At 46.8% G+C, this 71,884-nt stretch overlaps 1 protein-coding gene across 1 annotated transcript; it reads left to right on the top strand.

Annotated features, from left to right (window-relative positions):
- Nucleotides 1–24,804: 24,804 nt before the first annotated feature.
- Nucleotides 24,805–54,108, top strand: Thbs2 (thrombospondin 2). The gene is given in 22 exon segments (NM_001169138.1): nucleotides 24,805–24,933; nucleotides 27,430–27,578; nucleotides 28,660–29,216; nucleotides 31,232–31,316; nucleotides 33,170–33,366; nucleotides 34,925–35,065; nucleotides 35,754–35,850; nucleotides 37,277–37,447; nucleotides 37,665–37,841; nucleotides 38,606–38,779; nucleotides 38,982–39,109; nucleotides 39,186–39,338; nucleotides 40,214–40,432; nucleotides 41,965–42,072; nucleotides 42,699–42,858; nucleotides 44,945–45,063; nucleotides 45,729–45,963; nucleotides 47,897–48,124; nucleotides 48,493–48,764; nucleotides 49,303–49,400; nucleotides 50,799–50,938; nucleotides 52,119–54,108. Coding segments are annotated over 21 exon segments (3,519 nt in total). The 5' UTR covers nucleotides 24,805–24,933; nucleotides 27,430–27,526; the 3' UTR covers nucleotides 52,127–54,108.
- The last annotated feature ends 17,776 nt before the right edge of the window (nucleotides 54,109–71,884 follow it).

The following is a 71,884-nucleotide window of genomic DNA, read 5'->3' as shown; positions in this document are numbered from 1 at the left end:
ATAATGTCCTAATTAAACATATCTCAGACCTTTTAAATTGCCTCAATTCTTTTGATATTATGTTCTGTCTTTATCTCATTCACTCACATAATTTATATCAAATTTCTCTCCTCTGTGAGCAAGTCAAGTCCAGTCTCCTGGGGAACTCCTTCCTGGTGGTTTGCATTTCTGCTTGTTTTTTTTTTTGTTGTTTTGTTTTTTTTTTTTTTTTTTTAAACTCCACTAAAGTGTCTGGCTCTCCTTACATCACCTTTTTTTCTTGACTTTTTTTTCTGTCTTTTCTATTAGACCTCTTAAACTGTTAACCAAGATCTTTTTAAAATTACTGTCTGACCATTCCAAGATTCACTTGCAGCTGTCTGGCAAATCAGTCTCTTGTCCTTGTACACACCACTTCTTGGTGTTGGTGTGCCTTGTAACTTGTAGTTTGTTTATTTAAAGCTACTCATAATGGATTTCACAATAGGAAGAGAAACATGAGAATTTCAGTGGGCCATTGTGTTAATATCTGCTCATACCGGAGGGGCTGGAGTACTCACTCTCTGGTGTCTGGCTTCCACAACTCTGCCCAGGTAGAGTTTGGGTCTTATGACTCTAAGCTGTGTTGAACTGGTTTTGTTCTGGGTCCCTGTTAGACCCATGGGTGGGAGTGGCTGTGGGGATAGGGGGCTTTTCTTAGCTTTGGTGAGTTCTTGGGCAGTGGTCTTCACAAGTGTGCCTAGCCATGGTGACTCCAAGGGGCTGGGCCAAGCATGTGTCTCCCCATTGGAATAGGCTCTGTCCAGTCTTTTCCTGGGAGAAGAGGTCTCTGCTGCAGAGATTTCCCTGGGTGTTTCAATAAAGTTAGTTTTCTTCTCTCTTTGCCAAAAACTTTCTTGGCTTTTAATGTGAGAAGCTGCTTGAATTCTGGGAGGTAAAACTATGGCCGTGTGAATCCCTCCCAAGGCCTGTTTCCCAGGGGTCTCATCTCGGCTGGCTAATGCTCAGCTTCCAGCAATTCATCAGTGTTATCATGGACTTGTCCCACCAGGTCATGGCTCCAGAAGCTTCCAGAGCCACCTTCAGGTGACACTTAGAACACTTGTCTCAGCAGGCTTCATGGCCACTGTATCTCCTCGGAAAGAATTAACAATGTTTGTTTCTAATTAGTTTAAACCTATCTTGTTTTTCCAAGTTCTAAATGATACACGGCAGTTGGGCGGAACATCTTTACATACCCTATCTGAGCAAGAACTTGTACCCACATATAAAGAACTCATCCGAAATTGAACAGCAAAAACCAAGCAGCCTAATTAAGGATAGATACCTAAGAGGCACTTCACCTCACAGGTTGGATGGGTGACAAGTATGTATCGTTAACCCTCAGGGACACGCTCACTAAGACGGTGCTGCACGGCATGACCGCCGTGAGTACTGACGAGGTGCGGTAACAGATCACTCATCCACACTTCATGGACGTGTGGAGTAACAGCTGCTTGGAAACAGCCTGGCCGTTTGTTTCTTGAGATAGCTAAGTGAGCCCGCCCAATGACGGAGTGTTTCCGCCACTTAGCATTTTCCCAGGAGAGATGCGAGCATGTGTCTTGGCGAAGATTTGTATGAGAACACTAGCAGAAGCTTGATCACTGAGAGCCAGGAAGTGAGGACGACATGGCTTTTTATTAAAAGGTAAATGGATAAACTGTGCGGAGCACCCACCCACATGATGGGATACTGCACGGCAGGAAAAGCACAGGGTCAGTGCTCCACAGTGCCACAGGGATGAGTTAAGTCTTACATGCTGAGAGTCAAGCCAGAGCACAGAATCATACGATCGTGATTTCATCTACATAACATTGTAGAATAGCAAGCTAATCTATAGTGACAGGACTTGTGGCAAGAACCAGAGGGAAGGGCTAGGGAGGTAACAGATTTTCCCGAAATCTTAAGAGATGGCTTTCCCATTGGATGGCTCAGTATTTACCAAGTTATGCATCTTACGTATGTGGTACTTATTTTAACTATCCAAAAAGGATTTAATATTGAAACTAACAAAGATTTTCAGTACATACAAAGTTCCAGAAAAGAGGAAGTAATCTGTAGAGATACAGAAAATCAGTATTTGCTAGATCAAGGCTGAGCCAGTCTGAATGCAGCAGAATGCAGGGAGATCTCCAGAGTGGTGAGATGTTTGTGGAACGCACAACTGCAATTGAATCTTCAGCACACGTAAATTACACCTCAACAATGCTTCATTCAAAACACCAAGTATAATTCCTACCTTCTGTTCTTCAAGTTATTTGTTTCAGAGACCACATTTTAATAGTACTGAGAGTTCAAAAGAAAGGAGTAATGACAACTAGAGCATCAACTTCATTCATTCGTTTGTTTTTTATTGGGGAGCTAGTCTTACAAATATATATTTCTGGGTCATTATGAAATATATCTGTATTGAAGAAATGTTTTTAAGCACAAAATTATGGGACTCTTCCTTTCTGTAGGAAACTCTACTTTAGGAAGAAGGAGGATAGAAACCATTTAAGCTTTAGAAAGTTCAAGGGAGCAGAACATGTGCTTTGCTGTAAGAGTCTGACCTTAGTCACCTATTCCTAACTGTTACCCTGCAAAGGATGAATTAGAACCATCTGATTTGGTTATATTTGTAGGATGTTTGTATGAGCAACTCCTTAGAATGTTTTAATTGTTTCTTTTTATAATCGCTTGGTAACAACTCCCCCTTTAATAGTTTAAATGTCACACTCAGATGTCAAATGAGTAATGTAAAAGATTTGAGCATATACAATGGCCATGTGTAATGGCCGGAAACATCCCATTATACTCTTCCCGGGCTGCTCCCACCCAGAGAGGATATGGGTGGTTTTAATTATTTGTTGAAGAACACAAGTCTATAAAATATTAGCTATGACGAAATGGAGAGAATATTTTGAGGCAGCTACAGACAAAACGCTGCTGTCAAGAAGATGAAAGGTTGTATGAGTCACCTTGTGTAGGGAGAGCTGACCCCATTTCCCAAGTGGGGAGCTCATCATCTCCTAGGCGATTGCACAATGGGGTGGCAGCTCACACAGAGTCCTTGAGGCCCTGGGTGAGTTCACTGTCCACACTGTGTTATATATCGCTCAACAGTGGCTGGGGGCCAGATGCCCCCAAACCTAGGAAAGCCCAGACTACCAAAAGCTATCTCCACAGTAACTGTCATACCATGGAGAGGATCTGGTGCTGAGGTATGAATATTAATGAGCTATTAAATGGGAGTCAGTCTCATTCCAACAGTGCTTCATGACAAGTGAAATTATGGGACACCTAGAGCAACAAGAACATGCTATTTTTATTCAGGCTTTTTAGAGGTCAACTGTCTAAATGAAGATGTGAAACACTATGAAAAATGAAGGGGGTGTTTCCTGAAGGTGAGGCAATGAGTTCAGGCTTCAACAGCCCATCCCACTCCCAGTGACACAGGCAATGGGCAGTAAAATGTATGGGTATAGGTCGCACTGGAGCAAAAGCAAGCAGGCAAACCGTGCTCAAATAAAATCTAACTGCAGAAGGGGCCACACCTGGGAGTGAGCCCCAACAGTAAGAGCTGCAAAGACAAAATGCAGAAATCTGGACATAAGAATAGAATAGATCGGTCATTTCTCTCAGAAGAGATGCAGAAGCCAGCAATGCACACTAGGTGAAAAACTGCTTACTTCCCTCTTGGTTTGCTCCATTTAAAGTTCCTTAATCCTGAGCTGACACAGTTACTCCCCAGGGGTTCACTCTTTCCTGTCAGCCCAATCTCTTCCTAAATGGGGGCAGGACAGGAACTCATTGGAGACAGCAGATAGGTAGGATGTTGACTTCCCAGCCCTAGTCAGGTGCCCTCTACTCAGGCTTACTCTGCTCTTTTGTGCTGGTGGTCACTTGACACTCTGAGTCACTGCTCTTTATGTGGATGCAAGAGTTGGCAAGTTTTCAGTTAATGAATACGCGCTGTGTTGCAGGTCAGTTTGATACCCTGCTGCTCTGGGCTTTGATTGGACTGGTCTATGTCGTGAGTTCCCAAGTGTGGGCTGCACAGCTCACAGGTTTCAGTCTTACTGCCTTGGGCTTCAGTCAGGAGTGTCAATCCCTTTTGTTCTCTTCTCCGGGAAGGATGAACACTGACACTCAGCTTTTTTAATTGTTTTGAGGTTTAACCAGGCAACGCTGAACAACAGTAGCAATGAGAATTATTCAAGGAGCACTTCCGCCTTGAGTACCCCTTTCTGTGTGAGTGCTGACTGGGGAGACCTTCGAGGACAAGGTAAAGTCACAGAGCTGGAGTGTGCAGTCAAGCAACTCATACCCCCATTGTCTAGTCCACAAGACCCAAGGGAGGTTGAGGAGATAAAACAATCTTTCTTCTTCTTTTGTCTGAGATGAATCAGAGGAACCAGAAAACGTCTGCCAATAGATGTTTTCATGTATAATTGGAAATACAAACCTGTGAAAAGCATTTAAACCTGGGGCTATGTAAATCAAAGTTGAGATTATGGGAGCCTCTCAATTTATGCAGAAGTGAGGAGAGGGAGTGACTTCAGAGGACAGAGGGTTCTGCACAGGGGTGTGGGGGGTGAATAGAAGCCAGCATGTGGGGATAAACAGTAGCCAGGAATCCACAGGCCTCCTCAATGGGAGGACCCTGCCACGGAATGTCAATGTCAGGAATTGCAACCCCCAGCCTAGGCTGGGAGGGCTTAAGCATCATTGCTTCTTTCTAAGTTAAATGCCTGGTTATGGGGAATCAAACCTGCTTATGACGAGTTTGGATTTCAACAGTCTCAGACTCAGATTGAAACACATCCAGGTTGCACATGAAGCAGCCAAACCTCTCGTGCTAGTGACAGCTAAGTCAGGCTTGTGTTTCTGGCTTGCAGGTATTGGAGGAAGTATCTGGGACTGTGGGAAGTCAGTCCCCACACTGTTAGAAGTGGCCACGCATTCTCTTTCACAGTTACTCAGTGGCCTGTGCTGCTTGGCTTTGTTTTCCTGCCTTTCCTATCCCAGCCCATCGGCAGGAGATAAATGAGGCAAATCAGAAAACTGGATCTGTATAGGCCTGGGAGTCTCATGTAGCTGGTGGGAAAGCTGGGCATGCCTAGCCCAGGCTTTCTGGGGTGAGGTGACTGCACTTATGGCTGCTTAGAGAAAGAACAGATGCCCCTTGTCTTGGTTGGGTGGCACAATGGCTCCTTTTGCAGAGGATTTCTTGTGCTTGTGTCCTAAACTATGGAGATAGGGAGAAGCTAAGTTGCTTTATTAGGCATCATTTAGGCCTTGGCACTCAGCAATTGACAGAGTCAATCCCAGAATGTACCTGCACATATGTATACAAATACGTGTAAAAGCATTAGTGCATGTGCAGCCATGTGTGCAGCATTCGTTACAGTTGTCACTGCTACCCACAGAAGCCTCTAAGGGAGGAGAGGATTCTTTGATTTACAGTTTACAGGGCACACTCTATCACGGTGGGGAGGGCATAGCAAACAGAGTGGCATAGTCCACGGCAATAGGAGCTTCTGGTTATTCCGTTTCACATCCTGGTAGCTCAGAAACCTGAGTGAGCTTCTGCGGGAAGCTGGACAGGGTTATGCCTCTCAAAGGCTAGCACAAGCAATTCCACTTGTCATCTGTGGGCTCTCAGGGGCAGCAAATACTCTTCAGCAAGCCCTGCCTGAAATAACTGATACACTGTTATTTGACATGGAAGTCCAGTGAGTGGCAAAATTTATACTCTATTCTACTGTCCTGCTGGAGATTGGTTCTAAGGCTTTGATTCAGTCAGGAGTCCGCCTGTCTGAATGCTAAAGGTCCTTGTCCACAGTTGGTTTTTGAATGATCAATAAAGATGCCAGTGGCCAGTGGTTGGGAAAAGAGAGATGGGGCAGGACCCTTGCAGTTGTGAGGGCTAGGAAGCAGGGGAGAGGAGGAGAAATCGCCGTGAAGTGGTGGGATATGGGTGGATGGAGGAGCTGCAGGAGATAAAGACAATGAGTCATGGAAGAACCTGGGGAAGTGGACACTAGCCACTCCCCGTTAGCCCTGAGTGGCAGGGGAGGTTTAGGAGTGTCTTGCCTTTGAGGTTGCCAAGGCATTTTAAAGTTAACTGGCATGTGTGTGTGTGTCTGTGTGTGTGTGTGTCTGTGTGTGTGTGTCTGTGTCTGTGTGTGTGTGTCTGTGTGTGTTTGTGTCTGTGTCTGTGTGTGTCTGTGTGTGTCTGTGTCTGTGTGTGTGTCTGTGTGTGTGCGTGTGTGTGTCTGTGTGTGTGTCTGTGTCTGTGTGTGTGTCTGTGTCTGTGTGTGTGTGTATCTGTGTGTGTCTGTGTCTGTGTGTGTGTGTGTCTGTGTGTGTGTGTCTGTGTGTGTATGTGTCTGTGTCTGTGTCTGTGTGTGTGTGTCTGTGTGTGTCTGTGTCTGTGTGTGTGTCTGTCTGTGTGTCTGTGTGTGTGTGTCTGTCTGTGTGTCTGTGTGTGTGTGTCTGTGTCTGTCTGTGTGTGTTTCTGTGTGTCTGTGTCTGTGTGTCTGTGTCTGTGTGTGTCTGTGTGTGTGTGTGCGCGTGTGTGTGTCTGTGTGTCTGTGTGTGTCTGTGTCTGTGTCTGTGTGTGTGTCTGTGTCTGTGTGTGTGTATCTGTGTGTGTCTGTGTCTGTGTGTGTCTGTGTCTGTGTGTGTCTGTGTGTGTATCTGTGTGTGTGTCTGTGTGTGTGTCTGTGTGTGTGTGTCTGTGTGTATGTGTGTGTGTCTGTGTGTGTGTGTCTGTGTGTGTGTGTCTGTGTGTGTGTGTGTCTGTGTGTGTGTGTCTGTCTGTCTGTGTGTCTGTGTGTGTGTGTCTGTGTCTGTCTGTGTGTTTCTGTGTGTCTGTGTCTGTGTGTCTGTCTGTGTGTGTCTGTGTGTGTGTGTGTCTGTGTCTGTGTCTGTGTGTGTGTCTGTGTCTGTGTGTCTGTGTCTGTGTGTGTCTGTGTGTGTGTCTGTCTGTCTGTGTGTCTGTGTGTGTGTGTCTGTGTCTGTCTGTGTGTTTCTGTGTGTCTGTGTCTGTGTGTCTGTCTGTGTGTGTCTGTGTGTGTGTGTCTGTGTCTGTGTCTGTGTGTGTGTCTGTGTCTGTGTGTCTGTGTCTGTGTGTGTCTGTGTGTGTGTGTGCGCGTGTGTGTGTCTGTGTCTGTCTGTGTGTTTCTGTGTGTCTGTGTCTGTGTCTGTGTGTGTCTGTGTCTGTGTGTGTCTGTGTCTGTGTGTGTCTGTGTGTGTATCTGTGTGTGTGTCTGTGTGTGTGTCTGTGTGTGTGTGTCTGTGTGTGTGTCTGTGTGTGTGTGTCTGTGTGTATGTGTGTGTGTCTGTGTGTGTGTCTGTGTGTGTGTGTCTGTCTGTCTGTGTGTCTGTGTGTGTGTGTCTGTGTCTGTCTGTGTGTTTCTGTGTGTGTGTGTCTGTGTCTGTCTGTGTGTTTCTGTGTGTGTGTGTCTGTCTGTCTGTGTGTCTGTGTGTGTGTGTCTGTGTCTGTCTGTGTGTTTCTGTGTGTCTGTGTGTGTGTCTGTGTGTGTGTGTCTGTGTGTGTATGTGTCTGTGTCTGTGTGTGTGTCTGTGTGTGTATCTGTGTGTGTGTCTGTGTGTGTATCTGTGTGTGTGTCTGTGTGTGTGTCTGTGTGTTTCTGTGTGTCTGTGTCTGTGTGTGTCTGTGTCTGTGTCTGTGTCTGTGTCTGTGTCTGTGTCTGTGTCTGTGTCTGTGTCTGTGTCTGTGTCTGTCTGTCTGTGTATGTGGGTCTTCCATCTGAGAACCCAGATAGCTCCTGGGTGGGTGAATGCATGCGATCTGACAGGAGCCAAAGCAGTGTAGCCCAAACTCACCACTATACAGCCTTCAGTCTTCATGGCTTTGTAAGCACACTCCACACAACTGGAACCCCTCTGCCCCTTGTTCTCCTTCCTTTTCTCCCTTTCTCCTTCATCTGATGGTTTGGATGTATTATGTTCCTCAACCCAGTTTTACAGGAGGAAGAGTTGGTGGAACCCTTGAGAGATGGAGCCTAGTTGAAGCCGATTGCAAAGTGGGGTGCTTTTCTTAGGATTAATGTAGTTCTGTGGGACCCCTGCCCATTCCCATGAAGGTCGGTTGCTATTAAAAGAGTGAGCACAGCCCTTTCTAATCTGCTTCTCCCTCTCAGCATGTGCTTTCTCCTTCACAGGTATGTCAGTCATGGTGCTATCTACCATGTTGAATTTTCTTCAAAGGCCAGATCTATGAGGGAGTCAAATAGTAGACTTTCAGCCACCCCCAAATCTAAGCTTAAGTAATGTTCCCAATTTAGTTTTTGAGACTGTATCTCTCCCTAAACCTGAGTTCACCCATTTGGCTAAATCAGCTGGTCAGTCATCCCCTGGGAATCATCCTGTCTCTGTTCTCCTAACTAAACCGTGGAGCTGTAGGTATGTGCTGCCACATCTGGCTTTTTAAGTGGATATCGGGTATTTGAACTCAGACCTTTATTCAAGACTCCTCTTGCCTCCTAGATGCTAGGGCTTAGAGGAAGTCAGACACCTATTATGAAAGACTGCTTTCTGGGGATACAGGAAGCTGACAGATGACATCTCTTGGATCCTCAGAGGAGCTCCCTTTGCTCCTTTCTCTCCCAATAGAAGTCCCAGGTGATCTGGTATCTGTCTTCTCTCTAATCTTCAGGAATTCTGTCCCCAAGTGACTTCAGTGGACATGGCCACCCAAATGGCAAAAGTTCTCGGGTCTACTTACTGGATCTTGTGACTGTCACCTTACATAACAAAAGAGACGCAAACTGGTGGCTGGATTCAGGGTCTCCAGGCAGATGAGCGATCCTTCATGTCTATGTTGATGGTAAATGCATTGTGGCTTGTTATAAACAGGAGGTAGAAGGCATTCCACAGCACCAGAGGGGATGTTAGCCACTGAGCGAAGACCATACTCTGGAATAGAAGGTAGAGGAAGAGGCTATTGGGAGCCACAGGGCTGTGAATCAGAGATCTCGATAAGTGAATGATTTCCTGTTGTTCTGGGGCAGTCAGTCTCTGTTAAGGAAATTTCAAACTGAGTTCCACAACCATGAGAACAAGGGAATGCATGCCAAAAGCCTCAGTCTGTGGCTACTTGTTACAATGGCCATAGAAGAGTTGCCCAGGGGATGAAGGGTCTAAGTGAGGACAGCATTTCCCAGCTCCCTCCACAGGCACTGAGATCTTAATATTTTAACTCTAAAATGTGAGTGAAAACAGGGTGTGGCTTCCAGAAAGTACTCATAAGGAGGGGGATTTATCTTTTGTTCTCATTTGTCCTCCTGCTGGTTCCTGGCAGTGCTTACAGACATCCTGGACCATGACCCATATTTTGGAGTTGAGTCTATGCATGCTGGGCCAGCCAAGCAGAGCAGCCTTGGAGAGGATGCCTCAGAGCAGGGGCCTACACAATATTTAATTAGAGGGAAAAGGAACTGCTCCATTTTTGAAAAGTCAGGTGGGTCTCTGTCAGTTGGTCACAATGACAGCAAACAGAAAGCACTCAACTATGGTAAAGACAGGCCTGAGCCTGTCCCTCTCAAGTCCCAGGTAAACAAGAGTCTATTCTGCTCACTGCAACCCTTTATCAAAATGGTAGTAGTGGATGATGGGTGAGAAGCCGTGTCTAATGTACTTAGCTCACAGGATGGTGCCGTGCGTAGCTGACTAATAACTTTTCCAAGATTAAAGTCTAAGTTTAGTTTGCCTTCTAGGACATTTGTAGCCATGTCCCTCCAAGGTGAAGGCCCAGCTTTGGGAGGAGATCATCAGAGAGGTGAGTGAACTGCACACACCCATGAACGGCGTGGTGCTCCATGTTCACAGTTCTCTGGCCTTCTTCCTATCCACAGGTACTTCTAGCTGCTATTTAATTTGCATGCTCTATCTGACTCACAAGAGCAGGTAGCTTTCTGTGCAGACATTTCCAAGCCCCCTGCATTCTCACTTCAGTGTGTAGCGTGCTTTGATGCCTTGTTGGGCTCTCCAGATGTGCAACCACTTGACTTCTTCACGGAATTCCCAATGGCGCCTTAAAATACAGCAGTGGAGAGAGTCATAAAGTTTAAGCCTTGTCCAGTCTTGTTCTCCCTTGTATTTATGAGAGAAAAACTCTTGGTCATTTCTGGAAGTTGGCGTCCTCATCCATCTGCCCCTGAGAGGCCTGAAGAGGTGGAGTCTCGAATGTTGGCCTCAGGCCTGGATGTCCAGTCCCCAATCTTCTTGCTTAGAGTGAAAGATTAAAGCTGGTGCTTGACTGCTGGTAGTAGCAGATTTTCTGGAAAAAAAATCCTAAAATTAAAAATGATACTTGATTCTGTGTAGACTGTTGCCCTGCACTGATGGGGTACATGGGCACCTGTGGAAACAGATAGTGATGGTTTGCCCTACACTAAAGGAACCACACTGGCTGCCAGGGAAGCAGATCTTGATGAGTATCTGTACATTCTGGTCTTCACTGAAGCCAGGGAGTGACAGGTTTTTTCCCTCTCTTCTCAACATTTTGGCCTCATTACTTACAGGCCCAGCCAAAACCTAAAAGTAATAAATATTAGGAAAAGAAAAACAAAAGCCACAGTGGTCCAGTTAAGACTTGGTATTGAATTTCAACTCAAATCCTTCGTTATCATTGTTTCAATGGCCTTGATACATTGTTTCTATGGCTTTGACTGATTATTTGAATGGCTTTGATGCATTGTTTCAGTGGCTTTGATGCATTGTTTCAATGGTTTTGATGGCTTTCCCCGAGATGATGGCCACTTTGCTCTTTCAGGGCACCCTCAATGTCCACAGAGGATATTTCCAAGTGCATCAACAGGCCAGCATGAACTGATAGTCCTTTTTAGAAATCGCAAAAGGGAGCACATGCTCTAGTCAAATTTTATTTCTGAATTCCAAACAAATTTAAATTATTCATACTTCTAAAATATGTATACTATTTGTGTGACTGTTTCTCATTTTGAGAGAAATTCTAAATGTACCCATTGATGAAGGCTTATGTCTGGAGGGTCCTGTGAACAGACGCCTTTTGATGGAGCAGAAGCCAAGGAATTCTCAGGTCAAACTGGCAGGAAAACTAACCGCATGATCCAAAGTAGAGAGATGGTTCAGTGTTGGAGCTCAGATGGGCAATAAGACATCAACACCTCATCAAACACTGAAATTCCAATATGGAAGCCTCTTTACTGTGAGAAAGAGGCTTTCTTTCTGGAGAAGCTCTGGTCTTCCTGCTTGAGTGTTCTATTCTTTCCACCTGACTAGAGCACCTAGCACAAGCCCATTCAGACAGGATTCCCATGGACCCCAGCCCTTGTTCTGTACCTTAGTACTTACGATTTTCTCACTAAGCATGATGTCACTTACAGAGCTACAGAGATGCCCTTAAGGTGGACATAGTCTCCCAGATTCTGTCTTCCTCTCTTATTTTTCCCTATCTGAGCATTTCACAGTGTAGGTAGAAGGCGGTAGGTCAGTTTCATGTTAAACCAAAGATGGTTCTAGCTGAAGCAAGATGGAGGAATCTTTGCCCTGTCATATACACCTGCTGGAAAAGTTCTGCCTCCACACGTCTGAAAATGTCTGTTTTACTTTTGGATTTGAAAAGTAAGATAGGGAAATATGGGTATAAAAAGCTGGGCTGTCTTTCTTTTTGGAAGATGGGGTCTTGTGCCCTCATTTACATAGATGGGTTCTTAGAGGAATCTGTTCAGCCCCATTCTTTCGTACACCATGCGTCCCCACAGAGCTCCTTTTCTTTTCTTTTCTTTTTTTTTTCCGGAGCTGGGGACCGAACCCAGGGCCTTGCGCTCGCTAGGCAAGCGCTCTACCGCTGAGCTAAATCCCCAACAGAGCTCTTTTTCTTGTTCTCCCTCTCTCCCTCTCTCTCTCTCTCTCTCTCTCTCTCTCTTGTGTGTGTGTGTGTGTTTGTGTGTGTGTGTGTGTGTGTGTGTGTGTGTGTGTGTACTTGGGCCATTTGACCCCATACATCAGTATGGTTTTCCTGGTGTTGCTTGTGGATAGACTGAGTAGCACATTTCTGCCATGCCATTGTTCCCACTTTCCCTGGTACTCCAATTACAAGCAGATGTATCAGCTGAAGTTAATTAATGATCCAATTGATAATTAATGATGTGCTTACCATACAGCTCTGCTCCTGTGTTTGCTGTGGAGACTAGATCTTTTAGTTGCCCAACTTTCCTCCTGCAGGGTCTAGTCTGCGCATGCGTATTTCCTATACCACACATTGCGGTTTGCATCCAGAAGGGTGTTCTACACTTGTGTGTGCGCACCAGTGTAGGTCTGAACCACTGTGTCAAGTGTTCTCCAGGTTGTGGGTTCTTGTTTCCTTCATCACTGTGCATTCCTGGAGATCTCTGGTCAAATAACAACATACTGTATGTTTGCCTTGAGTATACCAAGTATCTTTGTGTTTGCTTGGTTTTGCATTTGTCTTTTGAGAGAAGGTCTCACTATGTAGCTCTAGCTGTCCTGAAACCGGCCTCAAACTCACAAAGATCTGCCTCCTTTGCCTCCCAAGTGCTGGGATTAAAGGCACGAGTAACCACGCCCGGGAACTTCTATAAGACTCCTATTCTCCTGTTACAGTCAAACTTCTAAAATAGTTAAATGTTTTCTATTCTTCCCCTTTGAGATTTATGGAGTAGAGTGGAGCACCAATAGCTTGAGACTAATTTGATCAGTGACAGAGGCCAGAGTTTTCTAAGTCTTCATTCCCAGTCGTGCTGGTGGGAAAGTAGGCGCCTGGTGTCATCTAAGCCCTGGGTATCTGCAGTGTCAACTTCTACAGGGATACTATGGTGAGGACTAGGCTTAAAGACTTGGGGTGGGATGTTTCCACAAGTAACTGCAGTTTCCTGTACTCTGTTTCTCTTCAGAGCTGCATCCTGTGTGTTCTCGCTTCCTCCTCTCCAGGATCTTATGTGCGTTGGCTCAGCACAGAGTATCTAAGGCTCCATCACAGCTGGGTACTCTTCCCAGGTCTGCAACAGGGAGGAGGAGAACCAGCGTAGCAATTCTCTCACAGCCTAACATCACCGCACTTTGTTCTTGATGTTCAGAATATGAAAGGTTGTAACCTCATATGACCTGGCTTTTTCATATCTTTCATATATTCTGCATTTTTTTGGCTGCTTGATGATTCTGGATTTTGTTTAGATTTTCAGAAGGCCCTTCTGTTTCTCTTGATTAGGGCAGAAAATTGATAGCCTCTCAGATGGCTTCTGCGGGAGATGAAGTGGCTCACAAAGCAGAAGCGAAGTTGCTTCCAGACATCTTTTCCTAGCCAGCTTTGGACTCCAGGATTGGGCATAGGGCCCGCTAGCTTCCCCACAGCTTCTTGGGAGGAGCTAGTTAGGGCTGGCTCTGCCCTAGCCTTGAGTGTGGGGTGGTGTTCACATGAACGTAAGAAAAAATATTTGATATAAGAATGGCTATCTGGGGGTTGGGGATTTAGCTCAGTGGTAGAGCGCTTGCCTAGGAAGCTAAGGCCCTGGGTTCGGTCCCCAGCTCCGAAAAAAAAAGAACCAAAAAAAAAAAAAAAAAAAGAATGGCTATCTGTCATCACGGTGCTACAGCGTAAGTGTGGAAGGCCTGATAAAGCGCTCAGGTGCCGGCAAGCCCCATGCAGGTGTGTGTGGGTAGGCACAGAGAGGACTTCAGACTCAGCTTCTAATTCCATGTGCCATGATCTCATGCAGCTTTGACTCACTGTTGTGAAGCCAAAAGGAAGCTCTGGAGGCCCGGACTAGCACAATGAGCCTGGTTTGGAGTTAATCAATGCTGCCCATCTTTGAGCACATGATACCTCTTGCTTGACCAAGGAGCTGAGTCATAGTTTTTTGCTTCCAACTTTCTTTCACATCTAGAAGAGTCTCCCAATTTTACTTCTTTTCCGACTTCAGCTACTTATTCTGGAGTCCTCCATGGCTGTAAACTCTAAACTCATGAGTATATGAGTCTCCTTTTGGACTTGCTCCATCTGAGGTCCTCTGCCTAGGTCCTCCATGGCCAACTGTAGGGTCTTCAGGATGGAGCCTAAACATCCTGCATTTATCACACAGAACACATAACCTTTTTTTTTTCCAAATGATCAGTCCATCCCTACACACCCATCCACCTCCTCACAAAACACACATGTTGGTTCTTTCTTAAGAGACCTTACTACATCTACAACTAGTCAAGCACTTTTTGAAAGAATTCAGAGTTGAGGTGAGAACATAGTACTCCTGTTGTCCTCATGGGGTTCTGTGGTTAATCCCATCTGGCAGAACTTGGTCTTATTGAACCCCGATGTCTTGCAGAGGAAAGAAAGCCCTAAACGCTCCCTCAGTCAGGCTTTCTTAAAGGTTACACTTGCTTAATGCGGGGGAATCAGACTTTCGTCTGTCGTGCTGACTGGGATGTTTCATAGTCATCGAACTTCTGTTTTCTTGACTGGCTCATGGGTCCCCTGGTAAGGAGGTGACACACACATGCTCTCAGCAAGTGAGTAGGATTCTAAGGCCATTGGCTGGGGCCTTCTACTTGGTCTCCATGTACAAATTCCTGCCTAATCACAACAACATTGTACAAATGTCAGTCACATGAATCTGTTTGTGAAACCCCGGATGCCGTGTGCACGTTCCCTTGGGACGATGCGGCGAGTGATTCAGCTCCAGTTCTTCCCTACACAGAGACATCCTCAGAGAAGCATGCTAAGGCCACACAAACAAGGGACAAGTCACAGCACTGTGCTCAGCTGCCGTGTGCAATGGCCACAACACAACCTCACTATGCTGAGGGGGTATCCCCTTTGGTGTGGACACCCTGGATTCTTCTTTCTGTGCTGTATCAGAGGATGGCAGCTGACAGGATTTGGAAAAATCAAAGCACTAGAAAACACCAGACAATGTTTCAGTTGATATCCAGCTTCCTGGGCAAACTTACTCTGGGAGTGAACAGAGACAATTTTGCTCAGAGCAGAGATGCTGTGGCCACCTCCCGAGGCACTGACAGATGTGTTTGCAGTGGATGAATACATCCTCATGTGCCCCAGCCTTGGGGCCTAGGCTACATGGGTTCTGTCTTCTGAGAGTAAAGAATGTTTAAAGTCCATGTGTAACGTCCAGCTGCCGAGACTACCCTGTGTCTGTCTTGCACTCTGCTTTGCTTGCTTTCTGTGTTTATTCCTTGTCCTCTCCCCACTCCAGAAGCCCCTTAAATGTGCAAATGGCCCAGAATCCAGCCCTCTGCCATACTAGAATCTGTCCTGACCAAGTAGGGTGGCAGCTGTGGCCCCACAGCCTCTCTGCCTCCCTCCTCTGGTACCACTTCCCTTATGTACCCGTGACTCTACAGGATCCCACGTTTATTTTCTATCTTGAACTTGAAGGCCTTTGTGAGCTTGCCATGCTTACCCCTTCCACCCAACTTTCTCTTCTCCTCACTCTTTTGCATTTGGTATAATCCTGCTCCAGGCCTCTTCCAGCCCATTCCTGATGGTGCTGAGTGATTGCCTGGCCTTCCCTGCCTTGTGTGCTCCATCAGCTCGCCCGAGGTTCTGCTCCCAACAAATTGTGTTTTCATTGAGTTCCTGCCCTTTGTCTCCACCACCAGGCCCTGTCCCCAACCTCCTCTGCTCTGCAGCAGCTCCCTCTTCTTGCACCTGCTCAGCCAAGGCCCCGGGCATGTTCATCGCTGCTGTGATCAAACAGCGACGTGACTCAAGGATGGGAGTTAGTGCTAGAAGAGCCAACAGTTAGGAAACACCATCTGTTATTAACAGAGAAGAACTGGGTCTTAGCGAAGAACACGGTTATTTCCTTCCTATGGGCCTTGAGAGTCTCTGGGATTTTCATTTCATTGATAGAGGCAGACTTTGGATTTTGAGCTTGACAATGCTAGACTCTTACTTCTGATTTTCAGAACAATGACTGAAACTAGAGATCATCATTCTCTGTGAAATCTTTCTGCCAAAAAGATGACTACCATGTTTTTCCCTATAGATGGGACCTAGGTTACACACACACACACACACACACACACACACACACACACACACACACACTCACTCACTCAGACACATGTGCACACACATGCATGCACACATACATACACATGCATGTATACACGCAACACGAAAGTACAGATGGGACCTATCTGGGAAAAGGAACAGGCATATGAGGGGACAGACAGGAGAGGATGTGGCAGTGAATACGTTCAAAGCGAATAATATATTAGAATGGACAAGAAAGCTGGCACCTGTACAGTGAACCCCACTAATGAGCTGTTTTTAACAGGAGTCAGTGACTGACAGTCATCTCAGAAATTTACCCAGTGGAAGTTTCCAAATGCAGTCTTCAGATTTTCACTCTTTACTTTGGATGCTCTTGATGGTGACTCAGAAGACCTGAGGGACATGCTAGCTCTTCTGGCATGCATGCTAGTTATTGTGGCAAAGTACCAACTCTGGACTAGGAGAAAGGACACTCAAACGATCTTCCCCATTAGGGGCACATGTGCCTGTCTTGGACGTTTAGTGTGGCATCTGTTCTCAGCCTTGATATCTGCCAGGTTCCCTGTGATGCTTTCTATGGTGTGTTCTACATATACCATCCCCGTATTTCCAAGGATGTCAAACACTTTCAGACACAGAGTGTGCTGAGAAGGCTGCCTCTGGCAGGTTAGCGGGTGTTAGCCCACGAAGGCTAACTAACTTTCTTAGTTTATATGAAAGATGATATTTTTATTTATTTACAAATGTGTATAATAAAGCTTATAAAATAATAAAAAAATAAAATGTTTTGGCTATGAAGTGGTCAGATGTATGCTTGGAGTGACTGAAACCTTCTAGCAAGAGATGACCATCTCCCAGTATCCCTGTGGTCACCTTTAAGAAGGATGAATGTTTCAGAGGAAGGTGATGAATTGACTACTCTACTGGCATTTGGATATATGTCAGAAGTCTGTGGAAGAACAAGGACTCTCCCCTGGTATGGGCCTCTGGGTGGCAAACTTGCTTAGCATCCTGGGACAAGAGACTTGGTGTAGCAGCCTTTGGTCTTGGGCAGGAAGCTGCTGTAGGCAAGAGTTTTGCGTTTGGACAGACGAGTTCACGTGTCAATCAAATCTAAGCACATGATTAGCATCTGGAGGGTGATGTTTAAACCACAGGCAGAACAAGGCCACAAGAAAACCTTAAGACAGGAGAGCGGTGGCCACAATTCAGGACAATTGAGGCCCACACAGAGGCTGAGTTGCCCTTCCAGAGAGAAGTCTTATGCCTGAGTTACAGGCTACCCTGTCTGTCCCTGGGTCACTTTGCCATTTATCCATCATGTGATTTCTGACACAGCAGTCAGAGAAGTTTGTTATCCTCTCTCTCTCTCTCTCTCTTTCCCTCCCTCCCTCTAGCTATGTCTCTCTCTGCCTCCCTGCCCCCTCTGAGTTTTAGATGATTTGAAAAGAAAGAGCTACAGGGTGTATAAGGCTCAGATACTGCTGAATTTCCTGACTCAAAACCTCTCACCTGAGGATCAGCACCCATGTTGCAGCCCATGTCTCAATTACCTCTTTGCATGCTGGGAAATTCTGAGCCAGCTGCAGTGGTCATTAGAGCAAGTGTACAATTTCTGTGTAGTTCCTTTGGCTGGAGCCTGTACAGAGCCAGGTGATGTCCCCAAGACTTAGGCTGGGGACAGTGTTGTAAGAACAGCCATGAGCTCATATGAGTGCCTGAAGCTCACAGATATAGTCCTCCTCATCTCCCAGCAAAGGCTTCTTAGTGTGCCCATTGTCCTTGGAGCAAAGGCCAAGTTTGGCTTCAGAACCTGACATCATCTCACATAACATGGCTTCCCCCAGGAGGGGTCTTGTTCATTCTGAGGAAAGCAGGAGAACGGACTGGAGCTTGATTCACAGGGAGGAGAGGCAGCCCTAGCTTGACCTGCCCCACAAGCCTTTCAAGTAGTTTTTTCCTTTTGCTACCAACCAACCTTGGAGTACTCTCACTGGATTCCCAGTCTTTGGCTCTACTTGGTTGCTTGTTAGAGGGGAGCTGGTTCTCGTAACTCTCTCCCAGAGGACGGACTCAAGTCTGTTACTTACTCATTAAGCCCAGGACACACTAAGAAGAAACAGATGTCTGTAGCTGTGACTTTGAAGACCAGCAACTTTTGGGCTCATTGTCCACAGCTCTTTGAGCGGCAGGATCTGTAGGGCATCCCCAAGACACAGTGTCAGCAGATGGATGTTGTCTCAGGCCCTTGACGCCTCCTCACTGCAAAGCAAAGAAGACAATATTATCTCTAGGGCCCACTGACTTGGCCCTTTCTTGACCCTTTCTTGGCCCTGGGGTCCTTACGCCAGTGCTGGACCAGTTAGCCTTCTTCCTCTGGCACCATCTACACTTTACTGACTCAGTGCTCGTTCAGAAACTAGACGCCATTCTGCTTATTCATTTATAAATCTTTTCATTTATTCTTTTATTAAAAGTATCTGAGGCTCTGCCACATCTAATTCAAAGGAGATATTATTCCAAGACACTGAGTCTCCAGATGTGACACTGAGAGTCACAGGACTCTTGGGGGACTCACCTCTGCCTACCTAGTCTTGTTCCCAAATCACATGTACCCAAGTCTTGAGCCATTGCCATTATAGTCCCTGGTGTGCACTCACATCTGTCCTGCGATTGGAGCCTCGCGATGCTGGGACAGTTGGGCAAGTCTCATTTGCCTGTCTTCTGGTGCATGTATCCTGTCTGACACTTTTGACTTCTCTGAGACCCGCTCTTAATAACTGGCCTAGACTGGCACCAAGTCAATCATCCCACTGCTTCCATCTGCAGACCGCTCTACCACTACACTAAGGAAAGACACTGGTTTATCTCCCGCACTTTGGCCTTCTGTGACAGCAGAGATATTCCTGGACTCAGTCACACATTCTCTTACTGCCCTTTCCTTTTCCTTCCTCTGTCTGTGATCAAGTCCTTCTTTTCACTGCGTCTGAGTATGTCGTCCCAGGGTGGCAGATGTCAACAAACACGGTCGTGTAGAGATGGTCATGTGACTATCGCCAAGCCTCCCAGGCACTTCTTGTCTGGGATGCCCTGATAACATGTGGGGTTCGAACCTATGTGAAGATGTTCACTCTCACCCCATGTATTGGGCTTTTGGATGTACTAATTTTTTTCCAACCTGTGTATCTCTTATTTCCTATCTTCAGACTTTGATGCAGTAGCTAGATCCATTAGGGAGGGATTGGTGTTGCCCAGATATTGATCTGGTCCTGATTATAGGAAATAACCCCTCGGGGGATTTGCTTCCTCTCTCTGTTTCCTTTCTTTGCTCATGTGTAGCCTTTTCTACTCCGAGGGCTTATGGTCATCTATATTCAGTTGATAACTAAGTCATATACCCAAAACAGGACTGTACACTTTATGAGATGGCATCAAACATCAGCTGGTGCCACCTGCACAGCTGATAGGTGACTCCACCAAGAAGAACTCAGTCCCACAAAAGCCTCAACATCAAATATTCTGTCCCTTCCCACTGTGGCACTCAGTCCCTGCATGCCAGCTTCCTGGGTACCCACTGCCCCAGTGGGTAAATGGGTAAGGGGCCCTCAGGCCATGCTCTGGGTATCTCCATACTCTTCCAGGGCTCTATCTCCATTGGCCAAACACACTTCTACTACTCCAAGTCTACTTGACCTTTCTCTCCTTTACTCTGTCGATTCAGAGTGGCCCTCCAGAAATGTGACCATGGACACAAAGGTCAGGTAACTAGGACCCAAATCCTCAATTTCGAAATTCTGATCCTCTTTCCAGAGTCCTCACATCTTGTTACTTCTGCTCACAGTAGATGCAGCCTCGTCTTAGATCCTGGTCACTCTGGGCAACACTGGGCATACACTTGGAATGTAGAAGAAACGTCCTCCCTGGTGAAGGCCTCTAAGACTGCTGAGATGAACTGTCTGCCTCCTTTAAGCACTGTGGACCCTAGGTATAAAGGAGAGCATCTTATCCATTCCTTACAAGTATCCGCCTGTGCTACATGGGCATTCAGCTCAGAACTGAACTCAGCTGACCAGTGGTTAGGCCTGTCTTCTGTTCTGCCCAGTCTCAGGATCTGGAGGGGATGAGTGCCCATCTGATTGTTCCGTTGTCCTGTCCACACTGTCCCCTCTGCATTCAAAAGATGAACTTGACCTCTCCCTTCTGTGGATCACAGTCCAGCCACATGTGGGCGTCTGAGACCCATGTTCTGAAAGCATCGATCTGACAGAACTTGTTGCCTGTGGAGATCACACTGACCTCCAGCTCTGGGGCAGAGTTTATATGATTAGAACAGCTCATCTTGTCAGCCTGCCAGGACCTCTTGCTTCATCACCAACGCCTTCTATCTGTCTTGGATCGGTATAAGCTTTTATCCTGCTTTTAGGAAGTGTGCACAGCACGGTTGTGTGGGGGTGCTGTAGTCCCTCCTCCAACTTCTCCCCACTCAGTGCCCTGTTCTCTCCATGCCCCACCCCCACCCCCTTGCAATTAGGCCAGCATCACTGGCTACCCGACCTTTCCCTCTGGAGCTGAACTAAGATGCAGTAGGTCAGTAGGACTTGTCCTCTGTGGGACATAATGAGAATTCCCATTATGCTGCTTGCATAGCATTATAGGGGTGGGTTTCAAATGATATCTGTACTACTGAGCCTGAGGCAAGGTATCTCTGGAGGCAAATGTTTGTCATGACAGGCCTCTGTCAGGCAGTGTGTCTGTCAGGTGAGGGTTAAATGACAAGAATTAGCCCACAGTTCTGGAGGCCAGAAGTCTGAATTCATGATGAAACTAGGCCAGGCTCCAATGCCTGAGGACCATTCCTGTCTCCTACGGTCTCAGTGTTTCTAGAAGTCCCTAATGATACTCAGACTGAATAAGTGCTACTCTAGGATCTACCTGCTTTATCATATGTATTCTTGTTATAATCAGTTGGCTGAGTTCTTCAGCTAAACACCGGTGGCATTATGAATAGTCGTAGACTTGGCTTGTTTAGTGGTGGCAGAGCTGGGCTCATGACTACTAAAGGGTTGTGATTCCCAAAGACGACGGACTTGACTGAAGCTTACAGTTATGAGAACCTGAAGACCATATGTCTGGTTCTAGGGTGGCAGATATATAGTTTTAGAAACTGAGGTTGGAGTGTTGCTGACTTGGGTTTCAATTGTCAGTGTCCTTGGCCCAGGTAAGCTCGAGTTATCCTTGGCTCCTAGCTGATGATCTAGGGTAATCAGTCAGAACCATCTAAATGTTGCCGCTCTCAAGCCTTCTGAATCCTGCATGATCCATGGCCCCTAGTGGCCACAAGTGTCACAGTTCTCGAGCCTTGCATGTCAGGAGTCTTGCCCTTAAGGATTAGCGGCTTTCTGGAACACTTCCAGGAGGTTCTGTCTTACAATCTTGTTTATACTTTCACTGTTCTGACATTCGCTGGAACTCTTCTGAGCTTCCTTCTTGCTGCTATGTGCCCTGTAGTTAGCTCTGCTGCTACTGTTGCTACTTCTCTGTGATCTCTTCTCTGTGTTTCCAGTACAGGCTGCTCTATTTTTGACAAAGTCAAAAGTAGACAAAGACAAGGTCACTTAAAAGAAGATTTTCACTGAGCCCAGTGCTTCAGTAGCAGGAGTAGCTCGGAAGTATGTCTTCCAGTTGGCTTGAAAAGTGAAGTTCTTTGTGTAACTAGAAAGAGATGGGACAAGGGTATTTAATCAGTCATGAAAGTGAAAGGTGGCAATGTACCGATCCCAGCCCTTCTATCGGGCCACCAGGGTAAATGCTTTTCTCTGGCCTGGATGCATATTTTGGGCTTTCTAGAGTGGTCATTGCTGGAGCATGTCTTCAGCCACATCTTGACCCTCTGAGAATGGTGGAAGATCCTTAGAATTATTGTAAAGTGTGCAAAGTCACCAACTCAACTGTGTAGACAGTATGGCTGGTTGCCAGAAAATGGGTAGCTTGGCTAACAGTTCTCTGCCCCAAAAGCTGCCAGACATAGGGAAGGGCCTGTCCAAGGGCACTTGTGACAGTTTCAGTTGCTCACAGAAAGCATCAGCGGTTTGTCCTCAGAATAGACTTAATGAGGGCTCCACGAAGAGCTGACCACCCTGCAGCACTCAACTGTGCTCTACCGTGCTGTACTCCTGCCCTTGCCCAGCCAGGGACAGGCAAATCCTCTGATCATTATCATTCCTGTCAGTGGGTTAAAATTCTTCTAATGGAGGCAGAAGCAGTTGGTGAGAACAGACTTTCTTCAACATGACCTCCTCTTAATGTTCCTCTACAGGCAGACCCTGTTCCGGGAAATTAACATCCACAGGGTCCAGTGAACACACTCCCTCAGACCTACCTCAGAAGGGGTAGGGTAGCCCTTTCTGTGTCTTGTGCCTTCCTCACAGGTTATGTGGAGAATGACAGCTGCTCTATTACCTTTCTCCTGGCTCTGTTGCTACATCATTCCCCTTCCAAGGGCACTAAGTAAGGTGGCTGGGAAGTCCCCTTTGTGCTATAGAGCAGACATGAGGGGCAATGTTACCAGCTGCATGACTTCCTGCCTGGGATATTCCAGTGCTCATGGCTGGACTCCCTCATAGCCCTCAGCAGCCACTGCCCTAGAAGCTCATTTCAACACTGATTCTACTGTCCATATGTCTCTGCCTAATTTGTTCTTGGCTTTCCCAATGCTCCATACGCATCATGTTGCCTCTTCCATCAAACCCTCTTGATTATTTGCTTGTGTGTGTGTGTGTGTGTGTGTGTGTGTGTGTGTGTGTGCGCGCGTGTGTGTGTGTGTGTGTGTGTGTGTGTGTGAGAGAGAGAGAGAGAGAGAGAGAGAGAGAGAGATTTCAAAGGTGAAATCTTTCTACATTCTAGCAGCAGCAAGGAACCCTGCAGGATGCACAGTATACCCTTCCTATACCCTATGTCCTCTGCTCTACCCTGTAACCTCTGCCACAAAGCCACTGTGAGCAACAAAGGGACGATTAGGCACTGAAACCTCTTCAGGGAGCCTGGCGACATCCCCCCCCCCCCGGCTTTAAATCCAAATATAAATTTGAGTCTAAGTATTTTAGTTAAAATAAAGGTTTTTGTCATTAATTTGGTGACTCGAAGCAATGTATCTTCTTCCTTCAAAGGTGTACTGTAAGGGGCTAATCTCTTGTCTTTGTAAATTAGAAAAGAATATTTGTTTATATTTGACTGATTAATTTGTGTATGGAGGTATGTGTATGTGTTTGGCTGTGCGCACACTTGTATCACAGCATGTGAGTCAAAGGACAACTCTGGGGTGAGTTTCCCCCTCCATCATGTAGGTTCAAAGGATCCATCTTGGGGCGTGAGGTTTCCTGGCAAGTGCCTTTATTCCTGAGCTATGTTGAAGGTCTAGAAACTAGTATTTCTTAGAGAATGATATTTCTTGTGAAGAAAAGAAAAGGCTTTTCCAACTACAGCCCCCTCTTCATCTCCCTGTTATGGGCTCCTTCCTTCACGCCACAGAAGCACAGGGGTCAGAGGTCAGCAGGGGTGTGGCCTGTCCTGGTGTCTGCTGCTTCCCTGCCCACTTTGGTCCCAAAGAGGATCCAGCACAATGCCAGGATCCTTCAGTTAAGTTTCCCACCTAGAACAGAAAGTGGCTGAGCACATTCTTCATTCAATTTCTCGTTCCTTTTCTTTAAGTAAGACTTGACTTATTCATCATCATCCGGATAAATGTCCAGAAAGCTTTGAGTGTCATCTATAAAGAATGAAGCCCAGGTGAAGGTTGTGGGAGATGCCACAAATCTACCATCTTCTCTGGGCTCTGATGCATACCACCCCACCACGTCTTCCCTGTTGACTGCCTTCCTGATGATGACCCCATCCCATCCAACTACCATGCACCTTGGCACTGGCCTTAACTGTCCTGGACTTAAGTCTGTCCCTCTGACATGGTTGTATAAATTTCGGGGTGTGATAAGGTCATCATCCTGCCCCTATTCGCACTGAGTTTCTAAGCTGCTCTCACCCTATCTTATTAACCACGAGGACTGCCTCTAACCGCACGATTCCCACTCTTGGGAAAACTGTCCCAACACGACTTGGGTGAAGACTATGCTCTCTCAGGGAGCCATGGTCCCAGAGAGTTTACAGGCCTTGACAGTTGCAGATGAAGTGAGTTTAAATTAAAATCTGTTCTCCTGAGAAGCGGGTTGGAGAAAAAATGGTCGGGCTCTCTTTTATTGTAAATTTTTTTGCATATGATAAAATCAATTCGTTTACTATAATAACTTTGACTATAGTGTAAACTGTCTGTCCTGTCTTTTTGACTGTTACTCACTCGCTTTAGAAAGGTCAGCATCACGCTGGGTAATTTGAAACACATTTAAAGCATAGAATTGGCATACTTTTTTTTCCTCAGCAAAATGGGGAGTCCCAGCCAATCTTGCTGGTTTTATTTATAGCATTTTATTTCCTGAGAGAAGACAGGAAAAGTGAGTCCCGGCCTGCCCCTCTTGTCTGACTCCTCCCCGGGCCCCTGTCTGGAAAGCCTGGGTGGACATGTAGGAGGGGCGTTAGCTCTGAGGGGCTGGATTTGGACTGGGTAACCAGGTACTCTGAGCAAATGGTGAGACCAGAGGAGGAATTATGACACTCCTTCGAAAGAATGAATTAAACGTGCCTCCGCATGTGTCTGATTGACAGGCCTCTTGGGGAAAGGGCGTATAAAGGAGCCGGTCACTGCCTGGAGGCAGAGAGAGCAAGTCCGATGTCTGCAGCCTCCCTGGCCAGGCCTCTCCTCTCCAGCGGCAGCTAGTCCCCCTCAGGACAGACTCAGAGTACTGACGTCGGTCATCATTCATTTCCAAACACGCCAGGTACCTTTTTATTTCTAAGACATTTCATTGGCTGTGATCTTTCAGAAAAGGCTGTGGTTTCCAGGAGGCTAGAGGGCAAATTCAGCTGTGGCCTCTGACACCTAACCTAGGGGCTTCCTCGCCCTGGGTTTGTCTTGCGTTGTTACTGACCTGCCAGGGACATTCTCTGCTGTCTCCGTCCCCAGGGTCTTTCCTGGTCTCCCACAGCAGGAACCCTGTGAAGCAGCAAGGGTCTGGCTGGCTTCATTCCAAGGATGCTGGTTGAGGAGGGTGGGGGTAGGGTGTGGGGTGGGGGACACTGACATTTTCTGCTTAAAAATAAGAAAGTTTCTCTGCCCAAGAGGAATCAGAGAAAGTAATGTCAAGGGATCCCTTGAAAACATGAAAATAATCACCGGGATTAAGGCGAGCAAACTCTAAACACTAGTAAGAGCTGAACAAGTGTTGCTGTCATTGTAATTACAATGTACCGGGCGGGGAGGGCATGAAAGGGACTGTGTTTGGGTTGCAGCTTGGCTAATTTGCATACAAAAGAGCTGGTAGCCTGGGGCAGCCAAAAAAAGCTGTCTGGGGCAGAAGGAGGAGGGAGGGGAGGGGGGCAGAACAGTAGGAGTTGAAGGGGCTTACAGACCGTCCAGCAAACACACTTTTGCTTTGATTGTTCCTATAGGGTGAACTTGTGTAAGACCTATATAAGTTGTGATAATAGCCTGTTGCCGAAAACCTAGGAAACTCTACTCATAACCTGCCATGAGGACTTGTGGACAGGGAAGAGGCATATGTGTGCGTGCGTGCGTGCGTGCGTGCATGTGTGCGTGTGTGTGTGTGTGTGTGTGTGTGTGTGTGTGTGTGTGTGTGTCTATGTGTGTGTGTGTTTGTCTGTGTGTGTGTGTGTGTCTGTAGTGCCCACAGAGCTTGGATGCAATTGCATCGGCTGCCAGGAGACTTGATTCAGGACCACATACTATTCAGGTTTTGGTCTCCCTTCCATTTGGGGGAAGGCAGCAAGATGAGATGGGATCTTATTAATAACGGCGGACTACTTGTGACACCTCTGATTGAGCTTGGTTTTACCAAAACACAGTTTAATGTACTCTGTTTGCTTTTGTATGCCGGGCACCCTGAGCTGTAGAATGTCATTTTAAGTTGGAACTTGCCTTTGCAGAGCCAGCATATCACAACTGTGCTTAGGATAAGGTGAAAGTTGGGATGGGGTTCAGGGGCAGCTGTCCTGTGGCAAACACCCGGGGTAGGGACTCAGGGATAAGGCAAGCTGGAGTCTTCCAATGTGGACTCTGAAGATTCTCTAAAGTACCTGACAAGGTCTACCTTATCTTGAATTCTCAGAAAAATGTTACCTCAAGACCTGACTTTAGGAGCCCTCTATGCCACAATTCCACAGCCTGAGTATTTGCTGTGCCTCAAAGAACTCCGGAGACAGTCATTTGCATGGGGTCTTTCTCTAACACCCAGATAAGCAGATATTTTAAGAGTAAGGGTTTTCAAGCTATGACAAAGAAACTTAGTTAGAGGGTGAAACCGTTGCCCTCTTTTTCCACCCGGGTGGAAAAGCTGATGTTAGCGCTCAGGTGACATGGCATGTTTGGCTGCCTCCTGTAACATACCTAGTGCTCAGTATGTGAGCGCTGGTCAGTGCTGTGGAGAGGGCAGGGTCAGGTTCTTGCTCCATTGTCTCTCTATGGGGAAGAAACTTTCCCTCTGTGGAGGGCACTGTTTTCAGTTTACCAAAATGTTCTGGAGAAGGGAACTGCTTGAGTGTCCTTAACAATGAGAAGCTACATCCATAAACATCTAGCAGGGATGGGGTACTATAGAGTGTAGGTCAGTTTCCACAGAGCAGGGAATGGCATGGACCAGAACCTGGGCCTTTGGAGGGGAGCTGAGACCTGAGCACAGGGAAGCCCATAAGGAGTTAACAGAGGAGCAGCGGAACCAGGCTTCAGGCCAGGCCTCCTGACTTCTGATCCAGAGTCTGCTGAGCCAACTTAGAATCCCTGCGAATGGAAAAACAGGCTTGCAGGAGAAGAGAAAAGTAGGCTAAAACCCTTGCTGAGGAAAAGTTTCTGCTTGTCCTGAGAAAAATGCAGAGTTTATTCCAAACTTCGAAATGCAGTCAGTATTGATTGCCTTTAATGAAGTTATGCATAACTGCTTTTCCAGAGTTTTCTCACCAGCCTGGGTTCAGGTCTCCTGGACTTCAGTCTTGGCAACTGGTCTATAGCAGAGTCCCTAGGGAGACAGTGCTCTGGGATAGCCTCCACTTGCTCCTCCAAAGGCAGGCACAGGCACAGCCACAGGAACCGTGAGTTGTTATGGTGATGGCACAGCACGAGGCCTCAGAACCCCCTCACCTCCACACCAGGGAGAAGTAGAAGTTGGAAGAACGTAGTTGGAAAGGCAGTTTGGTGTCTATAGAGTTTTGCTTCCCACGAATACATTTGCTTCTGATTTTTGTGTGAAAACTGTTTTTCAAAGGTCACGTGAACAAACTTCCCAGTGACACTCGGGCTGTAGCTGTACACTCTTCGACCACGACATTGGTTTTCTCCTAAGTGTCACCAGTGGAGACAGGATGCTCTGGGCACTGGCCCTGCTGGCTCTGGGCATAGGGCCAAGAGCTTACGGTGAGTATGGGTATTTCTTCTTGGTTCTGTTTGCAGTGTGTCTTGGCTGCAGGAAGGAGACCAGCAGGCAGTTGTGATCGTATCTTCCACATGAAGCTTTTTAAACATGCTTGTAAAAAGTACAAAAGTCATGGACTTCTGAGTCTGTATGACACAGAGAGATTGTCTTTTGGAAATTAGGAATAGAGACTGAGGAGAGACCTCACCAAGCAGTGAGGTACTTGCTGGCCGTAGCTTGGCCTTTGTACATTATTATAATTTATAAAATAATTTATAAAACTTGGACTGCCATTTCTTAGTAACAATAGGCACAGATTCTAGTTACTTTCATTGTGCCACTGTCAATAGCTTTACAAAAACGACAGTGTGCATGCCTGTGTGTGTCGCAGTTTATTCTGTGTTTTCAGTCGCCCGGTACTTGATGAGAAGCTATGCTTTGTTTTAATATTCTGAATTATTGAACCTGTTTTAATTTTGATGAGATCTGGCAGTTTTCTTGTTGGCAGCTAGACGGTGACTTCAGACTGTTACTGATAGGGTGAGGACCATTGCTGTCTTAGACACTGGTCCATGGTGCACAGTATTTACTACTACTCATTGACGGTATTTCTGTAGAAATGAGAAGACGTTTGAGAAAGAATATCACCCCCGGAATGCACCATAGGATTTAGTAGATCCTGAAATTCCACGTGCGGCAAGGTCAAAGGTCTCCCTTTCCGCCTCCCTCTTCCCCAATCACAAGATGGACGGGAGGTTGTGCTCAGCCCAAATCTGGGACAAAGAACAGCGGGGGTCAGGGACTGGAACTCAGGAGCCTGCAGTGAGATGTGAGCAGGTGCCCAGGGCCGTGTTCTGGGTTCTGGGAAGGCCCAAAACGCGCCTGCTGCACTGTAGTCCTGGAGAAAGTCAGCCTCTAGCGTAGTGGGGAGACTGCTCAGCCAGGGTGGGAGAGTAAGACCACAGAGAAGCTCTGAGTCTTGTCGAAGGGGAAGCCCTCGTGAGGTCTGGCTCTGGAGCCTGCATCTAGGAAAGCCTCAGCATCAGCCTGTGGTAACTGTGCCCCTGCGGTTCCCTTTGGCAGCTGGTGACCACGGCGAGGACACAGCATTTGACCTTTTCAGCATCAGCAACATTAACCGGAAGACTATCGGTGCCAAGCAGTTCCGAGGGCCCGACCCCGGTGTGCCCGCCTACCGTTTTGTCCGGTTTGACTACGTCCCCCCAGTGAATACAGACGACCTCAACAGGATCGTTAAGCTTGCAAGGAGAAAGGAGGGCTTCTTCCTCACAGCCCAGCTGAAGCAGGACCGCAAGTCTCGGGGAACACTCCTGGTGTTGGAAGGTCCCGGCACCTCCCAGAGGCAGTTTGAGATTGTGTCCAATGGCCCAGGGGATACCTTGGACCTCAACTACTGGGTAGAAGGCCACCAGCATACCAACTTCCTGGAGGATGTGGGTCTGGCTGACTCCCAGTGGAAGAATGTGACTGTGCAGGTGGCCAGTGACACCTATAGCCTGTATGTGGGCTGTGATCTTATTGACAGTGTCACCCTGGAAGAACCCTTCTATGAGCAGCTGGAAGCAGACAAGAGCAGGATGTACGTGGCCAAGGGTGCATCTCGAGAGAGTCACTTCAGGGTGCGTATATAGCATGGTAGTCATGGGATAGAGCCTTGTAGGGAGCTCACAGCCTGGGGCAACTCAGTGTAGCTTTTGTGTTGGAAAGGATGTAATCCTTCCTTGGAGAAGCATGTGGTATATACTGTCACACATGGGTATACACTTTGCATACCTGTACATACTGCATATACATTCATACATATCACATATGTATGTAACCACCTATACTTACATGGTACGCACATACATGTGCACACTTGAGTGCATGAACATATCATACATGTGCACACATACCACACACACACACACATACACACACACACCAATATGTTTACTACAAGTGAACCTGCTTATATGTATAAGGTTTCATAATACATTTACTACACTCATTGCACAAGCATACAGAAGCTTGCAGGCCATGTCCACACACCCTCACAAATGCATCGATCCATGTGCACATACAATAGATATTCACACTTGCAAGCATAATACTGACAATAAAGTTACACATACACAAAAGACACATAAGAGGTCATGCACATACATGCGCACCATACTTCTGGACACATGGCTCTTGTGTATGCACATATTCAAATCCATCAACTCAGTATGTACAGAATACACATTCCTAAGCTATATGACGCAGAGCTGTGTCACACATATGTTGCTCTTGAAAGCCTGAGTCAGGTGTTGAGGAAAGGATTCTCATGTTCCAGGAAACCCCAAGTTACTTTGTTAGGCCTGGAACCCCATCCTAACCCTTGCTCTGGGAAGGAAGTTAGGGCACTAAAGAGAGACTGAGTTCCTTAAAGGAAAACTGCTGCTTTGTGAATAGATAACCATCCCCATCCCTTCACTGAGGCTTAGGAAGTTTGGATTCTTCTGAAACTGGGAATTTAGAACCTGCAATGGAGGTTCTAATCTAATTGGAAATGCCCCCAATAATGGCGTTCTTGGGGTTTATTCATTTTTTTCTCTGGCATGAAGACCACTCACTGATGGTGGAGTCACACTGAGGCTCTGTATGTTGACTCTCTATGGCCTGTCATCTTTGCACTCTGGTTCTTCCTCTCAATTCTGGGCAGAGGCAAGACATAGCTCCTGGTCAGTGTACAACCTCAGAGAACAATCAAAGGTGTGGCTTCCAGGTCAAGTGTGCTAAATGGACTTTCTGCTTATGATGTTTTAACTTCCAGTGAGTGTATCCATTCTTCTGTCACTGCAGATGAAGGGACGGACATCTGACCATTGCCCGCTGGCAGGCAGGCATTTATTCTTGGAAATGAATGTATGTCAGAGATTAGGTATTTTAGTAACAAGCTTAGATGTGCATACTTTGCCACATGCTACTGTGGCTGTCTGACCGGTCCAGTCATATTACAGCATTAGCTTCCTTCTCCTGGTGTGACCCAGGGGTCACCTTTTGTGAACTTAGATGTTTCTGAGACTTGAATCACAAACAGCAAATGGCATTCCCAATCTACACAAGGAAATAGTCCTGTGTGTCTACCTGGGAATGTCCAGGGAACAGAAGTTGCCTATCTCTAGGCCTCTCTAATTCTTCTCCAAGGTTAATCTTTTCCTAGTTAGAACGTTTTTTATGCTAAACCCCTGTGTACATGTGCAAGTGTGTTCATGTGTGTGTACATGCATGTGCATGTGCATATGCATATGTGTGTGCATGTGCGAATGTGCATGCAAGAATTCACCTGTGTGTACGTGTGCATGTGTGTGAGTGTGTGGTGTAGCAACATTTTCTTTTTCTTTTTTTCTTTTTTTTTTTTTTTTGGAGCTGGGGACTGAACCCAAGGCCTTGCGGTTGCTAGGCAAGCGCTCTACCACTGAGCTAAATCCCCAACCCTGTAGCAACGTTTTCAAAACAACAGGAGTAAGGTGAAGGATAACGTCAGACATGTTGGATAAAGCAGAGGTGACCCAGTGCTATTGGAATCTTGTATTCTGCACTTGTAGAGTACCATCAGTTTCCATCAAACTTAAGGTTCATCTGTAGCATTGTTCCTCTCTCCCTCTAGGGCTTGCTGCAGAATGTCCATCTCGTGTTTGCAGATTCTGTGGAAGATATTCTAAGCAAGAAAGGCTGTCAACACAGCCAGGGAGGTGGGTAAGCCCTGCTCTAAGAGTTTCTATTCTGTCCTGGTAGCTGCTGGAACAGGTGTATTTGTGTCCTGTTGGAGATTTGGGTCAAGTGTTTTTAATCCCCTGTGGGTGAGTTTCCTGGTCAGCTTAAACTTCCAGAGCTAAAAAATGATAAATTGTCAAGGATCAATTCTGAATAGATTTTAAGAATAACAATCCCAATGTTTGGGTTCCGAGGAGGTTTTTCAGTCCGTGATCCAGGCCATTCACATCTTTTGTGGCTTCTGAACACATTCTCACACGTACATTTCTTCAGCAGGATATTTTAGGCTCAGAATTGCAAGTCAACAACACAAAGAACTATTAAAAGCAAACAGTTAAACATAACTGGAAGTTCTGAGCCCTTCTTACTAAAACACACTTACACAGACTTCTAAATCAGTTCTCTTAAGATGGGGAGTAAGACTGGACTAGTGGATTTATGTGTGTTTACCCAGAAGTCAGGACCTGCTATGAGTTCTTCTCTAAGAACTTGGACCTGGAAGAGACTTCTGCACTCTTCTGTTGGTCACACCAGACTGGAATTTTCTATTCATTCAGAGAGTGAGCTCATGAGCCTGGTCTCAGAGCATGACTTTTTGATGTTTGCTAAAATGAGAATCTCTCTGTTTCATGGCTAAGCCACTCAAGTTTCACAACTGCAGAACCTGGTATAGATACGGGAGGGCAGAAGGACTCACATTTTTCTATCATTGTTCAAAACAGTCCATGCCAGAGGCAGGGGCGAACAAAGGCACACAGTGGTTTATTTTGCTTAACTCTGAGATATGGAAAAACTTAGAGAAGCTTAGAGAAGGTAAAGGTTTAAAAACATAAATGATGAATAAAACCCCCTTAAGTCCACTATTTGAGTGTCTCTGTCTACTTGATTATAAAAAAATACTTGCACTAGCATGTCTTTTTATGGTTAGTAGCAAACTGGAAGTTAGTGGCTCCCAGAAGCCATGTGGATTTCAACAAGATTTTGAGACATAGTAATGAACACTCAGTTGTAGAGTAAATGACTGCCATTCTGTCTGTCTGTCCTTGCCTCAAGCTCTTCACCTCAGCTTACCTATAAATAACTCTGTTTCTGGACTTGTCTCAGAGCTACTTGGGAATCAAGGAATCTATGCATGCTTGGCCCAGGCAGGCTCCCTGTGATTATGCCAGCACTGTGAGTGTCTGCACAGCTTGACACGATTGTGCCAGGACTGTGAGTGTCTGTGTATGAGTGGCAGCAGAGCATGGTGTGTGGAGAGAAGACAGGGTTTCTTGGGGGCATATGTTTCTGGCGTGAAGGTACCTGAGTTGGCTTTTGTTTTGAAAGGAAGCCCATGAATGGGCACTCAGGTCGAACTGGGGCATAGGAAGGCTGGAGGGCAGGGGTGAGCACACGGGCTATGTGTTGGAGGAACAGACTTGGGGTTGAGGATGAGGAAAAGGCTCTGCCTCTCAACTCAGTTGGATTGAGGTATATGATGTATGGCCCTGCATCACAAATGACTTGTCTCCCATTGCTCTGTGCTGACTTTCTCTGTTCCTAGTCTGGACCTCTGCCCTTACCAGGGACTCACACAAAGTGGGACAGGTTCCTCTTGCTGAGCATGGCTCTTAACTGGAAGCAGTGGCCACCAAATGTTCTTGTGTTGATGAATACAATTTAGCATGTGACCACTCCAAGAAAGTAGAGATTTTTACGGGTGCTGGTTGATAGCTGCAGAGGTAACACTCCAGGGATGGGCTCTGGTGACCATGCCGATGGGTGCCCGCTTACAGTTGCAAATCTGACTCCCCAAGAACTGTGCTCCGCTGAAATGCTCTCTTTTCTTTAGCTGAAGTCAACACCATCAGTGAACATACAGAGACACTCCACCTGAGCCCTCACATCACCACAGATCTGGTGGTCCAGGGTGTGGAGAAGGCACAGGAGGTGTGTACGCACTCCTGTGAAGAGCTGAGCAACATGATGAACGAGCTGTCCGGATTGCACGTCATGGTGAACCAGCTGAGCAAGAACCTGGAGAGAGTGGTGGGTACCGGGCAGACGGTAGAGGTGGCAAGTGAGGGTAGTGGGGACAGACAGCAGTCCATCAGGGAAGCCTCAGGAGCCAGCCCTCTGGAAACCTCACTAGACAGCCATTCAGGCCTCTGAGGACTAATACTTCACTGCTTTGAAGCAACTCTGATGAGGAAGCCACATCAGGGGGACACCCAGGTCAGGCCCTTTAGGAATCCTTGCCTATCACTAGTTAGGGAGAGGGAAGATGGAGAGATATAAGAGGTGTGGCAAGTAAAAACACAGTCAGGAGACACATGTGCTCCATAAGGAATCCATGGCTCTGGGAAATGCATCTCCCGGAGAATAAAAGACATCCAGATAGAGGCAGATATTTTATGTGAGAGACTTAGTGTTGAGAAGAGCAGCCACCAGGGTTAGGAGTGTCTCTGTCCTGCAGTTTTGCAAGGCTGACAGATGTGAATATGTGTCCGGAAGCGTGTGGAAGCAGGGGACAGTCACATGCTCAAGTGAGAGTTCTGTGGCTATGAAGAGAGAGAATCGTCGTATTGTCTTCTGGCTGAACTTCCCTGTAATCCCGTGAAACCATGAGGTGCGGTACCGGGACAGGGAGAGCCCCTCTCAAACACTTCCTGAAAGGCTCCTTGTATTGCCAGGCGGAGAAGAACGCCCCACCCCAAGGCCTGTGAGGGAGCTCTGTGAGACAGTCTTTTGGGAAGAGCCCTCTTCTACTGCAGTTTGCCTCTTAGTAGGAGTCCCCCAGTGGCATCACATAGTTTACTACACTAGAAAATGCTGAGGCTTACACGCGGTGATGGTCCTGACTGGCTTGCCAAATGACCTGCTGAGCACAGGACCTGGCAGCTTCTCTAGAGCTACAATGCATTCCAGTCTGCGTCCCTTAACACGAGGTCAAGGAAATGTGTGAACCCTTGAAGCTGCACGAAGCCACAGGGTAGTTGGTGTGTTTCTGTGCGCGTCTGTAGTAGGTTTGCGGCACTCCTCTGATTCCTAAGGCCTAGGATTCCAGTTCGCCTTAGGAGAGCCTTGAGAGAAACCTCTAGAGTGCTGAGCCAGCCACGGCAAACACATGCATGTCTGGTGCCATTTCTATGCGGGTTTATTTGATTTGTAAATTTTACCTCCTTTCCCTGTCCTAATGTCTAGATGGCCAAAATCATGGCTGTGTTCTTCTGAGCCAATCAGGAAAGGGTCCCTCCCCTCTCCCCTGACATCTGCACCCTGTGCACAATGGTGCTCTTTCTTTCATCTATGAGGCATGGTCAGCACAGAGTCTGAGGAGACATTATTTGTGGATGAGTGTGTGTTTGAGATTATCTGTGAGCAGAGAAGAAGTAGGGAGGCCATGGAGACAGACTGTGTGGAGCTGAGCTCTGCAGTGCCGTCTTCGTTGCACAGTCTGTGTGGGTTTGCAGTACCATCTGTCTTAACCAGGCCCTAGTGTCTGCGTGCAGGGTCACACCTACACCTGATGGTGGCGCTGCTTGGCCCAAGCTCCTCAACGAAGGAAGGCCTTGATTCTTATCCTAACTCTCACCTCTGTCTCCAGTCTAGCGATAACCAGTTCCTTTTGGAGCTCATCGGGGGCCCTCTGAAGACAAGAAACATGTCGGCCTGTGTGCAGGAGGGACGGATCTTTGCAGAAAACGAAACCTGGGTTGTGGATAGTTGTACCACCTGCACCTGCAAGGTGAGTTCCAGAGACAAGGCCTTCTGGCGGCAGAAATGCCCTACCCAGGGCAGGCATGTTCAAATTGACATGTGCAGACCCTAATGGCTGGACATAGCCTCCTCAGCACATAAATGATGTTCAAATATATAAAAGGCTCAGTAAGAGAACCACAGACATGGAAGTGCACACAATTGTAACTTAAATCCACCTCTTTGTGCTGTGCATAAAGAAACCACAACCCAGAGGGTGGAGTGGCTCGTCCAGCATTGTCCTGTGGAGAGGAACAGTGGGAATGGAGCTGCCTCAGTGCTCCTCTGGTTTGCATTTGACCCTCTTCTCTGACAGGGCCTCAGCAGAGACGTCTGGGAAGCCTAGTTATCATCAGGAAAAGGCAGATGGTTTAGTTTCTCCTAAAGGCAGATGGTTGTTCCCTGTCCATGTGTTGACCTCAGTTATCGGGTGATCTGGGAATACTCTGTTATTCTTCTTCCCCACCCAGGGGACTCAAAAGCTGGTGCTGTCATCTCTCTGCTCATGGTGGGAGGACAGAGTGTTGGTGTCTTGGGCCTGGCCAAGGCCTATATTTGAAGCAGGATTTGGAGACAGAAAAACACCTAGCCGTCCTACTGATGATCTTCTCTGCTCCTGTGACAAGTGTCCATTACGATCAATGATGGTTTTTCCGTGTACTTTTCTACACTTTCAGAAATTTAAAACAGTCTGCAATCAAATCACCTGCTCACCTGCAACTTGTGCCAACCCATCTTTGGTGGAAGGCGAGTGCTGTCCATCCTGTTCCCACTGTAAGTCCCCTGGGGAGAGCATGTTGTGAGTCTTAGCATCTGTTTATTTGTTTTGTGGCTTGAATAGAGGAGGGTGAGGCTCAAATTCCTAGAGATAGGCAGCGGAGGGAGCAGAGGGTGGCTAGGCCCCCTCATCAGCCACTAGCCAGTGTCCAGGAAGCCACTGAGAGTTCTAGAAGTTAAGTGTCTGCAGCTGGCCTATTCTGGCTCATCCCAGACAAGGAGGGCCCCAGTGATCCTGCAGGGACCAAAGTTCCAACTCCCAGGCCAAGAACAAGGCCCTCGTGTCAGTAGCTGCTGTGAGTCAGGAGCTGCAGCTAGACCTGGGCCGAGCGAACAGTTGCTTCGAAACCCATGGTACAGCAAATAAACACAAAATTCAGAGACTCTTACTCAATGAGTGATCCAAGTAACAGAGACATGGTCCAAGTGACCCAGACTGTAAGGTCCGACACTGTGGAGACAGAGTGGGGCTGACATCAGGAATCCCGGAGGTTCAGACACACTCTAGAAGTGCCCAAGCTGCCCCACTCAGAATCCTCCACTAGTCTGTGGGTCCCTGTGCCAGCTCTGGCTCTGGCCTCCAGTGATGCTCAACTGTGATTTCCTGGCACGAGCGGGCAGCCCTTCCCACCCTGTTACCATCGCTAAGTGTTCTAGATGCCTCTGGCCTGTTTTTATCCTGGTCTTTCCTTTTGGTGTGTTTCCAGACTCCCGGCTGCCTGCTCAACACAGCAATGCTGCTACCACAGTGCCGGGTGCCTGAGTCCGCTCCCCTTATATTGGCAAGGGCAAGGGTACAATAGACAGCTTGGGTATGGGAGCTAGGACGTCTGTGCTCAGTGCTGTCTGTACAGCCACTCTTCTTTCCTTCCTTCATTATCCAAAGGGACCCTACTGAGAGGACTAAGGGACAAGACCTACATAATAGGTCCCCAACATTGGTACACTATATATACCTTATGTGTCTATGAAAAATTGATTCCAGAAAGTTGCCTTTTTATTGATTTTTTCTTTATTTTAAAGTGTTTGGGGGGGGGGGACTATGCAACCTCTAATTTCAACCAGCGGTTGACATGTTGTTGCCTTGCACCTTATTCACAGAAGCTGTGTAGAAATGGACTCTTGGTGACCTTGAAAATATCCCCTGTAGAGAAGTTTCAGCATACTATTTGGGAGTCAGCCAGCCAGCTTTCCTAAACAGATCTAAACTACTTGTCCCTCATCCCTTAGTGTCCTCTTCCTTTTGAAGACACTTAAACTCTTGCCCAGGTGGTGGGCTCTTCCCAGAGAACCTTCCTCCTGTCAAGCCCTTCCCTACTAAGAGTCCCCAAAGCAGGCCCCATATGGTTGTAATGCCTGACCTCCCTAGGGCATGTGGAGGGGGAGGAGCCAACCTCCTGTGTTTGTCTACCTTCTTGGCTAGCTGCAGACAACGATGAGGGCTGGTCTCCGTGGGCAGAGTGGACCGAGTGTTCTGTCACCTGTGGCTCTGGGACCCAGCAGAGAGGCCGATCTTGTGATGTCACCAGCAACACCTGCCTGGGCCCCTCCATTCAGACAAGGACATGCAGTTTGGGCAAATGTGATACGAGAAGTGAGTGTCTGGGGCAGGGTGGATGGCTCCCCGTGTGGGTATGCCAATGGCAGTGGATGGCCTCTGGGAAGGCTTTGCTAGGAGAAGCTTTCTCCTGAGTGGGCATGTTCTCTCTACAGCCCTCTCAACAGGGATTAGCTAGGAAGGCAGATCTTGGGGCTTACCCCATGCAGGGTCACAGCCTGGGATATTGACCTCTTTGTGTTTCCTGTGCCAGTCCGTCAGAATGGAGGCTGGAGTCACTGGTCACCCTGGTCTTCGTGCTCCGTGACTTGTGGAGTTGGCAATGTCACCCGCATACGTCTCTGCAACTCACCAGTGCCCCAAATGGGTGGCAAGAACTGCAAGGGCAGTGGCCGGGAAACCAAGGCCTGCCAGCGTGCTCCATGCCCAAGTGAGTTGGTGCTGCTGGGAGTGTCAGGGGGGCTGACAGCTGCTGATCACTAAGGCCTCTTCCAACCTGGTTACTACATTAAAAGCCAGTGCAGCAGTGAGAGTGTGGCTGCTCTGTTGCTCTGATATCAGTGACCACCCCTGGTTTCCTACCCTGATTTCCTCAGTTAGCCTCAAGGCCTCTAACACAGATCAGTCAAGTGGACAGAGATTGTCACCTACAGAAAAATAAAGAATATGAACTTGGACCCGAAGCTCAGGACAGGGCTTTGCCTGTCTTAGTTACGTCAAGGTGCAGTTTAGGGGTCTTGCTTAGTATACCAGGACCTCCCCAGGGAGGCTGGGTTCTCACAGTACATTGGATGCAGGGGGATTGCTTCTACAACAGGTAATCCACACAGCTCCTCACTGCTCTCCTGCCCAATGCAATAAGAATCAGCCCCACAAAGTGTTTCAGATTGGAGGCTGATCACCTGCAGGCCTGGCTAGGTAAGGAAACTCAGGCTTCTGGCTATAAAAGATTGTAAGGATATTGTTTTAGAGGCAAAGCAATCTATCAGCAACTCTGTAATCAATATGCCTTCCTGAATATGGCTGTGGAAATCACAGTAGACCAGGCCTCTCTTTTCCCTTATACCCCAGTTTTATCAGCTACACTGGAATAGCCAGGACACCAACTTCACCTTCCCTCTGCTCTTGCTAATGCCAGTCATATCTGCATCCCTCCATCCTCCTCTCAGCCACCATCCCTGCTTCTCTCTATAGTTGATGGCCGCTGGAGCCCCTGGTCCCCTTGGTCAGCCTGCACAGTTACCTGTGCTGGAGGGATCCGTGAGCGCACACGTGTTTGCAACAGCCCTGAGCCCCAGTATGGAGGGAAGGATTGTGTCGGGGATGTGACAGAACACCAAATGTGCAACAAGAGGAGCTGCCCTATTGGTGAGAGAAAGAGAGAGAGAGAGAGAGAGAGAGAGAGAGAGAGAGAGAGAGAGAGAGAGAGAGAGAGAATGGAGCTGCCCCATGGGTGATAGGGCATGTGTACTTGAATGTATATATGCATGTATGTATGCCTGTGTGTGTGTGTGTGTGTGTGTGTGTGTGTGTGACCTTGTCTTATCCCTGTCTCCCATCCTCCATGCAGATGGATGCCTATCCAACCCGTGTTTCCCTGGAGCCAAGTGCAACAGCTTCCCCGATGGCTCCTGGTCCTGTGGTTCCTGCCCAGTGGGCTTTCTGGGCAATGGCACCCACTGTGAGGACCTGGATGAGGTTGGTACCTCTGCCTTGAGCAGTAGGGTGTCCTGTGGAGATCTGGAGAGAGACTCACTTCTGTTTGTCCTAACAGTGTGCTGTGGTCGCAGATATCTGCTTCTCAATTAACAAAGCTTCCCGCTGTGTCAACACCAACCCTGGCTTCCACTGCCTGCCTTGTCCGCCACGCTACAAGGGGACCCAACCCTTCGGGATTGGCCTGGAGGATGCTAAAACAGAAAAACAAGTAAGTGGTTCTGACCTGTGTTTCTAAAGGCTTGAAATAGTCAGCCAAGTCTAGGCAAGTGGAGAAGGAAAGGAAGGGAAAAGAAGGGAAAGGAAGGGAAGGGAAGGGAAGGAAAGGGAAGGGAAAGGAAGGGAAGGGTAGCTTTGTTGGGAGATGAACACAGAGGGGATCCTTTCTTATGGAAGCCTCTCAGGCTCTGTTCATCTGTAGTCTTTCCTACTGATACAGAAGAATCCAGATGTTTTCATGCACAGGGCCTATGAATTTCAGGGTAGCACTGACACCTTGGTCAGTTTTAGAATGCTATAGCAGAATACCTGAGGCAGGGTTGGGACAAAGGACAAAGACTTATTTCTCACAACTTTAGAGTCTTGAAACACAAGACTGACTACCAGGTACCTAGTTTGTGTCTCTGAGTTGTCAGAGAGAGAGAGAGAGAGAGAGAGATAGAGACAGAAAGAGAGAGAGAGAGACCGAGAGACAGAGAGAGACAGAATACAGAGAGACAGAGAGAGTGATTGGGGATTGATGAGAAGTGGTAGGGTCCCTGATGACTATACACCTCCAATGAGGCTTCTGAAGCCTTTACACTTGGATATGGACTCTAACACATGCCTCGGCAGGGTCACAGCAAAGCCATGGCAAGTGGTGTCACGCAGTAAGTTCAGAAATGGTATTTGTCTGCTTCAGATGACCACTAAAAAAGTACTCAAGTCAGCTTCCTGAGAAATTAATACTTTAAGAACCCAGCGTGATGCCAAACTCCCCATGTCCTCTCACAACGAGCTAGTCTCTTCGGATTCTCAGGGGTGCCTGTGGCCAACATCTTCCCTAGTAAGTCCTGTCCGTAGTTCATATTTCTCTTGATATTCTAGGTATGTGAGCCAGAGAATCCGTGCAAGGACAAGACTCACAACTGCCACAAGCATGCAGAGTGCATCTACCTGGGCCACTTCAGTGACCCCATGTACAAGTGCGAGTGCCAGACTGGCTATGCAGGTGATGGGCTCATCTGCGGGGAGGACTCAGACCTGGACGGTTGGCCCAACAGCAACCTGGTGTGTGCTACCAATGCCACCTACCACTGCGTCAAGGTGAGAGTCACAGTCGCCTCAAGCCAAGTGCCAGGACTCTGTGCTTCAGTCCCTCCTCAAGTTACTGTCAGTGGTCTGTCTCAACCCCTCATCAGTCACTATAGGAAGCTGTGCCTCAGCCCCTTTCATAAGTGAAGGGTTCTGCCTCTCGGTCTAGTTTCATCAATGAGGAGTCTGCCCCTCAGTCCTCTTCAGTCAGTGTAAGGGGCTGTCCCATCCCCACCCAGTGCCTCTTCAGTGATTTACTGCCAGGGGAGATTGGGCCAATTGGAAGCAATGATCTAAACAGCAAGACACTCCAAATTATCTTGTTCCCTCCTACACGCCACATGAACTTCCTACTCTGAGACTGGACCATGTTAGAGCTACACATCTTCTCAGAGCTGAGGGATGAAGACAGCGTGGGTCTGATGTGCGCTGTGCACAGGTGTCCACTCAGGAGTCCACCTGAAGCACCAATGCAGCTGGACTGTCCCTTCCTTTTCTTCCCATTCAAGGCATTGTTATGAAAAGCAGCACATGTGTACACAAATGCACACATGCATATGAACACATACTATGTAGGTATACACATGCACACATGTACACACACTATGTGCACATGCACATATACATACTGTATGTGTACACACTATAATGTGCACACACATGCATATACACATACACTTTTTATGTATATACAAGCATACACATATATTATGTATACATACACACATATGTACACTAAGAATGTACACACACATACACATACACTATGTATACACATATAAATATACACTGTATGTATACACACATACACACTATGTATATACACATGTGCAAATATACATATATACATGCACACACGTGCATATACACACAGACACACAAGAGAAAAGGCATCAACGTGGTTGAAACCAAAACTGCCCTTCCCTGCCCTGCCCTTCTTCAGTCCCTGAGTTGGGTCCCTGTGGCTCAGTTGGGTCACAGCACAGTGGACGGAGTGGAGTGGCTTTTATGCTGTTGCATGTCTTGAAGAGCTGGAGTGGCTCTCTTCTCCCTCCTTCTAAGCTTCATTTCAGTGCAGGAATTGCAAAGCTTCGACTGTGCACACCTGTAAGACAGCTTCTTCCTTTGGGACCTGCTGGCCAGTGAGGACTGAGCCTGCTTGCACACTGGAGCTCTTAGTTCATTTGATGGGAAAGCTGTGGGAAGGAGCAGGATGCTAAGCATCTGGCACCCCCGGGACAGGCACCCTCACCTTCCTCTGTTCTCCCAGGTGTCCGATCTCTTCCTGGGGATCCTGGGCTCCGAACAGGGCTCCTTTTGTCTCTACTCACGTGCAGCAGTGATGTAATTCCCAGGGTAGGACTCAGAACAGCGCATGTCCAGGCCAGCTGGCTCTGGTGCTCACTCTGCTTCTATCTGAGGACTTGTATCAGACATTTATACCCTTGGCTTCATAACTCTTGTTTTATTTCCCCCTGGTTTGGAAAGGACACTTTGGAATGCTTTCATGGTTGTGATTCCTCCCCCACCCCCTCCAATCACAGGACAACTGCCCCAAACTGCCAAATTCTGGGCAGGAGGATTTTGATAAGGACGGAATCGGAGATGCTTGCGACGAGGACGATGATAACGACGGCGTGAGCGATGAGAAGGTAGGAGGGGCGCTGCCCTCAACCACTGAGGGGTTGGAGAGACGAGGACTCTGAGGCTGCTCTCCTGACAGATATTTGTGAACAGCTCCCAAAGACCACCAATAGAGAAAGTCTGCAAATGCTGATTAGCTGGAGCACGGGGCTCCCTGGGGTACAGCTCAGAAAATGCTCACGACTTCACTTTCTCTAATTGCCTCAAAAGACCTTATTGGTTTCCTTTTCTTCTTGTGAGCTGTGCTTGACGCAAGTGACAGGCGCTACAACTGGAAGGTTTAACATGGGCTCATATACCCCCACCCCAGGATGGGTTCTCTATGGTGAGATTCCATGGTCTCCCCAACTTGCACACATCCATCCACACACTCACCTACTGTCTCATCCACTTGGCTTTCCTGTAAAGGAGAGGAGACTGACCCTTTGCAACAGGAAATCCCAACCCTCGTGGGGCGGGATAGCTACGTACAGAACCACAAGACTGCACGATGCTGAGATGGTGCCTCCCGGGGCTAGCTGGCTCCTTTTCTTAGTTTCCTCATTGGTGGTCTACTCCTAAGTGCTGAGTCGTCTTACAGCAGCCTGATGCATGGTCCGTGTTCTTTCTGATGTCTTTCTTCTGGTGTTTTTAGGACAATTGCCCACTTCTCTTCAATCCCCGCCAATTAGACTATGATAAGGATGAGGTTGGAGACCGCTGTGACAATTGCCCCTATGTGCACAACCAAGCACAGATCGACACGGACAACAATGGTGAAGGGGACGCCTGCTCTGTGGATATCGACGGGGATGGTCAGTGGCTTTGCCCAGCTTAGTGACACAGATCAGGGTTCATGGTTATAAGTGAGTTAGCATTTTGTGTACTCAGGTTCAGAGCCATAAATCAACTAACCATATAGAAAGACCATGCACAGAACATGCACAGATTTCTACATTTTAATTCATGTGTGTGTGTGTATGTGTGTGTGTGTGTGTGTGTGTGTGTGTGTGTGTGTGTAAGGCAGAGGGTGCAGCCCCGTGTGTGTGTAGGTCAGAAAACAATGTTCAGGAGTTGGTTCTGTCCGTCCTCCTTCTGGAAGCAGTTTCTCTCTGGGTGCCATGGCGTTGTGCACTCCGGTCGAGCTGTTCTGGGAACACGTAGCTGACTTTCCCGTGGCTTCCATACATCTCACCACAGAGTACTGCCACCCACCCACCACAGATGCTCACGGCTGCATCTGTTTTTTATTTGTCTTGTTTTAATGTGGGTTCTGAGGAGCAGACTTGGGTCACCAGGCTTGTGCTACAAGCACTTTTAGCCACAGAGCCATCTTACTAAGTAAGCCCTAGACCTTTACCATGCCGTTCATCTAAACAGCAAAATTATAATATAGAGATGGCTTTTAAGTATGTAACTAGATGGTTTGTAAACATCACTCCATTTTGTGTAATGAATTTGGACATTTGGATTTTGGTATCTTTGTGGTTCCTGGTAGCAGCCTTCCATGTGTGCCAGGAGCAACTGCATTTCTGTACATTTTAGAAGAGTTTAATTTATCTTTATACACTTACAAAAGCCATTCCTTAAACAGCTTGCCTTTCCCACAAGCCTCAGGTCCATTCTTCAAAAACCAGTTTTCTGCCTTTTCTTCCCCTGCCGTCAGCCCCACAGCTGTATCTTCTGCAGTCAATACTCCATCTAAAGCATCCAAGAATCCAGGCTCTTGCCACATTGTCTGCTCTGAAAAGGGTGTGAGGAGGGCTGCTTGTCTTAATTCCACTCACGTTCCTTATTGTTATTGATAAGGTCCAACCATAGCACCTGCATCCCTAGCCAGGTAGGGTAACACAGGCTTACCCTGTGAACCTGACATGTTACTGCAGGCTGACATTTTATCCTGAGACCCAGTGGCCTCTATGCCAGAGCCCAGAGACCTTCCACACCACTCTTGGAGCTCAGTCACTCCTCTCTCAGGTGTCCTTGTAGAGCCAGGAGACACTCTCTGCTTGACTCCCATGAGTCTCACCCCATTCCTCATCCATCCACAGCCTGGGTTTCCTCCATCCCCTCTGACTCTACCCTGCTATTTGGACCCATCTCAAGGTATATGCTCTTGTAGAACTTCCCAGTTAGCTTCCGCATCCAACCTTATCCGCCAGACCCATCACTCTGCCTTCTCGAAAGTTGATGATGCCGTCAGCAAGCACCTCGTGTCTGTCCTACTGTAGGCTGGGGCCTCTATTGTGCCAGCTGGGCTCTCAGGTTCCTATACCCCATCACTTTAAGGATCTTTTCTGTTAATCCCCTCACTCTCCAGAGTGGCCTCTTCTTCCTTGGGCTTTGTCTTCCTTCGGTTTGCCATTGTATCCTCCTTTTGAAAAATAATTATTTCTTTGGTCCTGGTGGACTTTATTCCCTATTTTCAGTTTCCAAGACCCTTGCTGATCTATCCGCACCATCACTTCTCTCCCGCTGTGTGTGGATGACGACTGAGAGGCAACAGCACTCTCAAGCTCTCATGTTCCTCGGGACTTAACTCACACTTTCTGAGATCTCCGTGGGAATAGCCAAAACAACAAAGTCAGAGGACACACCACACTCACCCTCTTCTGACTTGGCAGTATCGCCCAGAGAATCCCAAACACTCATTATATTTTAGGTTAAGGGAATTGGTTTTCTTTTTCTATCTATCTATCTATCTATCTATCTATCTATCTATCTATCTATCTATCTATCTATCTATTTATTTATTTTTTGAGACAGGGTCTCACTGGGAATTTGAATTCTAATGGAAAACAAAACTTTCCTAGAGAAAGTTTGTATGTTACTCAGTATGACCGAAAACAATGAACCTTCTCTAAACCCAGCGTCTTGCTACTCTGTTTCTCTCACCCACAGATGTTTTCAATGAGCGAGACAATTGCCCGTATGTCTACAACACTGACCAGAGAGACACAGACGGTGACGGCGTTGGGGACCACTGTGACAACTGTCCTCTGATGCATAACCCAGATCAGGTGATTTGATGTGTCCACACAGGGCTCTGTGATCCCCAGGAGCTGCTGCCCGGAGATGAGCCTTGAGGCTGACCCGCATCCAGAGCAGGGCGTTTCTCGTCATCAAACAGCTTCCTAGCCATGCTCCTGTGTGGTTCTCATCTGCCCTGCCAAGCATGACGACACAGATGCTATAAGCTCAGTTGGAACTTCTCACAGAGACCAGATCTAAGCACATTATATCTAGGTGGCCGCAGGCCAGGGGAGGAAGTGAGTTCCCCCCACACTGTCTGGGGAAAATTAGTCTCCATGGTTATCCTGAGGCAAACCCAGAACTAGCCCCATTTCCAGGCTTGCCTTTGGAAGGGACCGGAAGAATGTGACCAGGAATATGGTCTGCAAAGCATACAGCAATGGTGGAAACAGTGGTGCTCACGATAACCGAGTGGCATTAGCTATAAGAAGTCCCTATGAGATGGGGCACAGGCTAGAGATCCTGAACCCAGGAGTCGGTTCCAAGCTCTCTTCTGTGTGGACAGCAAGTGAGCCAGCACACCCCAGTTTTGCGCCTCGGCCCCCAGTGCTGGCCTGTATCATGAGGGGGTGGGCCTCTAGTCTAGTACCCGAGTCTTTGTGTGCTTCCTCGGGGAGTATTCATGCTGTCCACTTCCTGCTCCGTCCCCCAGATGGATCAGGACAATGATCTCGTTGGAGACCAGTGTGATAACAATGAGGACATAGATGATGACGGCCACCAGAACAACCAAGACAACTGCCCATACATCTCCAACTCCAACCAGGCTGACCATGACAATGACGGCAAGGGGGATGCCTGTGACTCCGATGATGACAACGATGGTGTTCCAGATGACAGGGACAACTGCAGGCTTGTGTTCAACCCCGACCAGGAAGACTCGGATGGTGGGTGCCACCCTTCCTCGGCAAACCACATGAGCAGTCCTGCAGAGATGGCTGGTCTTCTGTCTAGCCTGCTGGAAGTCTCTGCTTCTTCTTGTGTGCCTATTATTCTTTTTTATATACTTTCTTTTTCCTTTTGGTTATTTCATTTATTCACATTTCAAATGTTGCCCCCTTCCCAGTTTCCCCTCCGCAAGCCCCCTATCCCCTACCCACTCCCCCTGCCCCTATGAGGGTGGTCCCCCACCCGCACACCCATTCCTGCCTTAGCGCCCTAGCCTTCCCCTACCCTGGGTCATCAAACCTCTACATGACCAAGGGGCCCCTCCTAGTGATGCCAGATAAGGTAATCCTCTGCTACATATCCAGCTGGAGCCATGCCACCCCCCTTACCCTGTGTACTCTTTGGTTGGTGGTTTAGTCCCTGGGGACTTTGGGGGTCTAGTTGGTTGATATAGAGGTGAGGTTTGTTTGTGGGTGTCAGGATGAGGAAACCTTTCAGCATTTGTTTGCTTTTGAAATGTTTGGTAAACACCTAAAAAGAAATAGATTAGCTGAATGCAGCCAGCCAGTGACAGGACAGGGTGGGGGGAGGTTATTACTTTGTAGCTGTTACAGAAAATAGGGAAGGTGTGAAATAGAAGGTCTTGTGCACATCAGTGGTCTGTTGCTGTGCAGGCTCTAGAGGAAGTCACACCCCGGGAAGAAGGCAGGCAGTCCTGAATAACAAAGAAAGCACGTAGCTGCGCTTGCTGATAGGCTGGTCACTAACCCCTCCCAATGGGCAGGATGATTCAAGCTCTCTTTGGAAGACACTTATCCTGAACAAATGGAGACCAGGAGTCCTGGGGTGTCGAGCCAATATGACTCAGAAGCACGTGAAAAGACTGGCCAAGGCCCCAGGGCAGCTGCAGGATTCTCCCTGCATAGGAAAGAGTGCTTTCAGCAGAGAGCCCCCAGCTTAGTGCAGACACTGGTGCAGACAGTGGGAGGTGACCTTTGGCTCACCTAGGAAGGGGGCTGGGAAGGAGAGGTGAAGGGTACTTTTATTACTTTTAAGATGCTGTTACCAAGGCTGGGGAATAGATTAATTGGTAGAGCACTTGTCTAGCATGAGAACTCAGCACTACCCAGACAAGGCATAGCAATCTATAACTCAGAAGGGAGAAGCAAGAGGACCATTCAAAAACCATCCTTGTCTCTATCCTCACCTCCAGTCTGAGCTGAGCCTGCGCTGAGGCCCCGTCTCCAGAAAAGAAAAAGCTGGTACATCCAATTATGTGCTTCACGCAGTAGGGGGCCTATGATATTGGATACCAGAACTGAAAACTGGTTTGAAGAATGGGGAAAAAAATCAAGATATCAATCTAGATACCAAATATGGTTTCTTTTCTTCCTTTTGAAATAAGAGGTCACAACAGAGTGCCTGGTTTACTCCAGTGCCTCTGCCTTTGGGCATCTCACTGTGTCCAAGAACAGGGCACAGGCATGACCTAACCCCCTTTGCAGACAAACCTCACTGGGTCTGATCTCCCTAGGGGAAGACATGTGCACTGGAAGGGTTCTACTTCAAATGCCAAATGAATTAGAGTGGCTCCAGTTACTGAGAATGACAATGAGAAGTGAGCTTAGAGAGACATTGGCAGCAGCCAACTTTCTGTTTTCAACTCTGAATGCAGAGCTCTTGGGAGGGCTTTACAGTGCTCTCCTTGGCTGTAGCATTTGCAGTGAGGATGTTTTGGAAAGCCTTCATGGGTGGGATTCCTTAGAGCTTTACAAGTTCAATGTCTGGGAGGCAGTTGTCCCTCAATCCACAATTAACCACAAGGAGCACAGCCTCAGATCTTAGGGACCCAGAGGTCTCTGCTTGTACACACAGAGGGAAATGCAGACCTCCTAACTTGTCCCCTTGTGTTTGTTTCTTCCTTATCCATAGGCGATGGCCGAGGTGATATTTGTAAAGATGACTTTGACAATGATAATGTCCCAGATATTGATGACGTGTGCCCCGAGAACAATGCCATCACCGAGACAGACTTCAGAAACTTTCAGATGGTCCCTCTGGATCCCAAGGGGACCACACAAATTGATCCCAACTGGGTAATTCGTCACCAAGGCAAAGAGCTGGTGCAGACAGCAAACTCGGACCCTGGCATCGCCGTAGGTGAGCTGGAGATCCTGTAGGTGATGCTGTTGTATGGTCAAGTGAGGCCATGCGGTCAGGATTCAGGGTAATTTCTTCTGTTAGCCTTACCCTTCCTTGGTGTGTGGAATAGGCTCCCTTCATAATCTGGTTAAAAGCTCAGGTTTGCAACTCTCTGGCCTATGGGAATTTGGGTTCTGTAAGCCACAGTCTCTCTGAAATAGTAACTGGAGCCTCTGCCATAAAACTTTCAACTGGGTCACACGTCCTTTCACTGACCTGTCAATGATGAGTGTGGGCTATCTAAGCTCTTCCGAGCCATGTTTCTGTAAAATGGACTCCCATGTGCTTTTCCCTGGGCCTCCAGACCATGTTTCCTCTGCACTCAGGTTTCGATGAGTTTGGGTCTGTGGACTTCAGCGGCACTTTCTATGTCAACACTGACCGGGACGATGACTACGCCGGCTTCGTCTTTGGCTATCAGTCAAGCAGCCGCTTCTATGTGGTGATGTGGAAGCAGGTGACCCAGACCTACTGGGAAGACAAGCCCAGTCGGGCTTACGGCTACTCTGGTGTGTCACTCAAAGTAGTAAACTCCACGACTGGTACTGGCGAGCACCTGAGGAATGCCCTGTGGCACACGGGAAACACGGAAGGCCAGGTGAGGGACTGGGAAGCTGATGACCTCTTCTAGACAGACCCTGCACTCCTAACCCAGTCCAGAAAGACACCCTTCTGCTCTCACTTTTAATCAAATAACCATCATTTTAATAGTTGGTGTCTAATACCTACTTTATTAAACACAAGATGCCCAGCGCTTCTGAAAACATGATTGGCAAGATTGAACACGTGTCCAGTCTCTTGCAGAGACAGGACTTGACAGTGTCAGTTCTGTTCATAGCTCCACGCCCAAGAAGCAGAAGATAGGAGTTCAGATCCATGACTGTCTGGGTCAAACATTCATGCTCTTGGCGCTAACAGTAACACACCCTTGCAGTGGACTTAGATGCACACCTTAGTATCCCATAGCTGTGCATAGTAGGGTAGACAATTCACAGCTTTCAAAGTAGAGCGTACAAAACAAAATGTACTAGGGAGATAGCACAGCAAGTGGGTTATTACTTTGCACAGTCCGGGGTCGAGGGGAGAATGATAGAGAGGCGTGTATCTCACGCTTCAACAATGCTGCTTTCCCACAGGTTCGAACTCTATGGCATGACCCCAAAAACATTGGCTGGAAGGACTATACCGCCTACAGGTGGCATCTGATTCACAGGCCTAAGACAGGCTACATGAGGTAAGGGCAGTTGTGCACTTCTCTCTGTCCAGTGATAGGCCACATCATTAGTGGGTGGGCTAATCTTCTCCATTAAACAGCCAGTCTGCCTCTCTATTGGATAGTTGTTGTGTGTGGTTTTAAATGCTACCACCTTTCCCAGAATCAGACTATGCTCTGGCCTCTCCTGACTTCCCTTTTGTTCTGCCCTCCTTTGGTTCTGAGAGGTGACTACACTATCAGTGCTCTCTCAGCTTCCCTGAAAAACACACACACACACACACACACACACACACACACACACACAGTTTGTTACTTTACCACTTGTCTTCTAGGCACAATTGCTGGGTCTTAAACCACCCACAACAGATAACCAGATAGCTTTTATATCAGATGAATAGTTTGTTTCCCATTGCATAGACATTCGATGTCCATTCGATGGACAATTTGCCTTCTCTGTCTACCTTCCCATTGGAGATTATCAATAAATAACTATGCTGTAATGAGCTCCTTTACATTCTTCTCTGGATTCCTCAGTTTTTAATGCCCTTTCTCATCTATTTTGCATCCTTCCTATACATTACTTTAAAAAAACTGAGGTTTTTTTTTTTTAAACAAAGTAAACCATGTCTTAAATACTTATTGGCTAGTATACAAACTTCCACATCCATCTGGATGGAATCCACTTTCTTTTGTATATGATAAGCAAATGCTTTCCCATTCAGTCTCACCCCTGATGGCTATCTGGTGTCTGCACATTCCGGAGGGTCTGGGTGGGTAGGTCTCAACTGGTGTGTGGGATGTAAGGTCCCTGCAAAGAGGTTCCATCTGTCATGTGCTTCATCAGGAAATTCTGTGGCGTCACTTTGCATTCTGAGCTGGGACGATAGAGTCCTGTCCCCACTCTCAGGCAGCTCTTACAATGGGACAAAGATGAAACTCGGGATCTTCAGGGGAAATGAAAGCTTTGGGAGCCACACTCAAGGAAGACGTAGGTCTAAGTAAGAGGAACAGGCTCCCATCCCCCACAAACAGCCTGGAAACACCCTTTACCCTTTACACTGCCTTGGCTCTTGAAGACAAGCTACTGCAGATCGCAGTCACACAACCAAGGGTACAGCAGCTTCGCCTGTGAGGAGGAATGAGCTGTCCAGATTCTGCTGCACGACAGGAGTTAGTGTTTCTAAAGGGAAAGTAAGTCCTGCTCAGACCCCCAGCAGAGCGTGTGGCTACAGATCCCTCTGTGTTTGTCTGGGTGTAGATCAGAGAGCACTTGGTGAGCAGACACAGGTCATGCATTTATCCATAGCACTAAACAGGGAGAATAGATTCCTCTTGGCCAAACCAACCACAGGCCCCAGGGAATGTGCTGCAGAGTTTCAAGTTCTCTTTTGTTCTTTATTCCCTTACCTGTTTTAGAGTCTTAGTGCATGAAGGAAAGCAGGTCATGGCTGACTCAGGACCAATTTATGACCAAACTTATGCTGGTGGACGGCTGGGTCTGTTTGTCTTCTCCCAAGAAATGGTCTACTTCTCAGACCTCAAGTATGAGTGCAGAGGTGAGTACATGCTCCCACCAGGGAATGGCCCCTCAGGGCCAGGACGGACTGACAGGTATCCGTTTTCCTGCCTGTGGAGGCTGCATTCAGGGGAATGAACTGTTGCTATGAGCTAGGGCTTCTGCTCTTCCCAGCAAAGATGTGGTTTAGACAATGTAATTTCACTTTCTTCCTTCTTTCCTTCCTTCCTTCCTTCCTTCCTTCCTTCCTTCCTTCCTTCTCCTTCTTTCTTCTCCTCTGCCTCCTTTTCATCCTTCTCCTCTCTCTTCTTATGCTTCTTTCCCGGGGGTTTCTTTTGTTTTAAATTGAATTTGAATGCCATTGGTAGTACAATACTTTATGACTACCACAGCTGTGCCTGACACTGTATTGAGTTCTAGTGCTTTTTGTTTCTATACTTTGTGAATTTCTAGGGTCATTTTATATTACTACCTTTACTAAAGATTGAAATAAGAAGGGAAGGGAAAGGAAGAGGGAAGGAAGGAGGAAGGGGAACAGGAAGAATAGAAGTAGGGGAGGAAAGGCGGCCCCTTCTTAGATAGACTGCTAGTTAATTTATCTGAACCAAAATATAAATCCGAAAGCAAACTTGACCAATGTAGTCTAAGGGCATGCCATTTATAGAGGAGATTAATAAAGCTCTAAAATATTTCACAAAGCTCATACACTGAAAATAATACACAAATCAAGGAGAAGCAAAACCAAGAACCGTGTTTTCTCTCCTTCTCCCACTGAAGGTCTTTACTCACGTCATGATTCCATTGAAGATATTTCTTTTTTAAAATGTATCCACTTATTAATACCTCCACCTACATATGTATCCTTCCAAACACGTATTTATACATCTGGCCATCCAAAGGCCTATTTATCCATTTGTCTGTCCACCCTTCTGTCTTTCCATCCATTCACTCGTCTACTGTGTCCAAAGCTCTCTGTCATTTATCAATCTGTTCCACTTATCTACCTTACATATGCAGCCCTAAAATTAAAATAATGGTATCTGTGGTCACGCACGTAATATTAGTACTTGGGAGTCCGAGGCAGGAGGATGGCTTCATTTGAGGCCAGTCTGAGCTACATAGTGAGTTCTGGGCTACGAGTGTGAGGTGGAAAAACAAAGAAACCTAGTAAAATGCCCCCTGGTTGTTTCTTCCTAATCCTGTTGCTCCCTCTCTTCTAGATGCCTAGAGAGCAGGGTTCCAGCTCCAGCAGTGTGCTGCCAACACCCCTTCCTGGACGCATCGGTCCATCTTGGCCCTCGCAGCTCTTCTGCCATGCAGCATTTCCTGTTTCTTGGCCTTACCTGAGTGGATCTTCACCTCCTTCATCAGCACTGAGGTCCAGTGCCTTCCGAGGCTAAGCACCTAGGGAGCCCCAAGAGGAGCATCAAGCCTGCTGCTGGGGAACAGTTGGAGGAGACTGAGGCTCCCTGCGGAGCGGACATGGAGCTGTCGCTGCATTGCCCTTTCTTGTTTGTTTAAAAAGAATGACGTTTACATGGAAAATGTAATTACTTGCAGTATTTATGTGTATATGGAGTTGAAGGGAATATTGTGTATAAGTCATTCTCATAAATTAAGCATGAAAAATAATCGCTCACCTACTTCCAGTGCTTAATGTTGTCAACTGTTCTTGGATTCGTGCTGTTCTACAATAACACACAAATCCTGTGAGGCTGATTAGGAAGAAAGACCAGGTGAACCCGGCTGCAGTAAGGAAGAAGCCAGAAGGCAGTCACCTGAGACTGTGGCCCCTTGTCCAGTGATTTGAAACATTAACGAATTAGAACATGGAAAGGGATTGCAAAGTTAGAAGCAAAGCAGTTCTTCTTTGGCCGCAGTTAAAGATGACTTGACAGAGACAGAGAAGCTATGTCCTTGCAAAGGGGAATATTTCAGGGTTCCAGCCGTAGGCTTCTCAGTGCTTTCAGAAGAAAGGCTCAGCAGAGACAATGTCCCTTTAAACTGGCTGCCTGGGTTGGGCCTTTCCGAAAGCATACTGACTGCTGGGATCTCTGTCTGGGCATCCTTCCCTGTCCCTACTACTAGGAAACAGACTGGCAGATAGGTTGGTGGATGCACTTTGGTACCCTACTCCTACTCTAGGCTTTGGAATGATGCAAACGTTGCTTTTGCCAAGTTTGGTAACACGTTTCATTAAGGTTCCAGGTACAGGTTTCGTTACTATTTATTAAATGATTTGGAATATAGCTCCACTCACCAATAATTTATTTTAAACATATGAAGTAACAAGCATGTAGTATGGTTTCTGGAACTAAGCGTATGACAAGGATATAATGATATAAAGACATGCAAATATCTGCTGTTTGAAATACAAGGCTTTATGTCATGATAAAATGGAACCTTAATATGCATACTTACCAACAATTTTAATTCAGTTCTTTTTAATATGATCAATTTGCTGTATATAGGTTTGGTTTTTTTTTTTTTTTATTTTAACGCTGAAGGAAACGTCATTTTTTCCAGACACATCCATTAATCAGTCACACCATTACAGGCATAGGCTCGATTTATTTTATTTTATTTTGTTTTTTGCTTTAAGCTGCATGATCTCCCAGCAGGAAGTACTATCTCTCTCACTCCACATGAGTTCAGCGGAAGTATATCTTGTCCCTCTGGGGAGCAGGGCTCACAATCCCCTTTCTGGTGATGGCAACTGAATTTCTAAGTCAGATAGAAAGAATCCATGATTTTGATCTGAGTTTCCACAATTTGTCTTGCTGCAGTTACTTGTGTTGAAATCACTGAGGGGGAGTTTCCTTGTGACTTGTTATCCTGCACGTTTTAGATTTTTTGTTGAGCTGTATTCCCAAGGCCAGCACAGAATCGGGAGACTTCTGACCATGAGGATGTGAAGAACATTTAGGTCTCACTTGGGCATTTGGTACAATGGTACAAGGTGGTGGGGGCGATGTGAATACATTCAATGTACCATATTATTTTTGTAAATTATTTATGTAGTTTTTTTTTAAAAAACAAAAGCTTCTCAATACATTAATGAAACATTGTTTTTGCCAAAGATTGTAAATATTTATTTATTTGTTCATTGGGTTAAATTTCACCACCAAAACCCTGCATTTAGCTAGCGCTTCATTTTTTTATACCGAAGATTATCAACAGCAAATAAATTATAAAAAGGTTTCTATAAATGAATCTCTCTCCCTTTTTTAAAAGGATTAGTGGGATTCCTTCTGGAGGGTGCTGGGCATCTTATCCAGGGAGAACTGACATTTTGCTTCTGGAAAATGGCTGCAGGCTTTCCCAGATGTGTGGAGGTTCAAGGTTCAAAGCAGTTGTCTTTGACATAGGTCCTCCTTCAGTAGAAGTCCCCAGGGTGCAGGTTACTCACTGTCAGACAGGAGCAGAACCTTTTAATGACTCGAGCAAGAATCCCTAAAGGACTCAGAAAAGGCCGACACACAGGGTTGGCTCACGAACATTTAGGGTCTGCTACCTCTGCTGATCCCAAAGAGAGGAAAGAGAAAAGACCCGGCAGCCCACAGCAAAGCAAGTTGTGGTCTGGTGTGAAGTCTGGTGATCGCAGCACTGCAGCCTGGGATTTTGTCAGTATCTAGCTGATGGGAAGACGCCTGCATGTGATGGTAGACTTAAGCACATGGAGACATAGAGGAGAAATGGGAGGGGCAAAGACAGAGGCAGAATGGGTGTCTTTGGCTGCAATAGTGGGTCTGACAGCAAGTGGTGAGGTGGTGAGACACCAGGACTGCTCCCTGTGTTGGCATGCTGGGTGGTGAAGCCTCTAGTATTGGTCAAGTTGAGTGGGTGAACTTGAACTGGTAACTATAAAGGAAAAGGCATGTGTACATCAGTGAGCAGGACTTTGCAAAGCTTAGGACCACTGTGGGAAGGGATGGGACATAGCCTTAGCTGGTCAATGGGGAGTTATGGAAGAACACTTAACACATGTTTAATTCAAGAAACAGAAAAGGCCCAGGAAAGGATTGAGCAGTGCCAAAACGCCACTCTTAAGGTGGAACCGCGCTCAGTTGCTCATTTGTATATAATACTTTTCTGTTTGATCTACAAACACATGTGAGTTCTCTGACAGCATCCCCTACTGTCCCTTGACCCTTAGCATGGAGTCACTGTCCTCAGGACGGAGTCTTGTGTATCCACCGCCTGACAGGAAGTGACTTATGTGAGAGAATGGCTCCATGTATCTTCTCTCTGCTGCTTTTCACACATTTTGCACGATCTTCAGGCTGCACACTTTCAGCCTATGGCTGAATGCCATGATTCTGGGAGCTGAGACTGTCTGCTATAGGTATTAAAGGTTCCAATGTGAACTCTGGGTGTACACTGCGGCCCTGTGCAATGGAAGAGTCTATATTATAAAAGATACCTTGTTCTCCAGTGACTTAACTTGGGGTGTGTGACTACCAGGAAAGGGAGAAAGCTTTGGGGGCAGAATCATGATATAATGATTTAACAATATAATGGTTTAACACAATGATTTAGTTATTTTTAATTAATTAAATTTAATTAATATAATATTTTAACAAATTCTTGATTTGTGCTTCTCCCAGTGCTAGGCTGATATGGACAAGAGAGATATTAGAAGCTTTATGGCCATGGGACATTTTAGAAACTCAGGCTGATTCCCTTTGTTTACTCTGGGTTTTTAGGGCAATGCCCCGGGAGCAGAATGGTCACTAGGGTTGCAAGAACAAGTTTAGGGGAATCAGGGTGACTTTGCTAGTTCTCGGGCAACAGTGGAATGGAACTGGTGACACGTGTATCGAGGGTTCTGCTGAGACGTGAAAGCACACATGAACATGTATGTGGTGGTTCCCTTTCTCACTCACGGTTTTCCAGAGCTAACACCCCAGTGCTAGTGAGGCAGTTGAGAGAACGGATAGCCAAGCCAGCTGCCTCCTAGGGAGGGGTGCTGCTCTGCTCCCAGGGAAGATGCTTGGCAGAGCATACTGTTCTGATGAGAGAACTCACTGCCAAGGTAGCCAGGACAGTAGCCTTGGAACCCCCTTAGGTACTTTTGCCAAGAAACCTGTGCTGCAGCCACCAGTGTCTGTCCCAAGCACCTCTTACCTTTTGTTTCATCTGTACAACACAGGAGGAGAGAGGCTTGCCTCTGACCCTTCTCATTACAGGTGATGTTCTGAGAGGCCTTGGAGCATGGGTTGGCACTGAGTCTAGGCAGCTGTCCCCACCTTGCCTCCCCGGAAGCACTGTGTGTGTTGCTAACTGTGGCAGGACTCCACCTACCTCTCACAAGCTGACTCAGGTTTTCACTCTTGGTTGTCCTTTGCCTCATATGACGGCCTTGTCATTCTAAGCATATCATTACGAGGGGTGATATCAAAGACACACTTTGCACATGCCTTAGCTCAGAAAGCCAGAGAATCAGATCTAAACTGAGCACCCTGTGAATTGGTGTCGGATATTTATCGGCTGACAGAGGCAGGTAGCAGTTGTGGAGGGGGAGGTTGAGGCAGAAAGAAACACTGTAGAAATGTCAAAGCCTATGGTTCTGGAGAAGATTCTCCTGAGAAACCACAGGACACATTATGTTCATATTTGTGCCTGCATGAAGCGCATGTCTGTGCATGCTTGTGTGGGACAGGTGTACAGATGTGTTGTGTTTAATGAGTCAGCCTGTACTCACCAACATGGCAGATGCTACACACACACACACACACACACACACACACACACACACACACACACACACACACTTTCCATCATTTCCATGAAATGAACTCAAGAAGGAATGGGTCAGCATTAGCCAGGCATCGGAGTGCAGGGTGTGGGTCTGTGGGGTACACGGTGTGAGCTATGCTTGTGCTCTTTGGGGGAGGGAGCCATGTGTTCAGATGAGTCACCTATTTAGCTTGGAGTGAGCAGCCAGCTCTGGCTCCTTTAGCCTTATGATGTGAAGAGAGGGCGGATGTCTAATATACTCAGTGAGGGCTTTGATGTCTAAGCCATACAGTTATACCTAGAGCATCTGAGACGCTCTGGCATACAAATCTGTAGCAAAATTTGTTATTAATTATTGTCCCCTGCATGGAAGTGTGCTACTGATCTTATCTTTAAAGAAACTAGAAACCTTCTGGCCAGGGAAACTGCTCAGAAGTTCTGCCCTCTTTCATAGCTTGGCTTGGCCAGTCCCTGGTCAAGCTACTTAGCTATTCCAAGTCTTTTCTCCTTATCTATTACAGAGCAGGAATAACGCTTTGCTTAGTGGAAGTGCACTGGATAGTTTTAGGTCAACTTGACTCAAGCAAGAGTCATCAAGTGGAAGGACCATCATTTGGGAAAATACCTACATAAGATTGGCAGGTACGCAAGCCTGTAGGGCATTTTCTTAATTAGTGATTGATAGAAGAGGGTCCTGCCCATTGTGGGAGGGCCACCAGATATTGGGTTCTATAAGAAAGCAGGCTGAGCAAGCCATGGGGAGCAAGCCAGTAAGCAACACCTCTGTGGTGTCTGCTTCAGAGACTCCTATGGCTGAATTAGGGAAAGGGTGGAAGATGCTGAAGGGGAGGGGGACCCCATAGGAAGACCTGGACCTCAGAGAGTCCCAGACACTAAGCCACCAACCACACAGCATACATGGGCATATATATAGCAGAGGACTGCCTGGTCTGGCCTCCGTGGGAGAAGATGCACCCTTGAGAGACTTGAGTCCCCAGGGAAGGAGGGATGGGATGAGAAACTGGGGGACGGGGAGCAATGGCTGGAATGTAAATAGATAAAATAATAATAAAAGAGGAGATATTGTGAAAGTTGATTGAAATGAATAGTAAAGGATAAATTAAACTCTTCATTTGAATGTTTTGAAGTAGATAAGTGAAAACAGAATTAGTGTGAGGAAGAGAGAGACCATAACAGAACGAGGACAGGACACACACTGTGGGTCCATTACAGACCTGGGAAAGGGCACTTTGCATCACCTTGGGGTAGTGTGAGAACCAGAAGCCATGAGAAGCCTTTGAACGACATCATCAGTGGGAGCGTGAAAAGTGAGGTAGGCCTGAGCCACAGAGCATGGGCATTGAGGTCAGAAGGTGAGGGAGGTCAAACTCCTCAGGAACATCTCCAAGGGGATGCTCAAACGCCCAATCCTAATCAAACTCTCTCGGTGTACATTTCCAGAGGAATTTGATGTTATAAGTTCAAATGAGTTTCCCTGTGAGCTAATGCACTTTGGAAAATAACTGTGTGGATGGGCAAAAGCTAGTGAAGTCTAAAGCTAAGAGCTGCATCAAAGCTGGGAGGGAGCCAGAGTCATCAGAGTCACCAGAGAGCATACCCCAACAGGATCACATTCTGGTAATTGGACAAGCATGACCTCATGTTTGTCCCACATCCATGAGTAGAGCTATTATAACAGTAAACCAGATCCCTGTGCAGTTCTCCACCATTAAAGGCAGCTTTTTGACTGGGGCTGCCTTAGCTTGGAGCGTAGAACTGATGTAGGCGTGGTCACTTTGTGGAGCGTGGAGGTGACCAGGGGACCTGAAGAAAGGAACTGAGCACATGTTGCTTGCTTACTGGGCCACCAATGTGAGCCGGTGAATTTCTAGATCTACCTGAGGATCAGGAAGGGGCTGTTCTTTGAAGGAAGGAGCTTGAGACAAACCTCTCTTTATCATCTAGACTCCCCACCCTGGCCTCTAAACACTTCCTCAAGGAAAAGCAAAACAAACAAACAAAAAGATACTGGAGTCAGAATCTGGGTATAGACAACCTGGCTTAGATTCCATCCCACATAGGACAACTGAAGAGAGAACTAAGGGTGGAACAGAGAGAAAAGGAATCTATTTGATGTGAAGATGTGCACCGCAAAGTACAAGTTCAAGGTCCTGCCTGGAAGGTCCGGAAGGTCCAGGTTTAAACAGAAAGGAAAAAGTCCTGACCAGCTCAACAGTCCTGAAGGAGTGGTCCAGCTCATCGTTGCTTAAATGTTTTGCAAGACAACCTGACAAGTTGTCGGAACAGTGTGAAATCTTTGCTGGGAGGAGAGCCCTCTTTGTAGCTGACTCCTGCCCTCTCAGACTTCCCTTCTCCCTGTAAGAGATTCCTGAGGAAAGTGTAATTTCTTGGGCCTGTTATTTCAATAGTCTGACAGCCACAGGGAGGGGCGCACGTGTCTCTTCAGAATATTTTCATTCCTATCAGAAGTACCACAGAATGAGTCAGAAAATGGGAGAGGCGTTTCCCACATCAGTTGCTCTGCGGCCTCTCAATTTGGAGCTGGGGCCTGGATGTAGGAAAGGAGGCTCAGCCCTTACACTCTCTCCTCTTGGTAATGCTCTGAGAGACAGCTCAGACTCGGTGCTCTGTCGTGGACTGCACAGTTCAAGTTCCGAATCCCGGCTTACATCCTGGGTTTTCAGCTAAGCGCTCTGGGCCAAAATGAACTTCAATACCAAGAGCTGATTCTGGTTTCCACGTTGTCTTTCTACCACTTTCATCCAAAGGAGCAGGGCCCTCACATTCCTGACAGAGCAGAACCCTGAGAGTCATTTTGAACCAGAAAACAATTTATGCTTTGGGATTCTAGGAAAGTACCAATTCAGGGTTTTGTTTTGTTTTGTTTTCCCGTAAAGGAATTTCCAGTTTCTGTCAGAGAGTGCATTATATACAAGGGAACAATGGCCTCCAGAAAGAGGGGTTGATGTCCTGCAGCAAAGGCTGGAATCAAATATATGAAGGTCTCAATTAGTATAGATTGGTCTGCTCCTAAAGTATACAATGTGCAAGGACTTTTGCAAGGCTGGGTAAACTTGGCATGCATTTTATGCTAAATCAGTGATGCCACTAAGTCTGGCCCTGTGATGGCTACTAGGTATCTAGCTGTTTATGGCTTCTGCAGTCTGCTCTTTCTGTCTCCTACCCCAGCTTAGCATCTCCTCACTGATGGGTTGACTCAGTGAACTCCAACTGCTAGGATGAGAGAGAGCTCTCCTTCCAGCAGCGAACAGGACCTAGGTCTCCTAACCTGATCCACCTTCTGTTTGGCACAATGGAGCAGTACTTTAACGCTGAAGAGAGTTTGAGTTCCTGACTTCCTGTGGGTCAACGTGTTCTTTATTAGCCAGTGTCTTTAGAACTTTCTCAAGATCCACTCCCATCATGCTCATCGCGGGCTGCAGAGACCCTACCTACTCAGGATTTAAAGTTCGTGTTTGATGTTTTTATGCTTCCATTGTAGCTCCCAGTGTCTGGCTGGTTTTGAGTTTGAGTGTTGTCCCTTTACAGTTTTTCTCCTCGGAAACCCCCATTATGTAGAGTTAACCTTTCTCTAATGTCCTTTACTCTTTATACTCAAGTAGCTCTCAAAAGTTAAAATACAGAATTATTATTCCGAAAACCCCCCCATCCCAGGGGGAAGAGTTGTATTTCTAGCCAAAACGAGACAAAATATGTATTTGGGGGAAAAAAAATCAACTAATCATTTGTGATTTGCTTAGTGGTCAGTAGGACTATAGCCAGCTGTTATTTGATTATGAAATGGAAAGTTTTAACATTTATCTTAAAGAATTACCATGGACATCATCAGACAACTAGGATTTTAAGCTTCTCAGAGAAGTTCAAATAATGATCTAAGACAGAAAGCTTGTAGACACCCAGCCCGAGGCTCCAGCAGCTCACAAGGCTCCTTGCAAAGCAAATTCCTTGTCTTTCTGCTCACCCCAGGTTTCAGGAACTTGGGAGACATTCCTCTCTAGCCAGGACTGTTGCTAACTCAGAGTCCACAAAGACTTTGGGCAGAGCACGCATTGATGAATGTATAAATGGCGACCCAGGGTTTGAGGCTAATCTTGTTCTGAGAAAGATTCACATTGGCAGGGAGGGGCTGAAGGTAAATGAAGGGTGGAGGGAATCTGAAAACCTCTTACTGAAAATGAACTGAAATGCAATCAGTGCTTCACTTTCCCCTGGGCAGCATCTTGCAGAATGGCACCTGCATTCTTGACTCTCCATGGCAACGTGAGCTGTGGCGTAATGACACAGGAACAGTCCTTCCCTCTTGGATGTCCAGCTCACGTATCCTAAGGGAGATGGGCTCTAAGCAGAACAAAGATGTCTCTATGTTCGTGTTTGTATACTCCCAATAGAGGGTCATTCATGTGGAAGCTTTGCGACACTCGACGAACCAAAACATTGAAAACTATAAGAAGCAGCCAGGAGAAGGCACAGAGCAAGGCTCAGGTTGCCCTGTAAAGAAACAATCACCATGAAAAGAAGAATGTGGTCTTCTGTGCTAGGTACCAAACACATACTTCAAACCAAGCTGTGTGATTCACTGAAAAACATCGGCATGCCTGCTCTCCTCAACCTGCACGAGCGAACCAGCCTGGGCTCATCTGACCGAAGGCCTGTCACAAAATAAGGCCTACTGGTGTGCCCCTGTGCCCTGTGTCTGATCAGTCCCCTTCTCTAAAAGCAGGAGGACAATATTCCTCTGTGTTCACCCAACACAGGAGGGAGTCAGTGGTGTGTCACCAGCTTTCTACATATCAGTTCCTAGTACATGTTCCACTGTCTCATAGGGAGCGCCACTCCATCATGTCCCCTCCCTTCATCATTGGTGGGTCTCGGACTCCATCTATCACTTGGAAAGACTCTTTCTTGGGGTCCGGCCTTTGTGTTATGACCCATAGTCAATGGCCCCTGGCTATTCATTTCCTGCTGCCCTGGTGTAGCGCTAAGGCCTGGATGCCTGTCAGCGTGAGTGTCCTGATGAGACTCTTAGTCTTCACACACCTATGCAGCCTGCACATGTAAAGCATTCTATGGTGAAGGCTGATTTCTTTTCCTTCATTGAACTGCCGAGAGAGACTGAAGTTCAGGGGCCTAGAGGCTTCCCTTTGATACACAATGACCCAACTCTGTCTGCGCGTGTTTGGCTAAGAATTAAGCACTTTAAAATACTGTTTAAATTATTAATTTACAATAGCTCATTACTGTTTGCTCCCTTTAATGTTTAATCTTTCAACCTGAGCTGCTGGAGGGCTAAGACAACTTGACTCTCTGATTGTCAACTGTCAGCAAAGCCTTGTAGCCTTGAGCGGGGAGCTATTGATGAAGACCACCCTCTTGCTGACTGCTGGTAATGTCATCATGGATTCTTAGCTGCTTTGAATGCTTCAGAGACACTGAGGAAACTATAGTTAGCTTTATGAAATGTGGGGCCATAATGGCCCAGGGTTATAAAGGAAGGGTGGAGTGAGCTTAAACCCCATACACCTCATACATGAGAATGGCAAGAGTTGTCTACCACCCCCCAAAAGCTGGCAGCCATTATGTTAGCTACACAACCATCAACACTAGCAGGAACCTATTGCCCTGACAGTTATCAGGGTTCCCTCCTTGTTTGACCTTATAAGGCCTTCCCCCCCCCCCACACACACACATAACCTACAGCCCCTGAGTATGTAAGTAGAGTATCTTCCCACACCTTTGAATCTCTTGCCCCAAAGACTCTGGCCACCTCCTCAGGGACATAGATACTCTTTTGTGAATAAGTGAGCCAGTTCCCAAAGCTGTTCCAGGCTGGGTTCTTTGCACAAGAAGATCCTGAGCACAATGAGCCCAACTAGGCTACCCTCCCTCCAGCCCAGCCTGATGTGCAACAGGCCTGGCCACCCTAAGGGAGAAGCAGAAATGGACACTGGGCAGCAATGGGACACTATAAACTACTCAGCTCCTGGAACCATAGGGTTCTCCTCCTGACTGCCCTGCTCCAACCATATCTGCTTCAGCCATCACCAGGTTGATTCTAGACTGATCACCCTGCAACTCTTCTTAGTACCAATGGAAGGGGACATCTCCCCAGTGACTCAGCAGAAAGAGCTGTGATTGGTACTTAGGTAAGGCATATAATTGACAGAACTGGAGGTTTTACATTATAATCCATACACAGTGTATTATACCACCCATCAGACTCCCAAAGCAAAATGTGCCACTCTCCCAGTTGGTTGAGGAGCTTTCCTGTATGTACGCATTGTGCTACAACACTGAACCCCAATAAAGACTTCTTACCAAAAGGTCTTTTGTCTACTTGTGGTATTTTCCAATGCACAGTGGGCTGAGCTGGCTGCACAAAAACCAGACAAATACTTAGAGTTTCCAGTTCCAGAAACAGCAAGGAGGAGATAGCTGAAGAGTTGAGAGTTACTGGGGGCTCAGAACTATCACACTGGGAAGCAGCTGAGAGTCCCAGGAGCCACCCAGGGCAGATACGGCAAGCAGGTAAGGAGAGAAGTTAAGCAAGGGAAACCTAAGGCATAGAAGATGAGACAGGAGACAAGCCAAAGGTGGGACTTAGAGCTAGGAGGACTGTGAGCTTAGTCCCTGGAAAGGTTAGAGAAAGCTGCCAAGCACCACAGGGACGAAGGTCATGAACTTCAGGGTTGAGAGTTGTCGCTCTGGTCTATGGGTATTTGTGTTCTCAACCTGACCAGTGAGTCTCTGCCTTGAGCACTCAGAGAGGTGAGGCCCCCATTGCCTTAAAACGCTAGAGCCTCCAGCTTCTACTTCTCAAAGCTTAGAGCTGTAAGCTTGTGGTGTGAAAGCCCAGCCTATGGGTTGCTGGAACTCAGGGTCAGCAACACGAAGGAAGCTGCCTCTTACCCATTCCAAGATCTCTGTCCAAGTAGAGCAAAGGAACACAGCCAGCTGCTTTCATATTTCTCCTCTCCAAGGGCACAGTAGGGGATGGAGACCACTCCCAGTGTAACAACCTCAGGAAGAAATCATCTTGTAGGAAAGCGCCCAGAACAGGGCATGAGAGCGAGTTGCAGACAAAGTGCATCCTTGGATCCTCACTTCTGTTCTGAAAGCCAGCACTTCTATTCCTGCCCCCACCCCCATATGAATGCCATTATCCGGCGATGTGCTCGTGTGTGCTTGTATAGTATTTACTTTGCTATGTTAGGCTTTAATGTTTGCCTGGAAATAAACAAGACACTCTTGCTTGCTTTTGATGGCAAATATATCACATTCCTTGTGATAACCATAGTTTTAATGACATGCATAGATGTTTTTATAATTGATCTGAGATGAATTTATTACAGTGGATCTGTTAAACATTGGCAGGCTCACGTATTTCTGGACATGGAGTGACAGATGTTGATATAAAATTGCTTTCTTGCCTGTTACAAACATGAGTTCACAAATATGCACACACATTACAGAGAAAACACCCTCTCGGAACTTACTAGCTGACACATGTAATTTAACAAACGGGACAGTTTTCTGTCTGGTACCTGTCTGAGGATAAAAATTGAATGTTCTGTCATTTTGAAAGACAGATAACATTAGTCAATGAGAAGGAAAGTATTGGTAAAACGTTTCCCCGGAGTACAGAACCCCAAACTCCTGGTGGAAGGGAAATGTATATCTTAGTTATTAAAACTAAAGGGTTAACAAGTGCATCACTTCTTTGGTGCCTAAAAATGTTATCCAAGGTTGACCAAAGGCCTATGGGCTATTTCCAAAATTCTTCTTCCACAGCTAATCTGCGTATATGATGTACAGAACTCTTTCACAAACCAAATGTGATTTTCAATGATTTGAAAAGTTGAATAGGCCATTGTAATTCTTATTCTTCCTACAATTTCATGCATAAAAAGTTATGCAAAATTCTACTTGTTCCCCAGAGAATGTGGTAAGCTAGTAAGGACTGTACCAAAGTAAAATTTTACACACATATAGCATAAATGAGACACATACTCACATTTTCACAAGGATAAAGCACTGGTGAGTCTAGATATGTTGATAAGAACAAGATATGTTCTTATCATAAGATAATCACAAATTATTTGTTCTTAATTATTACTCTATCTTCAGGATGTAATAAAACGCCCTTACTGAAATGAGCTCCATCAACCACTCAGAACATTGAGGCGGGCTTTCATTTTTCAGTCTAGTTTTACACAAGCAAAGTTCATATTATAATTTAATCTTCTACAGCAACTATCTTGAAATAATAATTCCAAAGATAGTTTGCCCTTTACACAGTCCCTAAAAATCACCACTCCCTGCAATGGCAGTCAGTGACTCTACCCTTTTCCAGAGAGCTTTTAGGCAGAAATGGACATAGCTTACCCATATCTGTGTAGAGTCGTCCTTCTTGGCGTAGGTCAAAGACATCCAGGCCACGGACTCAGGGAGTGTAGATAGCAGAGCCCTAGGATGGTGAGAAGGAGCCTCCATTTTCAGGTCCCTTCTACCATAGGCACGGTGTTACCATTTCCTTCACTTCAGGTTCTTAAGACGTAAACATTTTCTAAAAGAGGCTCCAAGGTAGTACCGTGCCTGTGTAGCTATTTAGCAGTGGCACAAACCTGTGACAATGTGCTACCAATGCCCTACAGCAGGGTGCTAAGCACTGTTTAATGGTGCAACCGTGGTGGGCCACAAGGTGTGACAATGCAACCTCTTCAGGCACCCGTGCAGCAGTGAGACACGCAGGCTGAAGCTCTCCATCGAGCACGTGCGAAGACTAACACTCTTGTGGAGTAACGTTCACATTCATGGGTGTGAGACAAGAACCATTCAGGCAGCAGGTCAACCTCTTTGTGTAATTAATCTTTAAAAGCATAAACTTGCATGGCAGAGAAAAATATGGTGTGATAGTTGAGATTGTCAATTTAGAGGGTTCAGAAACACCATGAAAACAGATCTCTTGAGATATATGTGATGGATCTTTCTAGGTTAGGTTAATTGAATAGGAAAGATCCAGGCTAAATGTGAGGTGCTGTGGCATGAGCTGGGGTTCCAAAATACAAGAAAGCAAGCTGAGTACTATCATTAACTCGTCTGTTTTCTAACTGCAGGCACCATGTGACTGACTGTTCTCATAGCATTCTTTTTTTTTTCCGGAGCTGAGGACCGAACCCAGGGCCTTGCGTTTGCTAGTCAAGCGCTCTACCACTGAGCTAAATCCCCAACCCCTTTCTCATAGCATTCTTTCCTGGCATAGTAGGCTGCACTCCCTAGTTCAGTAAGCCCAGGGGGCTTCTGCTTTATGTTGCTTCGCTGTGTGTTTTGCTGCAACAACAAGGCAAATAACTAATACGGATGGTGGAGAGGGACAGGGAGGTTGTTAGTCAGTCTCTTGCTTTGTCTTCTTGTCTTGATGTGGTGAAGCTCAGTAGAGGTCAGAGCATAGGGACAAAAGCCCACTTATAAACTTAATATTGAAGCAACAGAGCATGGAAAGCAGTTTAACCCTACCTTCAGAGTGACCTCTACCTTTAGGTGACCCTACATTTATGTGACCCCTACATCTAGATGTTTAGGTGACCCCTACTTTAAGAGTGATCCCAGCCTTTGCAACTTGGCCTAGTTATTGTTCCTCAATTGCCTTGGCAAAACCTGATTATAAAGGGAGAACATATTTTGTTCAGTGACATGTGAACAGCACTGCCTGTAGACATCCACCACAGAAAACATGTTAGCACATGTCAGGAGTAGCAATAAACTTACCAAATTCCATATGTCTCACATCCCACGGCAGACGTGTCTGAGTTTCATGCAACTATCTGAGAGGGTCTGAAGAGGCTGCCACTTTACTTGTGCTTCCCATTTGGAAGGCGTAAAGGCCAGGTGGAATGCAGAGAAACCCAATGCACGCTAGACCAGGCGCCATCTAATTAGCAGGGACTAGCTCAGACACCAACCTTGGCTCGAGCTTCTGGCATGCCGGCAGACCCAGCGCCACTGCACAGGGTCATGTAACACACACTCTGCTGACTAGGAGAACTCCGAAACCAGAGCCATAAAACAGAACGAGCTCATTGAAAGGAGATGACAAGCCACAGAAGGGATGTTTTACCCTCAGCTACCACCCCGTCTGCCTTTGCTGAAGCTTAGGAACCAGGGACTGTGTTCGGTATGCTACAGATCATCCCTCCACCCTCCAGCCTTGTGTTTGTCTCCAGTGATAAAACGTGCTCTGCCCTTTTGTGTGAAGCATGCTAAAGCGCAAATGTGGGCGCAGATAATATATTAGCTATATATGTAAGGAGATCAAATCTAGCCAAAGCTGACTCTGCTTGGCTAGAACGAGAAAGGGCTTGTCATACAGGCAGGTTCAGGATCTTTCTGCCATCAGAGTAAAAGTGCTGGGTGCTGATATGATACTTGCTGAAGCTCGCCCTTCCACTAATGGTAGGACACTAATTCTTTTTCACACCTGCCTCATAAAATAAGTCTTCCTGGGGAGCAGAAGCCCTCTGAGAGGAGCTCAAGACTGTCCTCTTAAGAGTTTCCCACTTTAACCAGTGGCTAGCTATCATCAGGGGTCTTGCGCATCGTCATCATCCAAGCCTCCTGTCTCAAAGTCAAGGTTTAGTCTCAATTATGCCATTCCCTGATTCTCTGTGATGTTGATTCTGTAGTAGGAGTCTTTGAAGAGATCTTCCCCAGTGTCTTGCTCTGTGCTTATTTGGGACTTGTAGTGGTCCTGTGGTGACCTTCTACATACAAAGCTACCTGTCATCTAGTGTTGCCACTGAACTTATCCAAGATGCTCAGAAGCCTTATGGAAAACTGTCTTCCCACTCCACCTGTCCTCTCCCAGCATCTCTTTTAGCAGTCAATCACCCTGACCTGTCCCTTCGAAGGTGTTTCCTTTCTCCTCCACATGACAGCTAGTGTAAGCCTATGAAATACAATAATGATCATGTTTCCTATTCCTTTAGTCCTCCACAGTCTTCCTGTGACTCGGAGAGTGGAGGGTGTCCTCTGGGTGGCTTCATCTCACTTGCTTTTTTTGTAGCAGCCTCACAATTCTGTAATGCTCTGCTTATGGGGTACAGAAACTCCTACCTCTGAGCTCTCTGGACTTTCTTCTTTCCCTGTATCCTTGTATTGCCCATAGGGAGCTGTGGAAAGAGTCATGTGCTCCCCAAGGCTTTCGACTTTCTTCTTGGCTATGCTGGGGTAGTCTTCCTGCAGAAGAGGCCTGGAGCTAGGAGTGCATGTCTGTGCTAGGATGCTATATACCCTGAGCCACTTGCTGTTTCCAGTCATAATCTATTCTAGCAGATATCCTATTTTCTTTCTACCCAAGAAAACACAGAAGAGCACAAAAGCCTCCAATAAGAATGGAGTCCACACACCTAGAGGGGACTTTGTGTCCCTACATGATGTCAGTGACCAAAAACTCTTTATCCATCCATCTACTGGATGGTGGTGAGTGAGAAGTTGACCCCAGTGGCTTTTGGCTGCTGAAATTTGGGTGTTGTGGTAAATATTAAAAAATGGTTAACCTTTTATCCCTCACTAGCACCAGCACCATAGGGTCACATGGCACTGTGAGGTATCTTTATCTCAGCTGCTCCATGTCCCCCCCAAGTACTCTCAGCCCCAGGTGGTCTGCAGGCCATTCCAGTATGGCACCTTGCCAGGCTGGTCGCTAGAGTTAGTTCTGGCACCAGAGGGCCATATGAACTAACCATAATTTGTCTCTGATTACTATCTCTCCCGGCAGCTCTCTACTAGGCATGAACTCTCTGGTTCCAGCTACCTGGTAAAATCAGGGCTCTAGAAGTCCAGCAGTAGCTGGCCTATCACAGCTCCCTGGCATGGATTCTGACCACACTCCCCTCAACCGCCTCCTGGTAGACTCAATAAACTGTAACTTAACAATCAGATTCATGTGTTAAATTCTCAATCCACAATACATCCACACAATCACAACCAAATGATAAAGATATAAACCACCCACTTAGATAAGATAAATTGACCTACAGAAATCCATCCCTTAAGAAATATACATAACTACCTAGGCCATTTAAGACCACCTGGATCTGGGCCATCCTTCTCTGTCTCCATCTTGATTCTCCCATTTTCCCTTTTCTCTCACCTTACAAAAACTTTGTCCCCACCTTACTTTTTTACTGTCCAATAATAGCCTTGACCTAACTTGTGCCAGCCCTCACCTGCATATAGACATCAACCTATACATCACCCTTTCTGTCTAATTAAAAAAACAACTTCTCTCTCAAATGTAAGCTGAGTACAACTTCTATCATTTTGTAATTTATAAAGTATAAAATATATCTAACACCCAGTCCAACATTTTGTCAGTTAAATAGAACATTTAGTTATCGATTCCAGCTTAAGAAAGGCTTAAAATCTATGTTATGTCCCCGCTGGCTTGTATTGTATCTGGTAACTATTTAATTAAATATGTATTCTCTCAATATTAAATAGCCTGGGTGAGCAATGAGACTATCACTATTTTCAACCCTGTCAGAAATCTGAGAATGATCAATATTATCTGAAAAACAAATAGGAATCCTTACACAGCTTCTAGAACTAAGGCAGGTTGAAGAGATAACTGTCTGTCAGTATAGTCCCCTGTTAGTAACATAAAAGATCTCTAATCTTCCGTTTTTGGCTCAGGAATCTGACAGACCTTAGTAAAACAGGAGCCAAGGATTAGCTTATTCCGTCTCAGCAGAACTAAGCTGTTCTAACCTGTAATTGTGTTTTCTCATTATATTAGATACTATTAACTCTGGGAGAACAAACAAGCTGATGGTCCAAACCTGCCCAGCATTCTAATACCTTGAATAGATACAGGTAAATAAAGATGCCATCTTGAGGGTCCTTGTTTTATTCCCGGAGAGTACTAAATATTCTTTGTACCCAGTGACTCTAGGGGCACAGATCTTTGCTCCCTTTGAGAAAGTGATATCATATATAAAAGAAGGATGATAGGCAGATGCTAATAATAGATAGCTAATACATAAATAATAAATACATGATATGAGGTAGATGGTAGCTAAATAATATGTAGACTGGAAGGATACACCATCTAACTATCGATGACATCACTTATAGGTGTTGTATGGTGCTGGGTCACTGAGACAGAGTAGACACAGCATGGATGGGCCCCTAAGTCAAAGTAGTTTCCATGGTCTTGGAACTTACTAGATCTAGTACCTGTAAGGAGGCAGCAGACCTGACTCTCCCTCTAGAGAAGACACCACAGGACACAGGATTCAATCTCTACCATGCAGTAGGCGACAAGAGGTAAGACACTCCTCTGGAGTGCCATGGGCTACCTGAGTGGCAGAGCTAATGACATGTTCCAAACCTAGAGATAATATGACAGTCCAGCTTGGAGAACAAGGTGCCACTGGTTATTAGCGTATAGAAGTCCTGTTACAATCAGAACCAAGGAAGCAGGGACTAAGGAATTAGCCAAAGATGGGAAAAGAGCTCGAAGAGACCAGGTCACAGCAAGCACAGGAAGAGGTGTAGCCTGAGGCATTGAAAGACACAAGGGTATCTTTTGGTTGCTATTTTGAGATCAAGTCTCTGTACTCCGGGCTAGCCTCCTGCTCACAGCCTTGGTCTCTTTGGTGCTGCTTACAGACAATGAGTTCCTTTCCTAGTCAAGATAAAGAGACCATTGGCTGATTGTGCGGAAAGGGGGATGCTGCTGCCCCTGAGCTTAGAGGGGACTGTGTTTGATGGAAATCCAGGAGGAAGCAGGAAAAGGAATTGTGGGGAAGCAGCTGGTGCTGGTGGCACAGAGGCAGGTCTGCCAGGGAGCAGCGGTGGAGGCCCTGACCTCTTCCAGGCACTGAGCAGGAATGCTGGCAGCGCAAGGTGTGCTCCATCCCGCAGCACTGAGAGCAGATGACCATTAGATCATCAAGACGGAAGATCTGGGTTCTCACAGCATCCCCGGAAACAGGTCTAGGGGTGCCCACTACTTCCGTGGAGACAGATTCAGAACCCCACAACCTATGGTGTTTCCACCTTAAAAGCGGCCATCTACCTGTAGCCTGTTGAGATGTCCAGTCCTCCACACCACCACGTCACCTTGTCCCCTAGAAACTTTACAGTACCGCAAGGCAGCCTCTGGCATTCGCAGTGCATGTATCAGAAGTCAGGAGCGACTGCTTTCCTATTCCCTACCTGGTTTCCATGTGATTTAGTATGTTCCTTGCAACAGGGGAGAGGCCTCCACCAGGGGAGATGGTGATCTCCAGGGCGACACTAGCATGGGTTGCCAAGCAAGTCTGGAAAGAGTAGTAAGTGTTTAGAGTGACATTAGCACATGATGCTAAGAGGCCATGGTCAGCTGAGCTGTGAGGTCAGACACAACCTGGGCCTGACTGTCTCTGCGATATGTGTAACTTTGACAGCACACGACACACACTTTCAAGGATCCATTGGCACATTCATTTTGTCCACAGGTAAAGGACTGAAATTGCACAGCAGAAGGGAGTTAGAGTGGAGCCAGCCAATCAGCAGCAGCTGGCTGGGGACCAGTCTCGGCAGCTCTCAATCTCCAGTGTCTCAGGGAGAGCTGGAAAGACTCAAAAGGACTAGACTCACTTATAGGTGCCAGGTGCGGGCAGGGTCTCAGTGTCCTTATTCTTAGCTTTGAGAGGTTTCTGCTGGGTGATGTCCCAGTACTATTAAGTCTGCAAACTTGAAAACCTCCAGGCAGCATCCATCTACCCCAGGAACCATATGGAGGGATAAATCTGCAGGAGAGTCTGGGCCATGTACCCAAGAGTTCATTGTCTCCAGAGACCATTTGCATGCTAGAAGGAATTTGCTAAGAAAACACATCTAGTAGCTGACATGAGAAAGGATGAGACATGGGACCCAGAAAATATCCAGCATTCCTCTGACAAGGAAACTGACTCTCTGTGAGTGCTCCTGGGAAATAAAGCTTTGCCCATGGAAGTGACCCATAGAGTTGACCCACAGCACCATAGTTAAGACATTCACAAAATATGGAGAGGAGATAATTCCATGCTCCAGAAACACAATAGGGAGTGAGCAGAGATTAGGACACAGTCCTGAAGGCTGTCCCTGCTCAGCAGGACTGGTCTTTGCTTTAACAGACTTCTAGTAGAAATTAAATTAAAGCATTAGGGTAGAAGTAGAAGGA

Source organism: Rattus norvegicus, chromosome 1 (assembly GCF_021556685.1).
Source record: "Rattus norvegicus strain SHRSP/BbbUtx chromosome 1, alternate assembly SHRSP_T2T, whole genome shotgun sequence".
In the NCBI taxonomy this organism is placed as follows: Eukaryota; Metazoa; Chordata; class Mammalia; order Rodentia; family Muridae; genus Rattus; species Rattus norvegicus.
This window is presented reverse-complemented; position numbering and strand designations above follow the sequence as displayed.